Here is a 72089-nt window from a genome sequence, read left to right on the forward strand (position 1 = left end):
TGGAAGAAGTTGAGTATCTGGGCCACATTGTGGGGCGTGAAGGTGTCAAGGTGGACCCCAAAAAGATCCAGGCCATGCAGGATTGGCCTCAACCTAAGACCTTGAAGAGCCTGAGAGGATTTTTGGGTCTCACAGGCTACTATCACAAATTTGTCCACAATTATGGTCACATTGCGCAGCCCCTCACTCAACTCCTCAAGAAAAATTCATTCTTCTGGAATGAGGAAGCACAACAGGAATTTACAACTCTAAAAAATGCCATGTGTTCCACTCTAGTCTTAGCACTACCCGACTTCACCAAATCTTTTGTCCTTGAATGTGATGCTTCGGGTATAGGTATTGGGGCGGTCTTAATGTAGGAAGGTCGACCCTTGGCCTTCACAAGCCAACAACTAAGTGGGAAGAATCTGGGACAATCTACCTATGAGAAGGAAATGATGGCCATCTTACATGCTGTAGATACCTGACAACCTTACTTATCGGGGTGATGTTTCCAAATCCGCACAGACCATCACAGTCTTAAATGTTTTTTGGAGCAATGCCTATCCTCCCCACAACAAAATAAATGGCTCGCCAAAATTCCGGGATATGATTATGAGATCATTTACAAGAAAGGGCACAAAAATATTGTAGCAGATGCATTATCTCGCCAATTTGAGGAGGAAAGTACCCTGCTCGCAATTTCCCTTCCCATTCCAGAATGGATTGCAGAGGCTCGCAGGGAATGGTTTTCACATCCCTGGCTCTCCCAACTTATTACTCAATTGCAGTCGGATCCAAATTCCACCAAGGGCTACTCGTGGTAGGATGAGATTCTTCGCTACAAGGACAGAGTCGTAATATCACCAACATCGTCCCTAAAAAGCCGCATTTTGGCGGAATTGCACTCATCCCCCACTGCAAGACATTCAGGCTTTCAGAAGACGTATGCTCACACTAGAAGAGCATTTTTTTGGACAGGCATGAAAAAGGACATCCTTATTTTTGTAGCGGAATGCGATATCTGTCAGTGCCACAAGGGGGAGATAGTCAAAGCACCAGGCACATTACAACCATTGCCCATCCCGACATCAATATGGACGGAGGTTTCTATGGATTTCATTACAGGTCTTCCAAAGTCAGAAAACAAGTCAGTCATCATGGTGGTTGTGGACCGAATTTCTAAGTATGCTCATTTTTGCGCCCTACCCCACCCTTGTACACTGAATTTGGTCGCTCAATCTTTCATGGATCAGATCTTCAAATTGCATGGCATGCCCACTCTATTGTGTCTGATCGTGACCCGATCTTCACCAATGATTTTTGGCAGGAACTCTTCAGGCTACAAGGCACGCAACTAAAACTCAGTACTTCCTATCATCCACAAACGGATGGTCAAACTGAAGCCATCAACAAATGTCTGGAAACCTACCTTAAGTGTTTCACTTCAAAAAAACAAAATCTTTGGGTACAGTGGTTACCTCTAGCTGAATGGTGGTATAACACCAACTATCATGCCACCACCAAAGTGACTCCCTATGAAGCAGTTTATGGTCAACTCCCTCCTTCCACTACATCTTATATCAAGGGGTGCTCAAAGGTACAACCAGTGGATCAACTCCTACAAAACCGCACAACCATGCTCGCCGATCTTAGAGAGAATCTTCATCAAGCTCAAAACCACATGAAGCAACAAGTAGATCAGCATCGCTCAGAGCGCCAATTTCAAGAAGGGGATCAGGCATTTTTGAGGCCGCAACCATATAAGCAAACATCACTCAAAAAATGCAGGTTAAGAGCACAACAAAAAATGCCTGAGCCTCTAGAGAATTCTTCCACTGTTGTAAAAAACAAGCATAAGAAAGGTGAGTTAAAAGCAAAGGACATTATAGTTTATGGCTTAGAAGATAATTTACTTGCATATGTTGGAAACTTGAGGAGGTCTAAAGACATGTATGATAAGATAGTTGACATGTATGAAGTCAACAATTTGAATGAAATCATCTCCTTAAAATATCAACTCAAAGAAACCAAGATGAGCAAGGGAGAGTCTGTGCAATCCTACATAATGAGGATATATCATCTTAAAGATAAATTGCAAAGAGTTGGAGAATATGTTTCTGACAAGGAATTGGTGATTGTGACTCTAAAAGGTCTCCTTCCTATTTGGGAAACCTTCATTACTGAAATAAGAAGCAACAACGTCCTCCTGTCATTTGATGAAATTTTTGGAAAGCTCACTCAAGAAGAGTCAAGGATCAAATCAAGAGGAAGGATTCAAAAGCATGAAGAAGGAGAACCTACTAAATTCATCACTCATGATAAGATGAAGAAAAAATGGAAAGGAGGTCCATCAAGAAGTCCTCCTCATTGAAATCCAAGTAGAATAAAGGAATACATGAACATCAAATGCTACAATTTTCATAAGAAAGGCCACTATACTCGCGAGTGCCCCGAGAAGAAAAAATGGACCAAGCTGCAATACTAGAATAACCAACAACAGGTTCACTGATAAAATAACAAGATATGGTTGAAGAAATGAATGCAATGGAATAGATGAAATAAGAATAAGAGATGCTCCAAGTGACCATGAAGAAGATCTTCGTCCTCAAAAGAAGTCAAGATTCTCCAGACGAAAGTAAAGTTGCAAATCAATCTGAATATATTCTTATTTTTTCCCTTAATAGCTCATCTCCTTTGAATTTATCGGATAGTCGGTTGGTTGATAGTGGGACCTGTTTTCACATGTTTAGGTCATTTATTGTCATTTTGTGTCATTTCATTTGCAAAAGCCAGTTTTAGGGTTTTAGGTCTGACTAGGTATAGGGTTTGCCACCATGGTCATCCAAAACTCAATAAAGGGTCAACAGACACATGAGGAGGTTTTAGAAGTTCATAAGATCATAAATTCACTGATGATATGCTCAATAAATGGTTTTTACCTCAAAACTCTGTTTTGAGGTGAAAATAGAGTTTTTTTATTTCTATGTACAAATTTTATGTAATTTAAAGTGTTTTCTATGTAATAAGTTCCAGCTGCTGCCCTTGGTCACCTTTCCAACTCCAGCCACTACAAGAAACAAAAACATCAATGCATTAGTTCATCAAGTGATTTAAAAGAGTCAAACTACAAATGGAAAAACAGAGTTTTTAAAGAAAAGTGACTAAGACATTAGAAAAGTGGGTTTGGTAAATGGAAAAATTAAAGCAAGGAGATATAAAGGGTCATTTCTGCATTTGAAGTCTTCATTTGTTGCAAGAGAGGGAGCTAAAGGCAAAATCGCATTTTTGGAGGAAAGAGGCAAAAAACAGAGTAAAAGCCCAAAATTTCATCGGCGCTACGCACCTGGGCTTTGGCGCTACGCACCTGGGCTTTGGCGCTACGCACCTACCTGGCACTACGCACCTGGCGTAGGTTTTTCACTGAGTTTTGTTCGAGTGCTATGCATATAAAGTGTGTTGCACACATGGGAGGCAGCGCTACACACCTATTTGTCGAGTTTCAAAACGAATTTCATCACCTTCCTTTGCCTCAAATTTCACAATTGACATCTTAACAATTTTCACTCCAAATTCACAAGCATGGAGATAGACTTAGCATATGAGAGGGATGATGAAACTGTTAGTGATTCTTCCCAAGAATCCCTTGTGCTAAGAAAATCACATAAAGGAGGAAAACATATCCGGGAGGAGCCTACCACTCTCACAAAATTACTTGCTTGTCCTCTTGCTGTTGCTTGTTTTAAACATCAATCTTGTTATTAGTTTTGTGAAATGGTACAAAGGGTGAAGTATCATCATGAGCTGGCTAGGTTGTTTGTTCTTCATCTTCACAATGACCAGGTGAACCTAGCTGGTGTCTCTTTCACCTTGACACTTGAAACCATTGCAGCAGCAACAGGCATCCCTTATGTAGGTGAATAGTGGAATAAGGGGCAGCATGTGGGCAAAGAGCATTATGAGCCTTACATCAAGGCTGGTTATCGAAGGCAAATCAACAGGGTTTTTCCTTTCAAATACTTGCTGGACACTTATGCTGCTCTCATGAAACTCATCATCAAGTATTTCACCTGTGAAGGGAGGTTTTCTCATCTGTATACCTACCATGTCAGATTATTTATGCATTTCACAAGAGTGAGGATGATGAATCTCCCATACTTTATCTGTAGGAATATTGAGAAGATGGCTCTATATGTGCAAAGGAAACCTTTTCCTCAGCAGTTCAATAGCATTTACCATTTCTCACTGATCAAAATTGTTGTTTTGCATCAGCTAAGCTTGTTGAACATACCATGGGATACCTTCATTGGACATGAGATTTTCAAAGGTCGTGAGGTGATTCCATTGGTGTTTCAAGAAGGAGGGCCTTCTAGACAGCCAAATGTTCATGAGGCTGAAAATACAACTGTGCCAGTGTTTGTCACTTATGAAAAAGGCACCAGGAGGCTTTTTGCTACTGCCAAATGAGTACTATCTTCACCAGGGGTGGAAGGAGTCTCGTTTTCTTCATCGGACCACAGGCAAATGCTATCTTCACCAGGGGTGAAAGGGGATTTTCCTTCTTCTTCAGCTGAACAGGCACATGACAAAGACAAAGGAAAGCAACAGGTGCATGATGAAGGCCCTACTGAAGGGCAAGGCAGAGATTTTGCCTTGGTTGAGGAGGATGACATTGATTTGGGCCCTCGAAGTTCAAGACTCAAAGATATGATCATCAAAGAAAAAGAGGCTGAAATCCAAGCATTGTCACTTGACCTTGAGAGGGCCAAATGGATCATTAACTTTCTTGAGCAAGAGAACAAACAATAGGAAGACAAACAAACCATTATGGAGCTGCAAACAATTAGAGAAAACAGGTAGGTGGCAAAAAGAAGAAAAACCAAAATGACACCCCTTGAGCAAGAAATTGAGGCTGACCCGGAATCATGGTTAGAGAGGAAAAACATTCATCTGGAGAAATTTCTTGAGAAAACCAACAAGGAAAAGAAAATGTTGCACCATATGGCCTATCACTACTTAACCCAGAATAAAATTTGCAAAACAAGGGTGAAGAGGTTAAAGGCTAAGCTGAAAATAGTTTTGAGAAGCAAAAAGGAGCAAGATAAGCTGAAGATCTTGGCCTAAGCATCATTGACCCAAAAAATCACATAAAAAGGATCACTCATTCAAAATTTCAAGACATTTAGTGAAGTTTTTGTCATTTTTGAAAAATTTGAAGCAAAAAACAGGTTTTTTCAGCAGGTGCATAGCACCACCGGAACTACGCTTTTGAGGGGGGCCTCCATTTGCAAAAAAGTTTACATTTTTGGAATTAACATGAAAATTTATATACGCTAAAAAATGGCTGAGAAATTTTGACAAGTTCTGGACCTCCAAAAGGGTCAAAAACACCCAAAAAGTGCCCTCTCTGCCACTTTTTTGCCACACAGGAAGCAGTCTTGGGAGATTTCATTTTTGGAGGGGAAAATGGACTCCAAATCAAAAAATTCAAGTTGTCCTAAAAATTAGACTCACCAAGCTTTCCAATGAGATATTCTGCACCTGATTTTGACTTCGGAAAGCCTTTCAAAGCTGGCCTGGAAAAAGCGCTATGCATAGGATCAGTGGTGCTATGCATAGGAGAAAAATTTGCTAGTTTTGCCTGTTTGTTCAGAATTTCGCCCAGTTTGCTGTCAGTTTGACTTTTTCTTCTCTATTGGTCAATTAATGATGTAATTTGATGTAACTTGATGTACCATGATGTAAATATGATGAAAAATTACTTAAGGAGGTAGATACATCAGTTAGAGTTGGTTTGAGGATGAATGAATCAGTTTCCATAGTTTTAGAGGCAAGCTATTCCACTGCCTATTTTTCAGTTCCTAGTTTAGATCTTGTTGAAACAGCTCCTTGACTCATGGATTCGATCCCTGATGGCTAGCATAGGTGGTTTGATGCCTATATCTTGTACTTTATTAGTCATTTGTCAAGGTTGGACTCTTGTGGATGCATTGAGCTACTTTGTACATCACTTCTGCAGTTTGGCAAGGAAATGAACCAGGGTTTTGCAGCATTTTGTGGGATTCTTGTGGTAATTTGAATTAGCATTGTTTTCTCCTCTGTAATTTAGTTTATCTTATGTGTATATGTGCCATCATTTATCTTTTTCTACATAACTAAATGAATCAAGATTAAAGGGTGGAATCCATTGGTGTTTTTCAGTGCTTTGCCTTGGGGTTTATTTAGTTTTAAATGTTTTCTTCTATTTGAATAGGACTCATGAAACTTGCATGCCCTCTCCTACTCCTCACTAGTCTTTAGACTTACCATCACAGTCATTTTAAAGTGCTAAAACACTTGCCTACCTCGCCCCATAGAAACCTCTGCAAATTTGAGTTGATTTCCCGGACCCAAAGCTGCCTTCCTCATCTGACCTAGCAACCAACCATTAAAATCAATCAAAATCCTCTGAACATATACCTAGCCTAAAATTAGTATTCATATTAGTCATCTCAAGCATTACTTGCCATAATTTCTTTGAGATTGACAAGGAGAGAGCCCTCTCCCGACCTGGTAGGGCTAGCTACCAAGTTAAGCGTGGTTTGATGTTACCCTAGACCTGCCTTTCTTAGCCTAAGGTAGATTGAGGCACTAGCAGGGCCACTCATGAGTTCTCTGGTTATGAGGAAGTTCTCTCTAATTTGGTAGAGAGGGAGTCAAATTTGAAAATTATTCTTGGAGAAAATTCTACTCATCCCTTTAAAGGTTTTGGGTTCATCAAAATTCATTTGAATTTTGGGGAATATATTTTGATACATGATGTGATGTATGTGCCTAGGTTAAAGAAGAATTTGGTATCAATATCCGATTTGGAAGACAAAGGTATGAGGGTTTCCTTCATCAAGGGAAAGTTCCTTACTTGGCATGTTGGATCATCTATGAGAGATGCATTCACACTGGGATCGAGATATGAAGGACTCTAAAGGGTCACTGAGAGACCACTACTACAATTGATTCATAATACTAATCATCTAAGTGAATTATGGCACCAAAGGTTGGTTCATCTACATTATGATGCTCTTTTGAAATTGGAGAAATTGGTCTCAGGGATTCCAAAAGATCAATCCCAAAATGATGGAGTATGTCCAAGTTGTGTGAGTGCAAATATGACAAGGGGACCATTCCCATCTAGTGAGAACAAGACAAATGGCATCCTCCATCTCATTCATTATAATATATTTGGTCTGATGCCTATGCAGTCTATTGGTGGCCATCTCTACTACATCATATTCATTGATGACTATTCAAGGAAGGCATGGATATACTATTTGAAGCATAAGGATGAAGCCTTCAAAACATTCAAGGAGTTCAAATCATTGGTTGAAAATAAAAAAAGAAAGAGGATCAAAATATTCAAGTCTGATAATGGTGGAGAATACATGTCAAACGAGCTCATAACTTTTGCAAGAAGGAAGGTGTCAGGAAGGAAACAATTGTGCGATTTACTCCCAAACAAAATGGTCTAGGTGAAAGGAAGAATAGGTCTATAGTAGAAGCTACTCGAGTGATGCAACATGATCAAAAGTTTCCTAAGTTCCTTTGGGCCGAAGCTTCACATGTTGTCATATATGTTCAAAATAGTGTGCCTCATCAAGCTTTGTAAAACAAGACCCTAGAAGAAGTGTTTACAAGTGTCAAGCATGAAATTGGTCATCTATACACATTTGGATGTCCTGTGTATTTCCATGTGCCAAAGGACAAAAGGAACAAATTGGAAGCCATAGGAAGAAAATGTATGTTTGCTGGGTATTGTGAAAACTCTAAAGAATTTAGAATATATATTCCTATTAAAAGGAAGGTTGAAATTAGTAGGGATGTTATATTCAATGAAGATGTTGACCTTGGAAAAGCAAGGGACCTTCCTCCGCCTCCTCCTCCTGGAAAGAATGACGATATGTATATTCTATATGGTCCTTTCATCCCCGAGTCCAAGACTGATATTGTTGATTATCCCATGGAGCCCACGGATCCCTTAGATACTCCTCCATGTGATTCTCCTACTAGGAAAAGACCACTTTGGCTATGTGACACTCTACAACATGCTGAGAAACAAATTCTCATTCGAAGATAATTTAGAGAAAGGAAGTAGCCATGTAGGTACTAGGGATATATTGCAACCATGAGTACTATAATTCAAGTCGAAACTTCTACATTTGAAGAAGTGGTAAAAGAACAAGTTTGGAAGGATGTTATGGCCAAAGAATATGAATCAATTATGAAACATTATGTATGGGATGTTGTGCTGAGACAAAGGGAAATTTGTGGTGACTTCAAAGTGGCTATTCAATATCAAACATAGAGTTGCTGGTAGTATCGAAAAATACAAATCAAGGTTTGTGGCTTGAGTTTCTCCCAGATGTAGGTTTTAACCTCGTACAGAAATTACCTGCATACGAATTCTAAAACACAGAAAATAAAAAATGCGAGAGCATAACACATAAAACACAAATACATAGAGATTTTCCCCTGGACCCCAAAACTGGGACTACCAGCTTGATTTTTCATTATGTTCCTTTCAATGTTATAATACATATTTATACATGCTGAAGCATCCAATACCATGGACCGAAAACCGTTGCGTCCAAAACCATGTGTGAAAAACATGCACAAAACCATAGGTAGGTCTACCCAACCTAATATATGGTCTTGTACAACTTATTTCCCAAAGTAACAATAACAACACGAGACCTTGATTCATACATAGCATGTCACTTCCACAAGTATGGTTGTCCTAATAATACATCACAAACTTCAAGGGGAGCAATGTCACACAATACCTCATCCGTGAAGGGCTTGATGTTGTATGGAAGGCGACACTGCTGGCTCACGCAAAGATCCTGTCCTTGGTGAAGCCACTCAATGCTGTATGGTTGTGGATGTGCTATGGTTGGTAATCCAAACCGTTTCACAACCTCTGCCGAAATGAGGTTCTTTTGGCTCTCGCTGTTGACAATGAACTGTAGTGGGGAGCCCTTTACCCACATCTGGGAGTGGAAGAGATGCTCCTCCTCCTCTGGATATTTAGGTTCCTCCTTCTGGATTTTCGTGGTGGAAATGGTGGTGTTGGGCTCTGCGTCAATAATCTTCTTCCCTTTGTCATTCCCCTTGTTGGGTTCTAACTTAGACTTGGAACATGCATCTGATTCTGAAACCTTTAGCTCTTATGGAACTCACACCACTTTCCTATGTCCTTTTTTGGCTTTGCGGTGCTGTTCTTTACTTATAGCTTGGGCGGGTTGTCTTGGGCCACCTCGCCTTGGCTTTGTCCTTTTTTCTGTGGTTTGGGGGAACCTTTCTCTTGCTTCAAATTCGCAGATCCAAAGTATCGCTTCTTTTGTTTAAACTTTTGATCGACCTTGATGGCATATCGGTATACCATGCTAAGCGAGGAGATGTTCAGGAATTATATTTCTTCCTGGATGTACTTGTGCAGGCAGACGCGGTATTTGACTACCAAATGCTGCTATGAATCCTTAATACCCAACTTTGTGTGAAAGATATGGAAAATATTGGTAAACTCCGGCACGGCTTGGTACCTTCCCTGTCGCAACATAGTCCACTTGATGTATTGATCCTCATAGCTTCCGACAAGGTATTACTTCTCCTTGATGGAATCTTGGAATGAATTCCAAGTGGGTGCAACTGAAGATAGTGAGCCTATACTTTTATCCTTCTGCTCACAGTAGGTTTCCCACCAGTCCTTGACATGGGGGCTACTTTGAGAAGAGCTAAAATAATATTTTCCTGACTGGAAAAATCATGAACAGAAAAATAACCCTCTAGCAGATTTAACCATTTATCGACGGCATCTGCGTCTATCTAACCCTCGAATATGGGGATTTCAAAATTAACTTGTACCTTAAACGATGTGGCATTTCCAGAGTAGCTGTTAGAAGCCAATGCTTCACCCTTGGGTAGCCACTGAAAGATCTGGGCAAAGCTATCCATCACCGCATTCCTTTGTCACGCAAGGGATTCTTCGTGTAGGTTTTAACCCCATATAGAAATTACCTGCATACGATTCTAGAACACAAAAAATAAACAATGCGAGAGCATAACACATAAAACACATATACATAGAGATTTTCCCCTGGATCCCAAAACCGGGACTACCAGATTGATTTTTCATTATGTTCCTTTCAATGTTACAATACATATTTATACATGCCGAAGCATCCAATACCATGGACCAAAAACCATCGTGTCCAAAACCATTTGCGAAAATCATGCACAAAACCATAGGTAGGTCTGCCCAACCTAACATAGGGTCCAAAACCACCCCCTAGAAGGGGGTTACCTAGACCCCTCAAACCCCCTATGACCCCCCCCACTACGCAATTTGCGCAACAAATAGGGGGCTTCGCCCCCCCTCTAACCTCCCGGTTAACTACTTGGGATAGTCATGGAAAGAATATAACACAACCAAACATTCTCCCACTTGTTGTTTTCTTTCCACAGGGGGCCATAAGAGAGCTTAACCATTTATCCAGCCCTGCAACGCCCGTTGTTTCTCTATACCAAGAGAACTTCTCAGAGCTCACATATTTTGTCAATGCATCTTTAATATTCTTCAAAGTGTCCACCTTTACCAACAACACCTTTTTGTCTTCTATCATATCCCTCACAAAGTGATACTAAACATCAATGTGCTTTGTATTTGAATGATATGTAGGGTTCTTTGCTAAGAAAATTACACTTTGGCTGTCACAGTCTATCCTTATAGCTCCCTGTACTAACCCCATACTTGAATACAATCTTTGGAACCAAACTGCTTCCTTGCTTGCATGAGTGGCTGCCATGTATTCTGCCTCTGAAGTTGATAGTGTCACTACAGATTGTTTCTTACTCATCAAACTGACTGCACCTCCAAATAGGTTAAGCACATACCCACTTGTAGATCTTCTCTAATCTAGATCTCCAGCCTAGTCTGCATCAACAAAGCCATGAATATCCAACACTCTGTCCATTCTTGGTCTTCCTTGGTAGCACAAACCATAATCACTACTGCCACGCAAATACCTGAAAAATCACTTCACTGCTATCTAGTGCTCCTTCCCTGGTTTTGACATAAACTTGCTCAATACTCCAACTGCATGTGCAATGTCTAGTCTAGTACAGACCATTGCATACATCAAGCTTTCGACTGCACTTGCATATGGAACATGGGACATGTCCTCTTCCTCTTCTTGTGCCTTGGGACACTGTTTATAAAATAACTTCACACCTACGGGAATAGGAACCCTCACTAGTTTACTATCCTACATATTAAACCTCTGTAGTATTGTCTCGACATACTTCCTCTAGTTTAACCAAAGCTTCCTCTTTTCCTGATATCTTTTAATTTCCATGCCCAAAATATAGTTTGTAGCACCAAGATCTTTCATGCTGAATTTGGAGGACAATTGGGTCTTCAAATCCTGGATAATTTCTTTGTCATTTCCAACTAGCAACATATCATCCGCATACAAGACCAGATAAATAACATGGTCACCAATTAATTTAAAATACACACAGTGATCTGATTTGCTTCTGGTGAAGCGAAGTCCCCATATAAATGTATCAAATTTCTGATACCACATTCTTGGTGACTGTCTTAACCCATACAGAGACTTCTTTAACTTGCATACCATTTCTCTCTTACCCTTCACTGCAAAACCTTCAAGTTGCTTCATGTAGATGTCCTCTTCCAGATCCCCATGAAGAAATGATGTCTTCACATCCATCTTTTCTACTTCAAAATAAAAAGCAGCAACAACAGATAAAAGTAATCTAATAGAAGCTACCTTAGCAACAGGAGAAAAAATATCACCAAAATCAATTCCTGGCACTTGGGAATAGCCTTTTACTACAAATCGAGCCTTGTATTTCTCCACCTTTCCTTCTGCATTTGTCTTCTTCTTGAACACCCATTTTCTGCCAATGGGTTTCCTTCCAGCCGACAACTCTGCCAGATCCCAAGCCTCATTTTTGTGCAAAGATGCCATTTCATCAACCATGGCCTCTTTCCAGAGTTTTCCATCCTTTGAATCTACTACTTCCTCTCACAGTTCTGGGGTCATCATCAGTAACAAATAAAGCAAAATTTGAACAGAAAGTAGATGGACTATAAATTTCTGGCTGCCTTCTTTCTCGAACTGATCTTCTCACACCCGGAGTTTGTGGCTCTTCATCTTCTGATTCCTCCTCTGCTATAGAGTCTGATTCTTCCTCCTTAAGCTCAAACTCTATCTTCTCAGGTTCCTTTGGTTGGACTTCATGTTTAATAACATATTTCACCTCTCTGAACACCGCATCTCAGCTGTACATAACCTTCCTTGTTACTAGGTTCCAGAGCTTATAACTATTTAAACCATCCTTATACCCAATAAAGATGCACTTTTCAGATTCACTATCGAACTTGCTTCTTTTCTCATTTGGAACATGTACATATGCATCACATCAAAATACCTTCAGATGTGAAAGATAGGGTTTCTTACTAGTCCATACCTCTTGTGGAGTCTTCTCCTCCAACGCTGATGAAGGTGATCTGTTGACCAGGTAACATGCTGTCTTCACCGCCTCTGCCCAGAATTCCTTTCCTAACCCGACACCAATGAGCATTCTTCTTGCCCTTTCCATCAACGTCTTGTTCATTCTTTCTGCAAATCCATTTTTCTCAGGTGTGTATGGAGTAGTCTTATGCCATGATATACCACACTTCTTATAGAATTCCTCAAATTCCTTGCTGCAAAACTCTCCATCGTTATCTGTCCTCAACACCTTTATCTTCTTCTCTATTTGGTTTTCCACCGGAGCATTAAATTCTTTAAAACTATCAAAGACTTCAGGTTTATTCTTAAGGAAATATATCCATGTATTCCTTGAGAAGTCATTTATAAATGATACATAGTACACAGACTTACCCAATGATGGAACCTTCACAGGTCCAAACACATCACTGTGCACAAGTTCTAATATATGTTTCACCCTTTTACTACCAGAGGGGAAACTCACCTGATTCTGCTTCCCATATACACAATTTTCACAGAAATAAAAATCCAGAGAGCTATTACTCATACGTTCTACCACACCTTTACCATGAAGTATTAGAAGGCCCTTCTCTCCAATATGTCCAAGCCTTTGATGCCACAACATGATCTTCTCTCCAAAGACCACTAGATTTTCTGCTCCACTTTTAGGAACCACAGAACTGTTGCACCCATCAATAACAGTGATACCTTGAAACTTGTACAGAGTGCCAATTCGAACTCCTCACATCAATACGAGTGTCACCCAAACCATCTTGCAGGTATCCTTCTCGAACATTGTTTTTACACCTACATCATCCAGCTTGCTTACAAAAATCATATTTCTGGCTAATGCAAGAATATGCAAAACACCTGGAAGTGTTCTAACCCTTCCACCTTGCAACTTCAACTTTACTTTTCCGTGACCAACGATTCTAACCTTCTTGTCATCCCCAAAGAAGACATCACCACCATCATATTTCTCATACTTGCAGAACCACTCTCTATGGGGAATGAAGTGAAAGGATGCAACTGAGTCAATCAACTATGCCTCATGATCTACATGTGTACTTGAAGAAGCCAAGTACACATCCCCACCTTCATCTGAGGTGGTTTTCACCTCTGCAGAAGGAGCATCATCAGATCCCTTTCCTTTATTAGGAGCTTTAGATTTACAATCCTTTTTGTAGTGCCCTTCCTTTTTGCATTTCCAGCACACCACCTTTACAGGTTTTCCTGGAGATTTAGATCTCCCTCTAGATTTAGACCTCCCACTTGATGACTTATTTTTGTTTCTATTTTGGGACCGTCCTTGTACAGATAAGGCATCACCATTATGGCTCCCCATATTTTTCTGACTCATTTCCTTTGTCAGCAAGGATGAGACTATTTTATCAAACTGCAAGGCAGTTGCATTGCTACCTATTTCAGTAACCAGACTATCCCACGAATCTGGTAGAGAACGCAACAAACTGATGCACTTATCTTCATCTGAAATTTTAATATCAACAGATAATAACTGACTTACAACAATATTAAATGCGTTCAGGTGCTCTGTCACTAAGTCTCCATCTTTCATCCTCAGGTTATACAAATTTTTCCATAGGAATAGTTTATTCACTAGAGACTTAGATTGGTACAAAGTCCCTAACTTGTCCCACAAAGCCTTTTCCGTAGCTTCCCCTAATACATTCAACAATACTGGATCTGAGACACACAATTGTATTGTGCTCTTTGCCTTTCGATCCAACTTCTTCCAGTCTTCATGGGAAACTCCTGTTGGTTTAATAACTATATCTACCATGATCCACTGATCTTTATCCACCAACAGATCCTCCATATTGAGTTTCCATAACTCAAAACTCTGAACATTAAATTTCTCGATCTCTATCTTTCCACTACTCGCCATCTTCTTTCACCACCATAATCGATCCCGCAGATCTCCCACTGAATAGGGTTTACCACAGGCTTGAGAAAAACCCCTCAGCAACAAATATGTCCCCTTGAAGCCAAAACATCTCTGATCCCAAATGTAGGTTTTAACCCCATACAGAAATTACCTGCATACGAATTCTAAAACACAGAAAATAAACAATGCAAGAGCATAACACATAAAACACATATACACAAATATTTTCCCCTGGATCCCAAAACCAGGACTACCAGCCTGATTTTTCATTATGTTCCTTTCAATGTTACAATACATATTTATACATGCCAAAGCATCCAATACCATGGACCGAAAACCATCACGTCCAAAACCATGTGCGAAAAACATGCACAAAACCATAGGTAGGTCCGCCCAATATAATATATGGTTCAGAAAACAAAATTTTCTTGGGCACTGCTCTAGATCCCATAGAGGGGGGTTACCTGGACCCCTCAAACCCCCTGAGACAGCCCCACTAAGCAATCGGCGCAACGAACAGGGGGCTCCACCCCACCTCTAACCCCCTGGTTAACTACGTGGGCTAGTCGTGGAAAAAATATAACACAACCCAACACCAGAAAGAGGGAGAAGATTATGATGATATATTTTCATGTGTGGCTCAATACAACCATTCGTTCAATAATTTCCCTTGCCGCAAGTCAAGGATGGACCCTTCATGAGATGGACGTGAAGACTACATTCGTCCATGGCATGTTATAAGAATAAGTGTATGTTGAGAAACCACAAGGAATTGAAGTAGAAGATCCAAAGACACATGATTGCAGATTAAAGGAGGAATTACATGGTTTGAAGCAAGCCCCTAGAGAATGGTATGCCCACATAGACAATTATTTGATGAAGCTGGGATTCACAAGAAGAAATGTTGATCCCAATTTCTACTTCAATGTAGTCCAAGGTATGCCACTAATTTTGGTTTTATATGTTGACGATCTATTCTTGACAGGTAGTGAGCCTCTAATAACCGAGTGTACGAGGGAGCTACCCTCTAAATTTGAGATGAAGGACCTTGGACTCATGCACTACTTTCTAGGCCTTAACGTGTAGGAAAGGATCAGAGAGATTTTAATATCATAAGGAAAATAGTTGTGAAGCTATTAGAGATATTTACAATGACATAATGTAAGTCCATGGCCACACCGATGGAAATGAACTTCAAGAAGTTATGTGGAGAAGCTACAAGACCTTGTTTGGTGACACCAACTGAGTATAGACAGTTGATTAGGGCTTTGAAGTTCCTTGTGAACACCCATCTAGACATATGATATTCAGTGAACACATTGATTCAATTCATGATCGAGCCTCTCCATGCACATTAGACCGCTGCCAAAAATATTTTGATATTTGCATCGGACAATCACACTTGGCCTGATATATTCTATCGGAGATGTTCGATTTCATGGATACACTGATGTTGACTAGGAAGGAAATGTTATTAACAAGAAATGTATGTCTAGATGTTGTTTTAGCCTTGGATCTACCATGATATCTTAGATGATCATGAAGCAAAATTCACTAGCGTTGAGTGTCGTCGAGGAAGAGTATATTGCCACTAGCATGGCTAGTTGTGAAGTAGTTTGGTTGAGAAATCTCTTTGGAGATCTATTTGAGCATGTCGTAGACACTATAGTGATATATTGCGATAACAAGAGTGGGATACGTCAGGAAGAGAATCTCGTATTTCATGACAAGTCCAAGTACATAGAGATTCTATATCACTTCATTTGAGACATGGTGCAAAAAGGAGTTGTTTGTCTCCATCACATATTGACAAATGAGAAAATTTGCAGATATTCTCACTAAGGCTTTACCAAAAAGGAAGTTATTAGTCTTTAGAGAGCAACTTGGACTGATGGATGTGACCCCTCCTGATAAGGGGCATCATTGATTGAGGACACTGAGCCAACTCTTCCCCCTTGTTTGAGCTCCCAGGGTGAGGAATTGAGTTAGAGGGCTCCTAGGGTTTAGGGGTATTTGGAAAATAGGGTTTCACCCCTGTTAGGGTCCTATAATATAGGAATACCAATCAACATTGTCTTACTATCCATTTGGGGGTCTTTTTGTAAAAATTAGCCTATGGTTTCATGAGTCTCATAGTCCAAGGGGTCCTTGTACAAAAGAGTCAGTTTGGTTAAAGGGTCCTTGTAAATATTTGTGTGAAAAAGAAGTATGTTAGCCTTAGTTCGAATTTGTAAGGCCATGAAGGGTCCATGAGGGGTCATCATTTAAAATTAGTAATCATGACGTGCTAAAGTTATTATAGAAGTGTAGAAGGGTTATGTCATGAGATTTGGTAATCATAGGTAAGTTTGCTAAAGTCATGTCCATCATAAGAGTTAGTTTGAAGAGTCAGTTATTGGTTAAATGTGTCATGTCCTTGTCATTATTGCAAAAAGTGCCCCTCTCATCACATCCTTCACATCATCAAGTGGACTATTATCATTCCAAAAGGAGGCTTTGGGTGGTATAAAAGTTTCAAATTTGTTATGAAGCATTTCATTCTTACCCCATTCGAATTTGATACTAGCTATGAGGAAAATTTGAAGGCCTAAGAAGTGAGATGCAGGATTAGATAGACATTTGCTACGAATTTGATGCGCAAGTGACCTGATACTACACAACTGCCACATAAGTGGTGAAACATCCTTGGGTTTTTAATTATGATTTTTTTCTATTTTTTGTTTGATTTAAAATGTTGCATGAAGCTTGTTCAACTCCCTCCAACCAGTCTCAGAGTTTGTAGCAGACCCGAAGTATACCAACCTTGGATGTACATTAGCATTTTCTAACCATTTTCTATGTAAGTTGCAAAGGTCCCTCATTTTGTTGAAGTGTGGGATTTTTGTACTTTTGAAATTTTGATAAGGTGTTATAAGGTGTTTGTATGTGTTAAGAGTGCTCCTCGGCAATTTTGAAGCATAAAGGCCATCATAAGCTCTAAATGTTGAACTTGCTGCAAAATTGCTGTGTAAGTGGGAATCAACCATCTAAGAGGTCTAAAAGTGTTGGAGAGCCTACTTCAAGAGTTATACACCATCACACAGATATTTGAAGCCTACCCATTTGATCCATTTTTCTAGAGGAGGTGTGAAACAATACAGAGCATGGAGGACTACTTGGACTTGCCACAAATTTGTTGCGAAACTAACTGGTTTTGTCATCATTTTCAAAATATGTTTCCGAAAAAATGGAGTTGAATTTTGGAAAACCAAAATAGGTTTGCGTCAATAACGGAACAATGAAAAAATTCTCCTTCATTTTCTACATAGGTATCAAATATTGGAATATTCAAATGCATCTTTACAGTCTATTGTTTAGGTTTTTGCATTTCTTGTTTTAGTTATGATGTTTGGGTGCAGATTGTGAGGAGTTGGAGAAGATTTTTTGAAAACTAAGAGAGATTTCTCTCAAGGAAACTCACATCTACAAAAACCTTCCTTGATTTTGTAACATCTATCAGGATTCAAGATATATGAGCTAGTATTTGAATCCTATTTTTCTAGAAATTCGGTCCCTATTTCATAGAAAACTTGCTAAGCAACTGGACAATCAACGAGTTTCCATTGCAAATTCCAAATTTTGACTTATAGAAGCAGTTTTAGTTAGATGAATAGTTGTCTAATTCTAATGAAGGTTTTGGGTACAGATTGTGAGGAGCTGGAGAAGAATTTTTGGAAACTAAGAGAGGTTTCTCTCAAGGAAACTCTCATTTACAAAAAACTTCCTTGATTTTGTAACATCTTTCAGGATTTTGGATATATGATCTAGTATTTGAATCCTATTTTTCCAAAAATTTGGTCCCTATTTCGTAGCAGACTTGTTATGCAACTGGAAAATCAACAATTTTCTGTTGCACATTTGAAACTTCTAGAAGTAGTTTTAGTTAGATGAATAGATGTCTAATAGCATTAGGGGTTGTTAGCACTCGTACAGATTAGGGTTTTCATTTTCTAGTCGCTCACATGTCATTAGGCTAAATACCCATAGTCACACACTTACAGAGGCCAAGAGAGCGAGTGGGAAGCTTTAGTCGCACACATGTCAACTTGAAGGGAGTGACTGGGGTTTTGAGCTAGGGTTTCAGATTTGACTGAAGTTGACCACAATTGACTAAAAGATGAAGGGTTTCTCTTTGTATCATAGTGACTCTAGAAGTCTATTTCACATTTGTATTGGGTTATTTTGTTGGATATTATATTGAGCTCATTGTACTCTCTGCTAAACATTTTATGACAATCTAATAAAAGAATATTTTCAAAGTGTTTTCCCTCTTGTGGAGTTTTCCTCTAGTCTTTGACCAAACTTGGTGTCTTGATTATCTCCTTTGTCATTACATTTATTGTTCTATCTTCAATTATTGTTGATGAATGGAAAGACTAATTTTAATTGGAAATATTTCTAATTGAAGTGTGAAATTAGGCTAAACTAATTAATACATAATAGAACAATTTGAAAAATTAATAGCTAGTACATTCAAACCTCCTCAAAATCCTCGCTTGAGTTATGAAGCTGAAGTCAGGTACATGCTTTCAATACCAGATAATGTGAAATATTGGTAGGTATATGAGGATTGAAATTAGATCAAGCATTTTATGGAGGTAATAATGGAACTTTCTACTTCAAAAATTGATCGATTAGAAGAAATTGAGAATGAAGAAGAGGAAGTTGAAGAAGATGTGCCTTGGAAAGATTTAATTATGGAGCACAAAATTGTACAAATCAAAAGTAATGTAATTATTAAAGGACTTGTACCATTAGAAATATTGTTTGATACAAATGATTTTCTATCCAAAGTAAGTAAGAAAAATTGGGAAGAAGATATTAGAGATTGCAGTATTGATGTAGAGCAATGATGAGCCCTGGTATTGCATCAAGGATGTTGCAACTCCCAAGACTCTCAACTTAAATTATCAACCCGGGGTTCATACACCACCTATATGCATAGTAGGTCAAGTTCTACTCATGTCACCCTTAGTCATTGGATTAGATCAAGGCAAGAAGAGACCACTCCTTCAACTAATTACAAAAACAATTTATATGGAAAGACAAAAGAACACACCCTAATTGAAACAAAAGGAGCATTAGCCTAATTGCATAAATGTAAGTGTTATTCATTTGATCTAGGGACTAACCGTATCTATATGAAAGGGAGATTTTACACTAGTTTTAGAAATAAACCATGCTACTCTATTTGCAAACAAATCAAATCCATATGCTACTTGTAGAATGGAAATCATTAATCTAATTACAAATTGCTTGGAAAGAAGAAATTTAGTCTACAACACACAACTAGGAAATTTAGAAACTAAGCCTAATTCACTTGCATTGTAGAGTTTCACTTAATTTCACCAAGTGTAAGATGGATTTGACACTAACAATAGGGTATTTACTCATTTCATAAGAGAAAACTCATTGTGATTCATATGTGAAGAATTGCTTCCTAACTCTATTTGTTGTTTTGTGCTTGTAGTGGAGGAAGGAGGGGTCTAGAGTGGTTCTTGGGTCTCCCTAATCATGGATTCAAATATTGGAGGTCATCATTCAATCTCAATATACAAAAATAAAAATCTTAGAGAAAATATGGCTGAGTTTGGATAATGCTATAGGACTGCTACATGGTGCTACAAGAAACCCTATCTTGCTACAAGAGTGCCCTATTTTGCTACAGGATTAGGTATAAGATATTTATGAGTGCAAGGAAGGTGTTTTGAAGGTGGATGAGGGTGGATGAATGGTGTGTGAGGCATTTTCCCAAGCTTAGCACCCCTTAGATACCTATCTTGCACAAAATTTCATGCCCACGGTGTCCTTGATTGGCCCCAAAAAGATTATTTTGGTGGTAGAGATTGAGAGTAGTATGAGGTGTCCAGGAGGAGGATGGAGATGTCTAGGTGGATGTGGATGAGTGTACCAACCCTTGCAAGTCATTGGAAGCTTTTGCAAACTAGCAATCAAGGACACACATTTATTAATAAATATTGTAGTAAAATTAATCAAAGTGGAAAGGATGAGTTAAATTTTATTTCTTCAAGATCTATTATATCCTACAATATGCATCTAATCTATTTTCCAAATTATGATATTAGCTTCTAATATACATACACCAAGCATGCAAAATAATTTCAATCCAAATGCTAGCAATTTCCAAGGAATCATAAACACTTATTTTTGGCTTCTTGCTATAAACTATTCAACCACACTTCCCACAAGAGAGGTGGTGAACAGAATTGCAACTACAATTTTTGAAATCTAATTCATACTTAATCAAAGAAATAAATACAACATCTTGAACAAGAAAGAAAAAGGAAAAATACATGAGAGGGACTAAAGCCTTTGGGTTGGGCCCTAACCCAAGAGTTCCAACTCTCTTAATCTAACTCAAATGTAGATCAATAAAAGGCCTTTCATTAATAGAAGATATAGTGAAAACACATAATCTCAAAATGGAGATAACAATCTCAAGTACTCGGCCTTTAATAACTCTTTCTAGCTCCAAGAGTTCGAATCCTAATGACCCATTAGGCCTTTTTATTTACACAAAAGGTGACTAAGGGGAAGCTCCCTTGAGAGGAGGAATGCTTCCCTCAAAAATCTCGAAATTGGTGGATCTAGTTCCCTTAGATCTCCACATGAACTTGATTTCATTAGCTGCCAGTGGAATTTGAGTTGTTGGTGATGAATGTTTGGACTCAAGTCAAGTTGGAGAGTTAATATAGCGGACAAGCCTCCTATATTCTCTCTATATGCCTCCAACGAGCCCTTGCATGGTAATGTTTAGAAAAATACTTCTTTTGTGTGCACACTAACCAAATTATTCCATGAAATATGACATGCACCCTTTAACCTCCCTACTAAGCACATTATGGATAAAATTATAAATTTATATGAGAAATAGAGAGTGTGAGGAATGGTGGATAACACAATGGGCCTCAAAATATACCTATTGATGGGACCCATGAAGCAGCAGCCCGGACCAATCAAATTGGCAAAAGGAATTCCAAATTATTATAAACAGAGGTATATAAATTTGGTTAAAAAAATATTTTGTTATTTTTTCCTAGTCTTGTGAAGATTTGAAAGCATATAACAAATATATTATTCAACATAAAATTCCTTTAAAACCAGGAATGAATCCATAAAAGAAAAAGATTAGAAAAATAAATCCTCTATCACTTCATGTGATAGAAAAAAAAGTTAAGAAGTTACTTCAAGTGGAAATTAGTATCCCTTTAAGATATTTAGACTAGGTTACAAATCTTCTACCAGTTAGAAAAAATAATTGGGAAATAAGGTTGTCCATAGAGTTAAGGAATTTGAATAGGGAATCCATGAATGATAATTACCCCTTGCCTAAAACGGATTATTTTTTGCAAAAGGTAGTGGGATCTGCAAGGTTTTCAATGATATATGGTTTTTCTCGTTACAACCAGATCATTGTACGTCTATATGACTAGAAAAATAAAACATTTGTGACACCCTGGGGCACTTTCATGTATGCCAAGATTCCCTTTGGCCTCATAAATGTGTGCACCACTTTCCATAGGGCCATGGAAATAACCTTCGTTGGAGAAAAAGGCAAGGTTGTGGTCATTTACCTTGATGATATAACTCTGTTTTGAAAATCATATGATGAGCATTTGGATCACCTACAATAAACCTTTGCGAAATGTAGAAAATATGGGTTGTCCTTGAATCCAAAGAAATCAAATTTTTCTCTCAGAGAAGGAAAATTACCTAGACATATAGTGTCAAAGGAGGGAGTAAATATTGACCCCAAATGAGTAAAAGAAATTAGTAATATTTATTTACCTAGAAACAAAAAGGAAATTAAAATTTTCCTTATAAGAATAATTTTTTTGAGGTTTGCTCGTAATTGTTCAGAAATTATAAAAGATATTACTTATACACTTAAAAAAGATAGGGAAGTCAAGTGGGCACCTGAAACCAGAGAATACTTTTCAAGAATTAAAAAGGATTTTGGTGAATCTCTTATTTTGGTTAGTCCAAATTATGAAAAACCTTTTCAATTTTTTCTTTTGCATCAACCACCACTGTTGCAGTTAGGTTGTTGCAAAAAAAACAAAGACGAGAAAGAGAAGCTTGCAGCTTTTTTCAACTAGGTGATAAGGGATGTTGAATTGAAATATAATATTCTAGAAAAATAGGCTTATGCCCTTGTTAAGACATTAAAGGCATTTAAGACATATATTTTGCACTAAAAAATTTACAACTTATGTTCCTAGAGCAACAATTAAAGATGTTTTAAGAAAACGAGACATTGAAGGTAAAATAGGGAATTGGATCATGGATATACAAGAGTATGATATGAACATGAATCCAACCAAAATAACAAGAGGAAAAGGCCTAGCGAAGATTTTTTCCGAGGAAAATTTTCAAGTTACTGGCATTTGTTGGTTGATAATCCTAGATTAAATGTTGAGATCGAGAATGGTAAATTTAAGGAAGAAGATAACATGATTGCATAATAATATTTGTGCTAATATTGGTACAAGTGTATTTTCCATTACTTGTTTTTTCTTATTTATCCATCGTATTTTCATAGAACAAAGTATAAATCTTTGAGAATGCAATCCCATAAATATGTCATTTCTAATGGTCAATTGTATTGAAAAGATCCTAATGGGTTGTTGTTGTTGTGTTTGATAAAGGAGGAGATCCTTAAAATCATTAATGAGTTTCATGGATGTGCTTGCGGGGGACACTATAGTTGGAACATCATAAACAATAAAATCCTGAAAGCTCATTTTTAGTAGCCAAAAGTGTTCTCTGATGTATATATATTGGTGAAGCTTTGTAAAGAGTGCCAATTTTTTTCTGAAAAGAAGAAGTTGGCACCTTTACCATTAATTCTAGTGTTTCTAGAAAAACCATTTAGACAGTGGGGATTGGATTTCATAGATGAAATTCACCCACCATCTAGTTTGAAACACAAACAAATTTTTATTGCTACTGAATATTTTTCAAAATGGGTAGAGTTCATTCCTACCTGGACAACAATTAATTCAATGGTGATCAAATTTATTGCAGAAAATATTCTTGCAAGTTTTGGTTGTTCAAAGAAGCTAGTAACCGATCATTCCCAAGTAGTTAAATATGCAAAGATTATTTATTTTTTCCAAAAATACAATATCATACTCATCCATTCCATTACCTATTATCCATAAGGAAATGGACTAGATAAATCCTCCAATAAGAGTTTGGTAAGAATTCTTGAAAATTTTATTGAGCAAAATAAGAAGAAATTGGATTCTCAATGGAAGTTTTCTATTTTGGAAAATAGGGTTATGAAAAAAGGTGCATTGGAAAGTCTCCTTTTGAACTGGTGTATGGAACTGTAGCTTTATTCCCTTATCAATTAGCTATGCATGTAGCTAAGCTAATTGAAGATGCAGAGGAAGAACAAAACCCATTAACTAGAAGAATAAATCAGTTGGAGGAATTAAATGAGAACAAAGAGAAAGTAAATTAAAATTTGATCAAGTATGGGGAGAAAAATGAACATTGTGTTTGACAAAAAAGCTAAAGACAAATTATTCTAGCAAGGAAACCTTGTACTCAGATGGGATGTTAGGGGAGAGGACAAGGGGAGGCACAAAATTTTTGATACTCCATGGTTTGGATTGTTCAAGATAGATGAAGTGTGAGGAAACAAAGATTTTGTTTTGGAAAATCTTGATGGTGAGCTGCTGCAACAACATATTAATGGGCAGTGTCTTAAACATTATTTTCGGCATTGAAGTTTGCTCTTTTCATTGTAAATATAAACGAGTCCATTGTAAGTATTTGGTGTGTTTATTTTACTAAATGGTATGATCTACAATATGAATCCATATTCGAGGTGAAGACATTGATCTACAGTCCTTAGTGTTTCGTTTTCAAAACGTTATACCCAGATGGAGCCAGTGTTGTAGCCACTTTTCATTTTGTCTTTAAAAAACGAAAATATAATATCTCTCTCTCTCTCTCTCTATATATATATATATATAAATTTTTTTATGTTATATATTTGTTGTAAGCCTAATATTTCAGGCCTAAATATTTATAAAGTGGAACATGGTTATATGAATAATTTGAATGGTGGGCCACCCCACACATGTATACAATGACAAAGAGTTCAAAAGCGCACATGTTTCATGTGCATCAATATATGTTCAGATCAAATTGTGCCCATATACAAACTCAACAACATGAGTAGATTGAAGGTTATTCGGGGAGGAATCCCAAAGAGAATGTTTCCCAAAATAGTCAATCAGAGATCAACGATTTATATTTTCCTCGCTACCTCCCAAGGGAAAGCCTCTTACTGGCATGGGAGCCCCCAAGGGGGGAAATGGTTACTATGGAAACCACTTACGATGACAAGCGGGTGTGTAGCAGGTGAGCCAACTTACCTCCCCTCCATGTCACCTTTCACTTCCACTTCACCTTTCCACGTCACTCTTGTCTGCATTCATATTTGTGTTTTCCCTCCATGTTGAGAAATAAAATCCATTCAATGCGTCATTTTCTCCATTTCCAAAAACAAAATCGCTCTCGCCCTTGGTTCAATTTTGTAACACTGACCATCTTAAGTCCTGGTAGCAACATTAACCAATCTCCTTTACTTTTAATTAAAGGACAAAGTGCTAAAATGGCTAGGAAAGAAACTCTTTTGTGTTTACCACACATATTCCTCTAATGGATATCGAGAGGGACATTTTTGACCTTTTATGTTGACTAAACCTCATAGAAATCCATTATAACTTAATTACGAGTCAAATTGAGTCAAAGGGCCCCTTTCGAGCAGTTGAGTCCAACTATGGTGTTGTGGTTATTCCCCACAGTTATCATTTTCTAGAATTAATCTATCAGTTGACATCATCTCTTTACCCTCAACAAAATTTCGTGATGAATTCTTCAGGTGAAAACATTTTACAAGTCTTTGCTCATTTGATTATCCAAGTCCTAAATTTCCCATCATCTGATATTTATACCACTTTTATAGATGACTATCTCTCATCCACTTATCAATCTCTTTCTGAGGAGGATAAGAAGATGTTATTTGAAACCATTTTTCCTCCAAACTGTACCGTTACTCCAACAACTATTGAATTTACTGTAACCCTATTTTAAGAGGTTGCTAGACCAATTCTCTCAGTTATTATGGGTATATTAGAAAAATATGATATAAAGATCATCAATCACCACACTTTAGGGTTTTTCCATTTAATGATGCAACTAAACATTGTATTATACATTCCATCTCATTGGGACAATTCTATTAACCTTCAATTCGAAAATTTAAACATCATTGGGTATTTTAGATATCCATCTCTGCTTGTTTAACCTTTACTATACCATCATACCAATTAGTTTATTGATTTGAGGTTGAATATTTGTCAGTGTAATAAGCAAAAGTAGTTCGTCATTGATTGGACCAATGTTATCAGAATAAAAGAGAACAAAAAAGGTTTTTCTTATTGCATAGCTTCTTTTATGTCAATTGTATATAAGATTATGAATGATCAACCTGCTCCTAGAATTATTCCACAAGAAAAATCTTTGTTGTATTTGAGTGAAGATGCTAGGGTTGGTGACTGGCAAATTTTTGAAAAATATTTGGAAATAATACTATATGGAGTAGAGACCTCACCTTACAGGTTGCCTTCATTTGTACCCATGTGAATATTTGTTTTGGAATTCATTAGACAAAGCTTGAATGTAGAGAAAGTTCATTTTGTTCCATCTCGCAAGGTATTTTTATTCAAGCTTCCTTGAATAGTTCGTCCTTTTATTGTGAACAATATAAAAGATAAAAAATAAATTGAAAAGATGATGAAGAAACTGAGTTTTGACAAAGGAGAAAAATGGAATTACGATCCTCATCAAGCAATTTCAAAAAGGAGAATGGAAATGGCTTGCACACCATACACCCATGTAGCAAAACCAAAGCTATAGAATATAAAATTTGGGTATGGAGAATGAACAACATAATATAAATATAGAAACCCCCCTTCACAAGGAAAAGGGTTTAAAGAGGAATACTTCATATTTTATGGAAACTGTTATTGACGACTCACAATCCAACAAAAAATCCAAGGTTCAAGGATGAGAAAATGAAGTAAAATATATTTCTCAATTGCTTAAAAGGCCTTCAAATGAAGTAGGTTTCCAAGTACAATTGGGAGATACAAAAATTTTAAATTCATCACTAATTCCTAATGATGAGGAAGCTTCTTCTTCCATTAATGTGTTGCAAACATATTTTCAGTAGATTGAGGAGCGAAATGTAAAAGGCAAAAGTATTTTTGCAACTCAGTTGGAGTCCTAGTCAACTTCAAACTATCGAACTTGACTTCTTTCAACCATGGATCTTGAGAAGAATTAGTTGAAATTATCTCTTACCCACCTAGTTGTTCATTCTATTTTATGAGGCATCAATTTCAAGACCATAAATTTATTTGTGAATGTCAAAGATATTCCTCTAGCTGACAAGATAAATCTACAGATGAACACATGTGAATTGATCTATAATGACCTTGGAAAGACTTCTTTGGAAGCTAGTAAAGAATATGAACTTTTAGAAAAGGTGATGTATCATATTAAGCAGGAGAGAGATAATTCCAGAGCCCTGCATACCCAAAATGAAGAGCTCAAAAATCAATCATTAAATTAGGAATAAATCCCGAAGACCGAACAAAAATTCAATATTTGCTACAAAGTATAGAGTCAGAAGTTAAAAAATTGAGAAAGAAGTTAAATATGTCTGCAATAGATCATGTCCAAACACCTAAATTGGCTTAGGTGGAAGACAAAAAAGAAATCATGACAACAAAACTACTGGATAGAAATCAAGATCTTGCAACCATCAAATGACAAAACGTATATATTAGAGAAATTTTGAGGTCTAAAATGGGACTCCTAAACAATATTATAAAATAATAGTGGAAATTATAAAATAAGATTACATTACATCATCAAATGTTAGAGGGGGAAAAGAAAAAACTACTTTTTCAACTTGTATTTTCAACTTATCTCCCTATAGTTTTAATTAAATTTCGAATGGGAGTAGTTGTTGGATGAAAAATTTAATTCATCATCCAAGGAGTACCCATGTTTCATACTTTTGATGGACCCTGCTACATAAAAATTAGAAATACATGAAAAAACGTGATGTGAATCACGTTTTTCATGTATTTATCATTTTTCATGTAGCAGGCTCCATCGAAAGCATGAAACATGGGCACTCCTTATATGAGGAATTAGATTATGCATCCAACGAGTGCTCCCACTCAAAAAAAGAGTAAAACCATAGGGAGATAAGTTGAAAATACGAGTTGAAAAAGTGGTTTTTTTTTTTAATCTTTTCACATTTTTACTCAAAGAATGGTGAATCATCCCCCATGGTTGACATCATCATCTTGAATGCTATTGGTTATTATAAAGTTGATTTTGTTTGAAAAAAATTGAGACCCATTTGAGACCTCAAAGTTTCTCTAATTATTGCAGCAAAAAATAGATAAGCATGTACGTACTATGGTAGTGTTAGCTGACTCAGAAGGCCCTACAGAAAAATTGACCAGGGTCATGACTGAATTAAAAATCTTAGAAGATGAACTGAAAAAGTAGCAAAAGGAATTAAATGATACTAAAGGATAGTTGAAGCATAAATAAAGGCAACTTAATATGTCAAGGGAGAGTACAAATCAATTTAATGCTAAATACAAGTCGACATGTGAAGAAATAAAAGAACTAAAGGACTAACTCAAAGGGAACATGTTTTTGGCTCAAGCGAGATAAATTATTTGGGATGATATAATTCAAAAAATTCGAGCTATTTGGGAACACATAAATGTTATTATAGAATAAAAAGCCATGATAAGAGCCTCTAAGATGATTATTACTGCAAAAAAAAAACCATGCATAGGAAATTGCACAAATAGAAAAGAAGATTATTGACTATTTGAATGTTAAATCGTCCAAAGAGATGAGAGTTATAGACATTATGGATATATCAACTGTAGTGTTAGAAATAAGTACAATGGTTCAGAGGAATATGTATATGAAACAAGCGGAGAACAGATTGGAAGAAGTCAAAGAGTTAGTTGCAGTTTTCAACTACAACTTCGATAAAATAATTAGAGTGGGATTGCCAACATGTTGGGACCAATAGTCAGAAATATTCTTTCATGGGAGCAGTATAAAACACTTTTAGTAGAGGCCAACATAAAAATTAATTCATCACATGAGAATACTGTGGTTTTGTAGGGCTTAATAATAGTGAATTATCTGCAAAGGGATTTTCAACTACTTTGGCAAATGAAGACTTTATTTACAGACAGACCAAATTATGCTAAGCTGAGTAATCTAAATATGGCTTATAGAAAAATGATTCAATCTCTAGTTCCCAGTCTAGAACTTTGGAAAAAGTGCCAAAATATTATGATTCCAATGAACGTTCGAGTTATAGAACATGGGGCTACATCAAGAGAAGGAGCTACATCGAAGGAGCAAAAGTCCCAAAAGTATAAATGACTTTTATTACAAAATGAAATGAATCTATTTTTTAGTTTTGTAATAGCTCCTTAGCATTTTTGAAGAACTTGAATAGTTATGAATGGTTAAGAAGTATTTAGGACAATTGACAATTACTCATAATTGTGTTTGGTTGTATTTTTTCTTTTAAATGAGATAGAGGAACCAATCTAAGGGTTCCAAAATTTTTCCTAGAGAAATTGTATTTTCATGTGTAATGTGTTGAAGCGCCTTGGAATATTAATAATTTTTTCAAGTGATTCCCAATATTTGTTGGCGATAGTATGTGTGTTCTCTCTTGGGAATTCATTTATTGTGTTATTCCTTCTACTTAAGTTTGTGTTAAGAATTTGTTGGTTTCTATTTATATAAATAGATTTATCAATGGAGGAGACTTATTTATTTTTATGCATAGATACCTTAATTAAAGTGCTCCACAAATTCAACATTTCACTTCCACTCATTTCATTTTTTAGCTAATATTTGGTGTATCGGATTCTTTACTTCCCTATACATTGAGTCTTTAATCTTAGCCCTTATCCCACTGGACTGCAACTCTACAAAAACTAGAGGCACAGATACACGAGCCATTTGAAGAGTTGGTTTATTTTCCCAAGAATTAAATTCACATTACACTATAAGGGTTATCTCTGGGCACCAATATTTAGAAACCTTTAAAATAAATATTTTATTTACATTGAATAGATTTCCTAGGCATCGGCCTCCTCTCAGCCAGAGGTTGTCCCTAGGGTTACAACATCTCATATGAGAAATTGCTAGGATTGAAAAATAAGAATTGAGTTTAAAATAAAAAACACCTCACTAATTACTAATTCACCCCATCTAAGCAATTCCTTATTGCAACAGAAACCCTAACAACCTAAACAATTGATTGATTGAGCTTCTATTGCAACCATTGGATGTAGGGATCATGAGTCCTATTGTTAATTCCATACAAGGGTAGGTGTAACTTGTAACATGGAATCACTAGAACATGCCATGATTACCAAAATACTCTATTATATAAACCATCACTAAAGTAACAAGGTGCAATGTTAAAGAAAATGTATAACCAAAAAATATTTAAACAGAGTTTTATCAATGTATATTCATATAAACAAAGAATTTTACAAGGTCTAATATTTACTCTGTGGTCATGATAACAATTATAATGCCAATAATATGACCTTAGGATAATGAGTTTGATCTAAAATACTAAATTTATATAAACCTTGTGTACAATTGAACACTTCTGAATAAAAATGAAAACTATATAGTTTACCCTTTTACGAGTGAAATAATCTATATGTTTAAGTAATAAGGGTGGTAATATTTTTAGGTTATAAAATTAATAAGCATGGAGTAAAAATGTAACAACTTAGTATAACGGTATTTCTATTAGATTAATTTATTTTATTATTACAAATAAGATGGGCGATCATAGCAATTCCAATAAGGAAGCTAATGAAGATCTATGTTTATTTCCAATACGATTACATTGGTATTAGGATCATAAATTAGAAATAGAATGAAAAGAAATAAAAAACAAAATGATCAAGTGGGAAAGTATAGAATGAGGTCAAGTTAAATGAGTAGGTTAGTTGGTGACCAGTATCTTTTCTAAATTCAAGTATGCTAGAAATAATTGAAAATAAGGAGAAATGTGAGAATGCAAATAAGAGGAGAATTTTTTTGTTTATATGTGATGGAGGATAAAGATTTTTATTTATTTTTGTTACTTGATGTCAAATTTATTAGATCCAATTGTTAAAATTATTTAAGAAGTGAGTATTAATATAAGGTTGGTTCACGTTAGCCAATTATGGATGTGTTTGTTTTCTAAAAAAAATTAGGGGTGTTTAGTTAGGTCTATTACAAGTGGTATCAAAGATATAGGTTACAACATTGGGCCTTTTATCTATCCTAAATTGAAATATTATTTTTTGTGTGACATACAAACAATAAAACAAATGATTTTTTTTTTTAGGAATGGCTGAAGGTAACAATGCACATACTTATTTAGGGTCACCTAGGGAAGGTGAGGAGCATAATATTGAACTAGGAATGATGGGAGGAGAAACTGGTAATACAGATAATCATGAATCTGAAATCCTACAAGTAGTTTGTAGTTTAAAGGAAGATTTAGACACTATTAAAGTTGTTCAAGAAAAAGTTTCTAAAGGAAAGGTTTAACAAAAGGATATCAATTATTACATACTTAGAAGATTGGAAGAAAATAGAGGCAGTAGAAAATCTAGAAAACTCATAGGAAGAGACTTGGAAGTGAATCCATTGACAAAACTGAGTCTATAACTTTTACCGAAAATCAAACACCTAAATTTAATGAAAAGAGGGAGCCAAATTCTGGTAGTAGTACCTTTATGTCTAAGAGTACAAGGGCTACATCTCAGTTGCAAAGGTAATTTAAAAAGATCATACCTCCAAACTTTGATGGAGAATCTGAAGAAGGGGCGAAAAATCGACTTTTGAATATGTCAAAGTATGACAAGGTGTTGTTGCTGCTACAACACTCTACAAAATTTTTGGGCTACATCCAAATTTAAGATCCTACTATGATGTTGTAGGTTGTTGTTTCTAGTGATAAGAGTTATTCCATGTGAATTATCTAAGCATTCTAGTCCCTTTTGGAAGAAAACATAAGCATCGTCTTTTGGCATGGGAAGTGTCGCACATTGTGAAATTAGAGTCATGGTCTATTTCAAGAGGAAACATTGGAACCAATGGGTTCTATCTATCATATAGACATGTAATATAATAATTCCCAAGGTTTTATGTGCCGTCATACTAGTTTCATCACTGTCGTCACAGAGTATATCTTATGTGTTGCACTTGGAGGAGATTTTGGTTTTCTTGTATGATTAAGGGGATCATGTTGTTTTAAAGTGTTGATTGTTCTATGTTGTGTCATTGATGGCTTTGAGTGTGTGATCATATCCAAGTCCTACCATGATTTAATCTTTTCCTTACTAATCTCAAACTTAGTCAAATTTTTGAAGACTTCATACCTGACCAACCTGAGCTCACTCTGCCTCTCTGAACTACAAATTATTCAGTTGCAAGCCTCATCACTGTATCCATGCTTCCTAGACCTGCATAATGTACACTCACTTCCTCCAAGGACTACACATTGTGTAGTCATAATTCTTAATATCAGCCTCTTTACTTCTAGAACTACGCAATCCTGCCTACCAAACTAACTTCTAGAACTACGCAATCTTGCCTACCAAACTATCTTTTTCTGTGCGTTGCGCAATCACAGTCTAAATTCTTTTTCCCTGTGGAGTAGGAAGATTCTCTCTACAAATGGAGACAATCCCTCTAACCTAGGGGAGAGGGTTTAGCCACAAACAAGATAATCTGATATAAGTTCCCTTAGATCGAGAATGGATAAGATCCTACCTCTTGTATCGCTATTCCTTGTTTGATGAAGTCCTTGTGCCTTTGCTCTAGCATCCGTAATGTCATTCAAGCACCTGAAACAAGTAGAAAAGAAACCAAAGCACACATGATAACATACAATATATTCAACCTACTTAAGAGGCTAAGGAATCTTAAGCTACCAACTAACATATGCAATTGATATAGGAAACAAAATATATCTGTATTATTATGACAAAAAGGAAAGTACAACCTTCGCCTTAGCGTTGCAGGTCTCCTTCAACGTGTCCAGGTTCCAGCACCACTGTTAGCATCTCATGATTCAACTCAAAAAAATGGAAGTTCAAGGCTTATTCCTCTTTTCTCCAAACCAAAAAAACTACAAGCTTATTCTCCCTTTACAAGCACAAACTAGAAGGCTAAGGTTCTCAAGATGGCTATCAAGATTTTACAGATTATTTTAGCCCTTTCACTACCCAGCTGAGGTTGGAAAAGAAGAGGTTTATATAGCTTAAGAGAGGGGATATGGATCCCCTTATGATGGGTGAGGTCTTATCCCTTTTGTTTTGTTCCATTTTAATAGGGGAAAAGAGCCCAAACAGTCTCTCTCGGCTCTATCTCGACTAACCATTTACCAGACTTCTGTTCATGAAGCTTCTAGACCTGGAATCTTTGGCTCCATTTTAAAAAAATTTCCAAAAGAGGGTCAGCATGGGTCATGAATGGATTACTAGCACCATTTGGTGCTAGGCCCAGTGTTAGACTCTACAAATCGGCTCAGGGAAGAAACTGAGTGATAACGTCAGTCTTGAATACTGAGTTTGAAGGAATATTATTGGGAAATGATGTAAGAGGGAAATGTTCTGCATATGAAAAGGGATGTAAGGACACATTCTTCATGATAGGGAAATAGATGAGGGTCATAGTAGAGGTCCTCCAGGATCAAGGAACAGGGAGTAAATGTATAGTGGCAGAATGTTGTGTAACAGATGCCCCCTAAAGTGTGAAGGATGAACAAGAGTGAGGGGTGAAATTCTTTACGAGTAGATGCATGGAATTGGAAACTGTCGTCGGAAAACCTACAAGAAATCATATCTACATATACATCACTGAAATATCTAATAAAATATACATCAATCATGGTATGGATGCAACCATCTAGAAAACGATCATGTAAATGGATCCAAGGCATGGGCACAACCATCCAGTAAGAAGGATCATATCTAACCCAAGGTATGGTCACAACCATCTAATAATGAGAAGGATCACATATAACAGACTCATGGTATGGTCACAACCATCCATTTGAAAGAGACATGTATAGAAGCATGTTCATGTCACATCGCCTCGCAACCTGGACTTTTGTAATATGAGCCTAGGGTCTTGCGCTCCAACACGACCCAATCAAAGTACAAATTCTAGCATGTGAATAGATGTGTTAAAGTCGAACATGCTAGAAGGTCAGTTTATTACCGGCCAATGATGTGAACTGTTAACAAGTGCGAGAGAAACCCTCAATAAGGACAATGGCTCTCAAGGTACCAGCAACACAATTCACGGAGTCTGAATAAGTAACTCAAGTCAAACACCCGTGAAGTCACTTGATCGAAAGCTAATGATGAGAACATGCCATCGAGTGAAAATAACTTTCCATTAGGGTATGCAAGCTCTAAGGTACTAGAAGGGGTTTGGAGTAGGTTTTGGCAGTGCTTGAGGCCTCTATTGTGTATCCGACATCCTAAATTCTCATGGTACCTTCAGATTGTGATTTGGTTTAGTCTAAGGCATCCAAATGTAATCTGCAAGTTGGCGATGCGCTCTTGTGGGAGAAACCCTAAGTTTTTGGAGTGACCTTGGGAAAATCAAATTCTCTCCCTCATGGCGTGTCCAAATTTCATTCTTGAGGTTTCCAGCTTATAGCAGACGTCAAGAGCTCAACAATGAGCTATAAATATCTCAATTTGGAGTAGTTTAAGGCCTCCAAAAGTGGTTTGGAAGATGGTGCTGCACTTTTGTGAACTGCACTGTGCTTTGGCGCCGTGCGTAGGATAGAGTGCCCAGAAATGCTTCAAAACTCTCCCAAATCTCAATTTTTCACTTACAAGCTTGATTTTATTGACTTCTAAGCCAAGGGACAAGTAATTACACCATCATTATCCCTATTTGTATTTTAAAAATTCATCTGATGTCAATGATTCTTCAAGTTAGGGTTTGTAGCGAAATTTGCATGGGAAATGATAGGGTGAAAATGGCCATCTTTAACTTTGGTTTCTAAAACATGTAAAATGGTTTCCTACACCTGAATACATGTTTAATAAATCATTTTAACCATTCAATTCACCTCAAAACAAATTTTTACCTGTCAAAAAGTAAACCCTAGCTCATTCCTAGAGGTTTTTGGGCATTTTTCATTACAAACCCTGTATTTCCTCCTTGCAAGTAGATCACTCTTCCACTGTTTCTTCACTCATTTTCATCAGATTCCAAAGTTCATATCCACCTTTTTCAAACGTCCTCTATCATTTTGTCACAATCCACCTTCACATCACTTCATTTTCATTCATACCTCACAGTTTATTTTTCATTCAAATGGAGGTGGGGTCCTCTAGCAAATCAATGGAGAAGACTCAACTATCCAAACCTGAGGTGACTAAAGTGTATAAGAAATGGCAGAGGCTGGTGTTTTCTTCTCATAGAGAGAAAGGGTCCAAGCCTTCTTCATCGACAAAGCGGGAATCGATAGCAAAGGATAAAGACACAGTTGAACATGAGTTTGAACTAATTGATCCAGAGACTGACGATTAGACCACAAACATGAGACAGAATATCAGGGATAAGGACTACCAAATCAAGGATCTAGCAATCAATTTGGAAAGCGAAAAGTATGTTATATAATTCCTTGAACAGGAAAACAATTAACTGAAAGCAAAGGAGTTGATACTAGAAAAGGAAAAAGCTAAGTTAATGAGAAAGTCGGCAAAGGTAAGGAGATCATGACATCAAGCGATCTTGAAGCATCAGAGGTGAGAGGAAAAAGGAAAATACCAAGAACAAGAGATCTCAAGAAAGCTTTGCAAGAGGAACAAGAATAAATTCTGCTTAATGAGGACCTTGACCTAGAAGAAACGGTTGCCCTAGAGGTTCATTAAGATAAATAATATTGGCTTAATAGGGTGAATGAACACTTAGAGAAGCTCCTTGAGATGGAAAATAGAGGCAATCAATTGCTCAGACACATGGCGCATTACTATCAAGCTCAAAACATGATCGCCAATGTCAAGGTAAAACAACTTGAAAACAAGCTCAAGGAGGCCAAAAAAGACCAAAAGGATGAGTGAAACTTGGAGATGCTTGCTGAAGCATCCATGAAGCTATAACAAACATATTTTTACACCTTCCCTCCAATTTTGAGAAAATTTTGAAAATTTTGAGCTTTTTGACAAATTTTGGTCTAAGTTCAGAAATTCAGCTGCTCCAGAAGCACTGCGCCTTGGCATTGTGCTTTTTCCTCAGGCCTCCATTTGAGGAAATATCTACACTTTTGGAAAGGTCTTGCCATCCTCTAAAAACCCATTTTCCTAGATTTTGCAGAGGTGGCTTAGTTTTGGAGAAAAATACAAATAAGTGGCAAAAAACTAGCATTATGGACCATTTTTTGATGGGTGCTGTGCTTTTGGAGTGACCTTGGGAGAATGGATTTTTGAAGATCTTCCCATGCTCCAAATTCAGAAATGCAAACTGTTCTAGAAACTAGAAGGGATAGTTGATCATTCTCTCATATTTTCATTTTGACCTCTAGAAGGAACCTAAACATCAGCTCAAAGTCGATGCTGCGCTTCTACACTTTCTGTGTTTTTATTTGGAAAATTTCACAACGTAAAATTTCTAGTTTCTAGTCTAACTTGGTCAAAGTCAAGATTATCGATGTAATGGCACTAGTTATGAGGCTAGGTGATGTAGGCATGAATAAATGTACATCATAGGTAGTTTTTTGTGTTTATTAGCTCTCTTAAAAGAAGCGAACTCCTAAAAAAACTCTTCATGAAGTGTTTGAGTTTCACCTTCTCAGTCTCACCTGTTGGTTGAGAGAATCTTGGAGTCAGTTCCTCCACCAAGGAATTCAACTCCTGAAGGTGGGAAGGCGGTCTAATAGAGTGTATATGCATAATTTCTCCTTAGGATAAGAGGTGGAACTTTTGTGAAGGAGGCTTGCATTGTAATCATCTTTCAGTTAATATAGATACAGGTTGCAGCTATTTTCAAGGAACTCTAGCCCATTGAGTTCATGGTGCTTGTACTTCATTCTTTTTATTTTCTCATGGTATAAACATCTTTATATACATTATATCTCTTATTTCTATGAATACCTTGTGATAAAATATTCAAAATTCTTGTTTTTCAAGCTCTGTTATCTGGTTTTCATAGTTATGTGTTTTGTCTTCCTAAGCTAATGAAATCATGTTTATTTATGCTCATTAGTTTATTCCACACTATATCCTCTATACTACACTGAAAATTACTCAAATTACACCATGGATTCTGACATCTAGCTCCTTCTTATGTTTGCTCCTATATTCCCATAGCCTAGACCTACTTGTGGCTCGAAACCCTAAGTTAAGAAAATCCTTAAAAAACCAATTTTTCACAAACAAACAAATAAATACACATATCTAGCCTAAAATTCATTTGCTTTAAATTCATACCATTGATAAGAGACTTAGAGAGATCCCTCTCATTCTCAATAGGGTTAGCTACTGAGCTGAAGTGGTTTGAGGTTACACTTGTCGATTTCCTTTTCAGCCTAGCAGATTGTAAGGACTAACATTTTTGGCGCCATTGTCGAGGAGCGAGAGATCATATCTTCCCTGGGAAATAACAACAAGGATAAGATTTGATTGTTGATGGTGAACAATGATCAGACACAAGAAAGGATGTGCAGCTTTCACCTGGCGACTCTAGTGTCGAAGAATCCAAAGGTTCAAAATTTTCATGGTGACTCCACTGTTCAAAAACTGGTGGTTTGAAGAAATTCTTGGTGTCTTAATTTTTTTCTAGATGGATTCAACTGCTCGAAGGTATGCTCCTATAACTCAATCTCATATTCCTAGTTTTTCGAATCGAATTCCTTGCATAGATCGACAAACTAATTTGCCCAAATTCATAGATGGAAATGAGGATGTGGCTATTATGCATTGAATCAAATTTCATTGGCATATACATAAGCTCAGGATTACATTTCATGAGGATTGTTTGATGAAAATATTTATGGATACCCTAGAAGGAAAGGAAAGATCATGGTATGAAGGATTGAATCCATGTAGCTTATTCTCTCTTAAAGAATTCCACACAGCATTCTTTGAGTTTTATGGAAAATCTCATAATTCATTCTTGTTGTTCGAATATTGTTGTGAATCCTGTGAAAACTTCATTCAATAACTTGATGAAACGTTTGGTGATGAAGAATGTCTAGAGTATGAGATCATAGAGGCCCTTTATGAATACTCTTCCCAACAAAAAATAACAGAGATTAGCTTCTTTGATACAAAGGATCATTCAAAACACATATCAACTCCTTCTTTGCTTGAAGATGAAACAGATCTGCATCCTAACAATCAAGAAGAAATTGGTCCAAGTGAGAAGTCTGAAATTTCATGTACAGAAAAATTAAGCAGTGAACCATCTAATGACAACGATCATCTACTTTTGCAAGGAAATAGTGAACAAGAAGTTGTTTCCCTTGATTCTTGTGGCAGCCAAATTGATATTCTTCTTATTGAAGCACATGAGGAATCAAACATACTTGAAGTGGTTGCTGCATTTAAAGTTTTCCATGAGCATCCAAAACCCTGTCTTTTGGATGAGAGGCATGAAGATAGCCATTCACTTCTTCTTTCTGGATGTTCTTTCTCTGAGGTTTTATTTCAAGTTTAGGTTTGTGAATACCAAGATGAGGCTTCTGATGAAATGTATGAACAAGGATCTCTAGATACTCACCACTAATATGTCTCTCCAGCTCATCCATTTTCTAAAGCACTATTTCAAGGGAAGATTCATGCAAATCATAATTTTAAATTGGCATGTGTGAAGGTTTCAGACAATGTACTTATGGTAGAGAATAATCATCAAACATTACAAGCAGATTATGAAGAGGAGAGAAGCAATAAAGAAAAGTTTGTTTTAGAGCCACTTGCACATGATGGTATTCCTCCATATTTAGAAAACGAAGAGTGTGCTTGTATTTCTTTTGACTTTCAAGTTATGCTAATGTCCCAGATTATTATAGACCTTATTGCCAATTTTTTGCAGCCATATGGAAAGATGAATTCTCTTGTATTAATGGATCATGAGCACATATTCAGTGGACACTCGGATTTCCCTAGCTTTTGTTTGTTCTACCTACTCAAGGAAAGTACAAGTAGAATTCAAGTATGTAGCCACTTGCTGGATTGAATACACTGGAGGGATCATTACACATGATTGCATGTATATTTTCAGCATGTGGGCAGTTATCATCAGGATTTGAAGCCCGAGGTGAAGGCCGTAAGATCTCGATGGTCTGCTACCATAAGTAAGTTTAGTCAGTTTTATAGTTTTGTCAAGGTGAGTTAGTCAGTCAGTTTTTAGTTTGAGTTTAATCTTTTCATTATGACTCCATTCCCAATGGATAAGGCTACTTGGTCTACGGAGTTATTGACACATCCAAGGAGCTACCATCCCCAGTTGGAGCCAATGTTAGTGTCAGTCAGTTCAGCCTGTCACTACTGATCAAATATGCTCTTACAAGGTGTTGTTAGGGTTTCAAGTCAAATTTGTGTCATTTCAGTGAGTCTTCAAATAAAAATTTGGTCACTAGTTATCATGTCTAGGTCACTGCTGCTCCCCTCACTTACTCATGGTCTTCATCAATCATGATGTTCATTGTCTTCTTCGAGGTACCATATCTTCATTTAAATGTCTTGGGTCATGAAATGGTTAAATTCCTCATTTTAGGTCATGGTCTAGGGTTTCACTCCATGTGTCATCACGATACCATATGATGCCAAAAACATGTCCATGATGTGATTTAGTGGGTAGAGGGAGTTATCAGCTTAGGTAAAGAAAAATAAAGGTAAAGGTAATGTTTTATTTCAAATAAGACATTGTTGCAGTACACTACCTCACCTCATCATTTCTCATAGGGACATGTTTGCTTCAAAATATGTTTCTGACAAAGTGGAGAATAATTTTACCAAAGTGAAAGAGTTGTTTGTCTATTATAGTCCAATGAACAAAAACCTCCTTCCGTTTATGCACCGGTGTTATGATTTGAAAGAAATTCCCAAAATACACTTGCTACAGGAGAGTTAATGCACTTCTGGACAACTTGACTTCAAGACCGTTTTTCAGGGGTTTGTAGCAGGTTTTGGTAGTGCTTGAGGCCTCTATTATGTATCAGACATACTAATATTTCCAATGGTACCTTTAGATAATGATTTGGATTAGTTGAAGGCATCCAAAAGTAATCTGCAAGTTGGTGCTGCACTCCCGTCAGAGAAACCCTCAGTTTTTTGAGTGACCTTTGTAAAATCAAAATTTTCCCTCATGGAGTGTCCAAATTACATGCTTAAGGTGTCCATCTTATAGAAGAATTCATGAGCTTTGAAACGAGCTATCAAGATATCAACTTGAGTATTTTAGGGCCTCCAAAAGTGGGTTGGAAGATGGCACTACGCTTCTGTGAACTGTGCTGCACTTTGGCGCTGCCCGTAGGAACATTGCGTTGCGCGTAGGACAGAGTGCCCAAAAATGCTTCAAAACTCTCCCAATTCTAAATTTTTCACTTGCAAGATTGATTTTATTGACTTCTAAGCCAAGGGACAAGTAAGTACACCATCATTATCCCTCTTTTGCTTTCCAAATTCATCTCATGTCAATGATTCTTTAAGTTAGGGTTTGTAGTGAAATTTGCATGGGAAATGATGGGGTGAAAATGGCCATCTTTATTTTTGGTTTCTAAAACATGTAAAATGGTTTCCTACAACTGAATACATGTTTAATAAACAATTTTAACCATTCAATTCACCTCAAAAAAAAGTTTTACCTCTCAAAAAGTCAAACCCTAGCTCATTCCTAGAGGTTTTTGGGCATTTTTCATTACAAACCCTGTTTTTCATCCTTGCAATCAAATCACTCTTCCACTGTTTCTTCACTCATGTTCATAGCTTCCAAAGTTCATATCCACCTTTTTCAAACCTCCTCTATCATATTTTCAAAATCCACATTCACATCACTTCATTTCAATTCATACCTCACAATTTATTTTTCATTCAAATGGAGTTGGGGTCCTCTAGCAAATCAATGGAGAAGATTCAACTATCCAAACCTGAGGTGACTAAAGTGTATAATAAAGGGTAGAGGTTGGTGTTTTCTTCTCATAGAGAGAAATGGGCCAAGCCTTCTTCATTGACAAAGTAGGAATCAGTAGCAAAGGATACAGACACAGTTGAACATGAGTTTGAACTAATTGATCCAGAGACTGAGGATTAGTCCACAAACATGAGACAGACTATCAAGGATAAGGACTACCAAATCAAGGAGTTGGTTATCAATTTGGAAATGGAAAATTATGTTATATCATTCCTTGAATAGGAAAACAACCAACTCAAAGCAAAGGAGTTGATACTAGAAAAGGAAAAAGCTAATTAATGCAGCAAGTCAGAAAAGGTAAGGAGATCATGACATCAAGCGAGCCTGAAGCATTAGAGGTGAGAGTAAAAAGGAAAAGACCAATAACAATAGGCCTCAAGAAAGCTTTACAAGAGGAAGAAGAACAAATTCTGCTTAATGAGGACCTTGACCTAGAAGAAAGGATTTCCCTAGAGGTTCATCAAGATAAAGAATATTGGCTTAATAGGGTGAATGAACATTTGGAGAAGATCCTTGAGAAGGAAAATAGAGACAATCAATTGCTCAGATACATGGTGCATCACTATCAAGCTCAAAAGATGATCGCCAATGTACAGGTAAAACAACTTGAAAACAAGCTCAAGGAGGCCAAGAAAGAATAAAAGGATAAGGGAAACTTGGAGATGCTTGCTGAAGCATCCATGAAGCTATAAAAAACATATTTTTACACCTTTCCTCCAATTTTGAGCAAATTCTGAGCATTTTGAGTTTTTTGACAAATTTTGGTCTGAGGTCAGAAATTCAGCTGCTCCAAAAGTGCAACGCCTTGGTTCTGTGATTTTTACTTAGGCATCCATTTAAGGAAAGGTCTAAATTTTCGGAAAGGTCTTGCCATCCTATAAAAACCCATTTGCCCAGATTTTGTAGAGGTGGCTTAGTTTTGGAGAAAAATGCAAAAAAGTGGCAAAAAATAGCATTTTGGACCATTTTTTGACAGGCATTGCGCTTCGAGAGTGACCTTGGGAGAATGGATTTTTGAAGGTTTTCCCATGCTCCACATTCAGAAATTAAAACTATTCTGGAAACTAAACTTGAAGGGCTAGTTGACCATTCTCTCTGATTTTCATTATGATGCCTAGAAGGAACCTAAATATCTGCTCAAAATCGGCGTTGTGCTTCTGCACTTTCTGTGTTTTTATTTGGAAAATTTCACTATGTAAAATTTCTAGTTTCTAGTCTAACTTGGTCAACGTCAAGATTCTATATGAAATGGCACTAGTTACGAGGCTAGGTGATGTAGGCATGAATAAATGTACATCATAGGTAGTTTTTTGTGTTTATTAGGCCTCATAAAAGAAGCAAACTCCTAAACAAACTCTTCATGACGTGTTTGAGTTTCACCTTCTCACTCTCACCTGTTGGTTGAGAGAATGTTGGAGTTAGTTTCTCCACCAAGGAATTCGACTCCTGAAGGTGGGAAAGTGGTCTAGGAGAGTCTATATGTATCATTTCTCCTTAGGAGAAGAGGCAAAAATTTTGTGAGGGAGGCTTGCATTGTAATCATCTTTCAACTAATACAGATACAGGTTGAAACTATTTTCAAGGAACTCTAGCCTAGTGAGTTCATCGTGCTTGTACTTCATTCTTTTTATTTTATCATGGTATAAACATGCTTATCTACATTGTATCTCTTCTTTCTATGAATACCTTGTGATAAAATACTCAGAATTCTTATTTTTCAAGCTCTGTTATCTGGTTTTCATAGTTATGTGTTTTGTCTTCCTAAGCTAACGAAATCATGTTTATTTATTCTCATTAGTTTCTTCCACACTATATCCTCTATACTACACTGAAAAATACTCCAATTACACCATGGATTTTGACATCTAACTCCTTCTTATGTTTGTTCTTGCATTCCCACAACCTAGACCTACTTGTGGCTCGAAACCCTATGTTCTCGAAACCCTAAGTTCAACAAATCCTTAAAAAACCAAATTTTCACAGAAAAACAAACAAATACAGATCTCTAGCCTAAAATTAATTTGATTTAAAGTCATACCATTGATAAGAGACTTAGAGAGATCCCTCTCATGCTCAGTAGTGCTAGCTACTGAGCTGAAGTGGTTTGAGGTTACCCTTGTCGATTTGCTTTTCAGCCTAGGAGATTGTAAGGACTAACATTTTTGGCACTGTTTCCGGGGAACGAAAGATCATATCTTCCCCAGGAAAGAAAGACAAGGATCAGATTTGATTGCTGATGGTGAAAAATGGTCAGACACAAGAAAGGCTATGCATCTTTCACCTGGCGACTCCAATGTCGAAGAATCCAAAGGTTCAAAAATTTCATGGCGACTCCACTGTGCAAAAGTTGGTAGTTTGAAGAAATTTTTGGTGTCTTAATTGTTTTCAAGATGGATCCAATTGCTTGAAGGTATGCTCCTATGAATCGAGCTCATATTCCTAGTTTTCCGAATCGAATTCCTTGCATAGATTGGCAAACTAATTTGCCCAAATTCATAGATGGAAATGAGGATGAGGCTATTCTGCATCTAATCAAATTTCATTGGCATATACATAAGCTCGAGATTAAGTTTCATGAGGATTGTTTGATGAAAATGTTTATGGCTACCCTAGAAGGAAAAGCAAGATCATGGTATGAAGGATTGAAGCCATGTAGCTTATTCTCTCTTAAAGAATTCCACACAAAATTCTTTTAGTTTTATGGAAAATCTCATCATTCATTCTTGTTGTTCGAAGATTGTTGTGAATCCTATGAAAACTTCATTCAATACCTTGAAGAAACTTTTGGTGATGAAGAATGTCTAGATTATGAGATCATAGAGGCCCTTTATGAATATTCTTCCCAACAAAAAATAATAGAGATTAGCTTCTTTGATACAAAGGATCATTCACAAAACACATCAACTCCTTTGCTTGAAGATGAAACACATCTGCATCCTAACAGTCAAGAAGAAATTGGTCCAAGTGAGAATTCTGAAATTTCATGTACAAAAAACTTAGTAGTGAACCATCTAATGACAACGATCATCTACTTTTGCAAGGAAATAGTGAACAAGAAGTTGTTTCCCTTGATTCTTGTGGCAGCCAAATTAATATTCTTCTTGTTGAAGCACGTGAGGAATCAAACATACTTGAAGTGGTTGTTGCATTTAAATTTTTCCATGAGGATCCAAAACCTTGTCTTTTGGATGAGAGGTATGAACATAGCCATTCACTTGTTCTTTCAGATTGTTCATTCTCTGAGGTTTTATTTCAAGATCAGGTTTGTGAAGACCAAGGTGAGGTTTCTGATGAAATGTATGAAGAAGGATCTCTAGACACTCACCACTCATATGTCTCTCCAGCTCATCCATTTTCTGAAGCACTATTTCAAGGGCAGATTCATGCAAATCATAATTTTAAATTGGCATGTGTGAAGGTTTCAGAAAATGTAAGTATGGTAGAGAATAATCATCAAACATTACAAGCAGATTATGAAGTGGAGAGAAGAGATAAACAAGAGGTTGTTTTAGAGCCACATTCACATGATGGTATTCCTCTAGATTCAGAAAATGAAGAGTGTGCTTGTATTTATTTTGACTTTCAAGATATGGTAATGTCCCAGATTATTATAGACCCTATTGCCAATTTTTTACAGCCATCTGGAAAGATGAATTTTCTTGTATTAATGGATCATGAGAACATATTCAGTGGATACTTGGAGTTCCCTAGCTGTTGTTTGTTCTACTTTCTCAAGGAAAGTACAAGCAAAATTCAAGTAGCCACCTGCTGGATTGGTTACACTAGAGGGATCGTTACACATGATTGTTTATATATCATCAGCAGGTGGGTAGTTATCATCAAGATTTGAAGCATGAGGTGAACGCCCTAAGATCCCAATGCTCTGTTGCCATAAGTAAGTTTAGTCAGTTTTAGAGTTTTGTCAAGGTTAGTTAGTCAGTCAGTTTTCAGTTTGAGTTTAGTATTTGCATTATGACTCCATGGCCAATGGATAAGGCTACTTGGTCTATGGTGTTCCTGACACCTACAAGGAGCTACCATCCACAATTGGAGCCAATGTTAGTGTCAGTTAGTTCAGCCTGTCACTAGTGATCAATATGCTCTTACAAGGTGTTGTTATGGTGTCAAGTCAAATTTTTGTCATTTCAGTGAGTCCTCAAATAAAAATTTGTTCACTAGTTATCATGTCTAGTTCACTGTTGCTCCCTTCACTTACTCATGGTCTTCATCACTCATCATGTTCATTGTCTTCTTCAAGGTATCATATCTTCATTTAAATGTCTTGGGTCATGGAATGGTTAAATTCCTCATTTTAGGTCATGGTCTAGGGTTTCACTCCATGTGTCATCACAATACCATATGATGCCAAAAACATGTCCATCATGTGATTCAATGGGTAAAGGGAGTTATCAACTTAGGGAAAGAAAAATAAAGGAAAAAGTAATGTTTTATTTCAAATAAGACAATGTTGGAGTACACTACCTCGCCTCATCATTTCTCATAGGGACATGTTTGATTCAAAATATGTTTCTGACAAAATGGAGAATAATTTTACAAAACTGAAAGAGGTGTTTGTCCATTATAGTCCAGGGAACACAAACCTCCTTCAGTTTATGCACCGGTTTTATGATTTGAAATAAATTCCCAAAATACACTTGCTACGGGAGAGTTAATGCACTTCTGGACAGCTTGACATCAAGACAATTTTTTAGGGGTTTGGATTAGGTTTTGGTAGTGCTTGAGGCCTCTATTGTGCATCAGAAATCCTACGATTTCCAATGGTACCTTCATATCGTGATTTGGATTAGTGGAAGGCATCCAAAAGTAATCTTCAAGTTGGCACTGCGCTCTTGTGAGAGAAACCCTGAGTTTTTGGAGTGACCTTAGGAAAATCATTTTTTCTTCCTCATGGAGTGTCCAAATTACATGCTTGAGGTGTCCATCGTATAACAGACTTCAAGAGATTTCCAACGAGCTATCAATATCTCAATTTGGAGTACTTTAAGGGCTTCAAAAGTGGTTTCGAAGATGGTGCTACGCTTCTATGAACTGCGCTGTGCTTTGGCACTGCGCGTAGGAACACTGCATTGCGCACAGGACATAGTGCCCAAAAATGCTTCTTCAAGTTAGGGTTTGTAGTGAAATTTGCATGGGAAATGATAGGTTGAAAATGGCCATCTTTATTTTTGGTTTCTAAAACATGTAAAATGGTTTTCTACACATGAATACATGTTTAATAAACCATTTTAATAATTAAATTCACCTCAAAACAAAGTTTTACCTCTCAAAAAGTAAAACCCTAGCTCATTCCTAGAGGTTTTTGGGCATTTTTCATTACAAACCCTGTTTTTCCTCCTTGCAAGCAGATCAATCTTCCACCATTTCTTCACTCATTTTCATCAGCTTCCAAAGTTTATATACGCATTTTTCAAACCTCCTCTATCATTGTTTCAAAATCCACCTTCACATCACTTCATTTTCATTCATACCTCACAATTTATTTTTCATTCAAATGGAGCTGGGGTCCTCTAGTAAATCAGTGGAGAAGACTCAACTATCCAAACTTGAGGTGACTAAAGTATATAAGAAAGGGCAGAGGTTGGTGTTTTCTTCTAATAGAGAGAAAGGGGCCAAGCCTTCTTTATCGACAAAACAGGAATCAACAACAAAGGATAAAGACACAGTTGAACATGGGTTTAAACTAATTGATCCAAAAACTGAGGATCAGACCAAAAACATGAGATAGACTATCAGGGACAAGGACTGCCAAATCAAGGAGCTGGCGATCAATTTGGAAAGGGAAAATTATGTTATATCATTCCTTAAATAGGAAAACAATCAACTCAAAGCAAAGGAGTTGATACTAGAAAAGGAAAAAGCTAAGTTAATGCAGCAAGTCGACAAAGTTAAGGAGATAATGACATCAAGTGAGCCTGAAGCATCAGAGGTGAGAGGAAAAAGGAAATTACGAAGAACAAAATGCCTCAAGAAATCTTTGCAGGAGGAACAAGAACAAATTTTGCTTAATGAAGACCTTGACCTAGAAGAAAGGATTGCCCTAGAGGTTCATCGAGATAAAGAATATTGGCTTAATAGGGTGAATGAACACTTGGAGAAGCTCCTTGAGAAGGTAAACAGAGATAATCAATTTCTCAAACGCATGGTGCATCACTATCAAGATCAAAACATGATTGCCAATGTCAAGGTAAAACAACTTGAAAACAAGCTCAAGGAGGCCAAAAAAGACCAAAAGGATGAGGGAAACTTGGAGATGCTTACTGAAGCATCCATGAAGCTATAACAAACATATTTTTACACCTTCCCTCCAATTTTGAGCAAAGTCTGATCATTTTGAGTTTTTTGACAAATCTTGGTCTAAGTTCATAAATTCAGTTGCTCCAGAAGCACAGCGCCTTGACACTGCACTTTTTCCTTAGGAAGGCGCTGCGCTTTTTCCTCAGGCCTCCCTTTGAGGAAAGGTATACATTTTTGGAAAGGTCTTGCCATCCTCTAAAAACACATTTTCCTAGATTTTGCAGAGGTGGCTTAATTTTGGAGAAAAATGCAAAAAAGTGGCAAAACACTAGCATTCTGGACCAGTTTTTGACAAGCGCTGCGCTTCTTGAGTGACCTTGGGAGAATGGATTTTTGGAGGTCTTCCCATGCTCCAACCTCATACATTCAAACTGTTCTAGAAACTAGACTTCAAGGGCTAGTTGACTGTTCTCTCTGATGTTCATTTTGAGCCCTAGAAGGCACCTAAAAATCAGCTTAAAGTCGGCGTTGTGCTTCTGCACTTTCTGTGTTTTTATTTGGAAAATTTCACTATGTAAAATTTCTAGTTTCTAGTCTGACTTGGTCAAAGTCAAGATTCTCTATGTAATGGCACAAGTTACGAGGTTAGGCGATGTAGGCATGAATAAATTTACATCATTGGTATTTTTTTTGTGTTTATTAGGCCTCATAAAATAAGAAAACTCCTAAATAAACTCTTCATGAATTGTTTGAGTTTCACCTTCTCACTCTCACCTATTGGTTGAGAGAATATTGGAGTCAGTTCCTCCACCAAGGAATTCGACTCCTGAAGGTGGGAAAATGGTCTAGGAGAGTCTATATGTATCATTTCTCCTTAGGAGAAGAGGTGGAACTTTTGTGAAGGAGGCTTGCATTGTAATCATCTTTCAGCTAATATAGATACATGTTGCAGCTATTTTCAAGGAACTCTAGCCTAGTAAGTTCATGGTGCTTGTACTTCATTTTTTTTTTTTTTTTTTTCTCATGGTATAAACATCTTTATCTTTATCTATATCTCTTCTTTCTATGAATACCTTGTGATAAAATACTCAGAATTCTTGTTTTTCAAGCTCTGTTATCTCGTTTTCATAGTTATGTGTTTTGTCTTCCTAAGCTAATGAAATCATGTTTATTTATGCTCATTAGTTTCTTCCACACTATATCCTCTATACTACAGTGACAAATACTCAAATTACACCATGGATTCTGAAATCTATCTCCTTCTTATGTTTTCTCCTGCACTCCGATAGCCTAGACCTACTTGTGGCTCCAAACCCTAAGTTCAACAAAACCTTAAAAGTTTCACAAAAAAAAAAACACATATCTAGCCTAAAATTCATTTGCTTTAAATTCAAACCATTGATAAGAGACTTAGAGAGATCCCTCTCATGTTGAGTAGGGCTAGCTACTAAGCTGAAGTGGTTTGAGGTTACCCTTGTCGATTTCCTTTTTAGCGTAGGATATTGTAAGGACTAACATTTTTGGTGCCGTTTTCGGGGAACGAAAGATCATATCTTCTCTGGGAAAGAACAACAAGGATAATATTTGATTACTGATGGTGAACAGTGATCAGACACAAGAAACGATGTGCATCTTTCACCTGGCGACTTCAGTGTCAAAGAATCCAAAGGTTCAAAAATTTCATGGTGACTCCACTGTTCAAAAACTGGTAGTTTTAAGAACTTCTTGGTGTCTTAATTCTTTTCAAGATGGATTCAACTACTCGAAGGTATGCTCTTATGAATCGAGCTCATATTCCTGGTTTTCCAAATCGAATTCCTTGCATAGATTGGCAAACTAATTTTCCCAAATTCATAGATGGAAATGAGGATGAGGCTATTATGCATCTAATCAAATTTCATTGGCATATACATAATCTTGGGATTAAGTTTCATGAGGATTGTTTGATGAAAATGTTTATGGCTACCCTAGAAGGAAACACAAGATCATGGTATGAAGGATTGAAGCCATGTAGCTTATTCTCTCTTAAAGAATTCCACACAACATTCTTTGAGTTTTATGGAAAATCTCATCATTCATTCTTGTTGTTCAAAGATTGTTGTGAATCCTATGAAAACTTCATTCAATACCTTGAAGAAACTTTTGGTGATGAAGAATGTCTAGATTATGAGATCATAGAGGCCCTTTATGAATACTCTTCCCAAAAAAAAATAGCATAGATTAGATGCTTTGATACAAAGGATCATTCATAACACACATCAACTCCTTCTTTGCTTGAAGATGAAACAGATCTACTTCCTAACAGTCAAGAAGAAATTGGTCCAAGTGAGAATTCTGAAATTTCATGTACAAAAAACTTAAGCAGTGAACCATCTAATGACAATGATTATCTAATTTTGCAAGGAAAGAGTGACCAAGAAGTTGTTTCCCTTGAATCTTGTGGCAGCCAAATTGATATTCTTGCTGTTGAAGCACATGAGGAATCAAACATACTTGAAGTGGTTGCTGCATTTAAAGTTTTCCATTAGCATCCAAAACCCTGTCTTTTGGATGAGAGGTATGAAGATAGTCATTAACTTGTTCTTTCAGATTGTTCTTTCTTTGAGGTTTTATTTCAAGATCAGGTTTTTGAAGACCAAGATGAGCTTTCTGATGAAATGTATGAACAAGGATCTCTAGACACTCAGAACTCATATGTCTCTCCAGCTCATCCATTTTCTGAAGCACTATTTCAAGGGTAGATTCATGCAAATCATAATTTTAAATTGGCATGTGTGAAGGTTTCGGACAATGTAATTATGGCAGAGAATAATCATCAAACATTACAAGCATATTATGAAGAGGAGAGAAGTGATAAAGAATAGGTTGTTTTAGGGCCACTTGCACATGATGGTCTTCCTCCAGATTCAAAAAATGAAGAGTGTGTTTGTATTTCTTCTAACTTTCAAGATATGCTAATGTCCCAGATTATTATAGACCCTATTGCCAATTTGTTGCAGCCATCTGGAAAGATGAATTTTCTTGTATTAATGGATCATGAGCACATATTCAGTGGACACTCGGAGTTCCTTAGCTTTTGTTTTTTCTACCTGCTCAAGGAATGTACAAGTAGAATTCAAGTAAGTAGCCACTTGCTAGATTGGTTACATTGGAGGGATCATTACAAGTGATTGTATATAAATCATCAGCAGGTGGGCAGTTATCATCAAGATTTGAAGCCCAAGGTGAAGGCCCTAAGATCCCAATGGTCTGCTACCATAAGTAAGTTTAGTTAGTTTTAGAGTTTTGTCAAGGTCAGTTAGTCAGTCAGTTTTCAGTTTGAGTTTAGTCTTTGCATTATGACTCCATGCCCAATGGATAAGGCTACTTGGTCTACGGTGTTCTTGACACCTCCAAGGAGCTTCCATCCCTAGTTGGAGCCAATGTTAGTGTCAGTCAGTTCAGCCTGTCACCAGTGATGAAATATGCTCCTACAAGGTGTTGTTAGGGTGTCAAGTCAATTTTTTGTCATTTTAGTGAGTCTTCAAATAAAAATTTGGTCACTGGTTATCTTGTCTAGGTCACTACTGCTCCCTTCACTTACTCATGGTCTTCATCACTCATCATGTTCATTGTCTTCTTCAAGGTATGATATCTTCATTTAAATGTCTTGGGTCATGGAATGGTTAAATTCCTCATTTTAGGTCATGGTCTAGGGTTTCACTCCATGTGTTATCACGATACCATATGATGCAAAAAACATGTTCATCATGTGATCAGTGGGTAAAGGGAGTTATCAGCTTAGGGAAAGAAAAATAAAGTTAAAGGTAATGTCTTATTTCAAATAAGACAATGTTGCAGTACACTACCTCGCCTCATCATTTCTCATAGGGACATGTTTTCTTCAAAATATGTTTGTGACAAAATGGAGAATAATTTTACAAATTTGAAAGAGGCTTTTGCCCATTATAGTCCAAGGAAAAAAAAAATCCTTCAGTTTATGCACCGGTGTTATTATTTGAAAAAAATTCCCAAAATACACTTGCTATGGGAGAGTTGATGCACTTCTGGACAACTTGACATCAAGACTGTTTTTCAGGGATTTGGAGTAGGTTTTGGTAGTTCTTGAGGCCTCTATTGTGTATCAGACATCCTAAGATTTCCAATGGTACCTTCGACTTGTGATTTGGATTAGTGGAAGGCATCCAAAAGTAATCTGCAAGTTGGTGCTGCGCTCTTGTTAGAGAAACCCTGAGTTTTTGGAGTGACCTTGGGAAAATCAATTTATCTCCCCCACGGAGTGTCCAAATTACATGCTTGAGGTGTCCATTATATAACAGACTTCATGAGATTTCCAGGGAGCTATCAAGCTCTCAATTTTGAGTAGTCTAAGGCCTCCAAAAGTGGTTTGGAAGATGGCGCTGCAATTCTATGAATTGCGTTGTGCTTTGGCATTGCGCGTAGGAACACTGTGCTGCGCGCAGGACAGAGTGCCCAGAAATGCTTCAAAACTCTCCAAAATCTCAATTTTTCACTTGCAAGCTTGATTTTATTGACTTCTAATCCAAGGGAAAAGTAAGTACACCATAATTATCTCTATTTTTCTTTTCCAAATTCATCTCATGTCAACGATTCTTCAAGTTAGGGTTTGTAGTGAAATTTGCATGGGAAATGATAGGGTGAAAATGACCATATTTATTTTTGGTTTCTAGAACATGTAAAATGGTTTCCTACACCTGAATACATGTTTAATAAACCATTTAAACCATTCATTTCACCGCAAAACAAAGTTTTACCTCTCAAAAAGTAAAACCCTAGCTAATTCCTAGAAGTTTTTGGGCATTTTTCATCACAAACCCTGTTTTTCCTCCTTGCAAGCATATCACTCTTCCACTATTTCTTCACTCATTTTCATCAGCTTCCAAAGTTCATATCCTCCTTTTTCAAACCTCCTCTATCATTTTGTCAAAATCCACCTTCACATCACTTCATTTTAATTCTTACCTCACAGTTTATTTTTCATTCAAATGGAGGTGGGGTCCTCTAGAAAATCAGTGGAGAAGACTCGTCTATGCAAACTTGAGGTGACTACAGTGTATAAGAAAGGGAAGAGGCTGGTGTTTTCTTCTAACAGAGAGAAAGGGGCCAAGCCTTCTTCATCGACAAAGCAGGAATCAACAACAAAGGATAAAGACACAATTGAACATGAGTTTGAAATAATTGATCCAGAGATTGAGGATCAAACAAAAAACATGAGACAAACTATCAGGGATAGGTACTACCAAATCAAGGAGCTGGCAATCAATTTGGAAAGGGAAAAGTATGTTATATCATTCCTTAAATAGGAAAACAATCAACTCAAAGCAAAGTAGTTGATACTAGAAAAGGAAAAAGCTAAGTTAATGCAGCAAGTCAGAAAAGGTAAGGAGATCATGAGATCAACCAAGCCTAAAGCATCAGAGGTGAGAGGAAAAGGAAAAGACCAAGAACAAGATGACTCAAGAAGGCTTTGCAAGAGGAACAAGAACAAATTCTGCTTAATGAGGACCTTGACCTAGAAGAAAGGATTGCCCTAGAGGTTAATCAAGATAAATAATATTGGCTTAATAGGGTGAATGAACACTTGGAGAATCTCCTTGAGAAGGCAAATAGAGACAATCAATTTGTCAGACACATGGCGCATCACTATCAAGCTCAAAACATGATCGCCAATGTCAAGGTAAAACAACTTGAAAACAAGCTCAAGGAGGCCAAAAAAGACCAAAAGGATGAGGGAAACTTGAAGATGCTTGCTAAAGCATCCATGAAGCTATAAAAAACATACTTTTACACCTTCCCTCCAATTTTGAGCAAATTCTGAGCATTTAGAATTTTTTTGACAAATTTTCGTCTAAGTTTAGAAATTCAGCTATTTCCTTAGGCCTCCATTTGAGGAAAAGTCTACATTTTTGGAAAGGTATTTCCATCCTATAAGAACCCATTTTCCCATATTTTGCAGAGGAGGCTTAGTTTTGGAGAAAAATGCAAAAAAGTGGCAAAAAATAGCATTCTGGACCATTTTTTGACAAGCGCTGTGCTTCTGGAGTGACATTAGGAGAATGGATTTTTGGAGGTCTTCCCATGCTCCAAATTTAGAAATTCAAACTGTTATAGATACTAGACGTGAAGGGATAGTTGACCATTCATTGAGATGCTCATTTTGACCCCTAGAAGGCACCTAAAAAGTATCTCAACATTGGCACTGCGCTTCTGCACTTTTTGTGTTTTTATTTGGAAAATTTCACTATGTAAAATTTCTAGTTTCTAGTCTGACTTGGCCAAAGTCAAGATTATCTATGTAATGGCACTAGTTACGAGGATAGGTGATGTAGGCATGAATATATTTACATCATAGGTATTTTTTTGTGTTTATTAGGCCTCATAAAAGAAGGAAACTCCTAAACAAACTCTTCATGAAGTGTTTGAGTTTCACCTTCTCACTCTCACCTGTTGGTTGAGAGAATATTGGAGTCAGTTCCTCCACCAAGGAATTTGACTCCTGAAGGTGGAAAAGTGGTCTAGAAGAGTCTATATGTATCATTTCTCCTAAGGAGAAGATGTGGAACTTTTGTGAACGAGGCTTGCATTGTAATCATCTTTCAGCTAATACAGATACAGATTGCAACTATTTTCAAGGAACTCTAGCCTAGTGAGTTCATGGTGCTTGTACTTGATTCTCTTTATTTTCTCATGGTCTAAACATCTTTATCTACAATATATATCTTCTTTCTATGAATACCTTGTGATAAAATACTCAAAATTCTTGTTTTTCAAGCTCTGCTATCTGGTTTTCATAGTTATGTGTTTTGTCTTCCTAAGCTAATGAAATCATGTTTATTTATGCTCATTAGTTTCTTCCACACTATATCCTCTATAATACACTGACAAATACTCAAATTACACCATGTATTCTGACATATAGCTCCTTCTTATGTTTTCTCCTGCATTCCCACAACCTAGACCTACTTGTGGCTCCAAACCCTAAGTTCAACAAATCCTTAAAAACCAAATTTTCACAAACAAACAAACAAATACACATATCTAGCCTAAAATTCATTTGCTTTAAAGTCATACCATTGATAAGAGACTTAGAGAGATCCCTCTCATGCTAAGTAGGGCTAGCTACAGAGCTAAAGTGGTTTGCGGTTACCCTTGTCGATTTCCTTTTTAGCCTTGGAGATTGTAAGAACTAACAGACTGCATGGCCCCCACTGTCTTCAATTAAACGGAGGCCATGAAGGTAAACATGAAATGGCATCTATCCAAATGTAAATCAGGAAACTTGAGGCAATTTGGATATCACTCCATCTTAGTGACTTTCTTCATGGAACAAATCCCATTGTTCCATTACCAGATGGTGGAGGTGAACCCCCTAGTGCCATGAGATCGACGGATGGTCCGATGGAGCGAGCGGATGCCTAGATCTGGAGGAGGCCACTAGATTTCCTATAGGCCTGCCTTCTTTGTATGGATCATACGATAGCTGATCATGGTGGAGGATTGGTCGTACAATGGGAATGACTTCCGTGTTGATCCTAACATACCACTCCCAGAGGGAGAAGACTTTGATGATGGAGGTGAGTAAAGCAATCTTTTTTTTGGTTTTTTATTGTTTTTGCATATATGTATCCGTGACACTTTGAAATTGTAATTGTAGATGTTGGAGTAGAAAGACTAGTAGGGATGTCCCCTATAGCTAGGCGCATGGCTCGGTAGTTCGAGGTCGCTCCTTATCAGGAAGGAGTGGACAACAAAGAGGAGATTTCCTGAAATCTGGAGGGTTTGACGAGAGGAATCCCAGAGTATGCATGGATCGAGGACATTCCTCATCGTTATCAGCGGCACACAGTGGGAGTGTTGGATCAGATCCGCCAATTATTGACTCGTGTAGTACGAGCAGTAACATGTTATCATGATCACCACGTGGAGTAGTCCATAGTTTAGCATTTATAGTTTTGAGGCCTGCGAGCCACAGATGTACTTGGAACACATATAATATTTTTTGATTTTGATGTATTAAATTCAAACATTATTGACATATATATTCTATATTTCCTGTTTATTATGATACAATGTTTTTCACATATTGCATAAATGTTTGTCTAGAACATAATTAGCCCATGCATCTGTTAATGTATTCATATGCCTACGAATGTGATGATATGTGATATAATCAAAATTTTTGTCCAAGAGATGAATACGCAAGTACATTCTCAATAAATGAGGGTTTCTGACAGAATATTGCACATTGAGTTGAAGAACAACAAGTTACGAATCAAGGTTAACAACCACTTCTCGAATGTCAAGAGAAATGGATTCTGACAAGAGTTCGAGAACTGTGTTATATTCAACAATGTTACTAGTTGTTTGACCCAAACAAATACCTTGGAGATCAATCAACGCACCCTGAGGGTCATAAATAGCCCATGCCATGGATGATAGATTTTGGGTACTACGACAAGCACCACCAACGAAACCGACATAAGGAGTCACACACTTCTGCAAAGCAGGTGAAGACATAATAAGCATGAAAGCTTCTTGAAAAACACACCAAACCAAACTGAAAAAAAATGAATAACACACTTATGTACACAAGTAGCCATGTGAGATGACTTACTCATAATACTTTTTGAGGTACAACCCATTTTGGGGCTTTCTCAAAGGGTTACCCTCATAATCAATTAGCTCATAGGCCCATTTTTGTAATACATGCTTGACAATATCGAGCCCATGACACATGGGTTCGAATTTTCCTGCTGCTAGCTTATCGTTAGCCTTGTTGTATAGCAAGACCAAATCACCTTAAAAAAAAACATGAAGAGAAATTTATTGATCAAAATGGGATTTAACTCACTTTTTTTGTGCTTCAATGACTAAAGTAGCGAGATGGTGGGTTTCATCTAGTCGTTCCAAATATAGGAGATGCTCTTCTTGAGGTGAGGTTTTAGGGAGTAATTCGACAACCAATTTGAGTGAGGGAATTTCACATTCAATCGATAGGGTAGCTTCTAGACCATAGACTAGCTGAAAAGGTGTGAATCCAGCTGCATCTTTAGTTGAGGTTCGGTAGGCCCATAGAGCTGAAAAAAGAATAAGATTCCAATTGGATTTGTGCATCCCATTGGTGCGCTGAAGCATAGTAACTAAAACTTTGTTTACTGCTTCAACTTGGCCATTCACCTTAGGGTAATACAGAGTTGAGATGTCATGATGCAAGCCCAATTTAGAATTCAGCTCGGCCATCATATAATCCCGAAAATGGGAGCCATGGTTAGTGATAATGGCTTGAGGCACTCCAAACCTGGAAAAAAAATGATTGAACATAAATTGTACTGCTATTTTATCGTTAGCTGAATATGTAGGCATCGCTTCGGCCCATTTGGTGAAGTAATCCATGACAACAATAATATAACCATTCCCCTCAATCGAATGAGTGTTACATTTCATAAAATAAATGCCCCATTTGGCAAAGGGACCAATGGTAATAACAGGGTGAAGGAGAGCGAGTGGGGCACACATTTTCCGTTGATAAATCTAGCACTCGTGGAATTTGTGGACAACAAGAATGCATTCTTTAAAAATGGAGGGTCAAAAATAGCCAACGGAAGGATCTTTTGAGTAGTGGCATAGCCAGACAGATGACCACCACAGGTGCTAGAATGGCAGTCATTTAAGACTCTTTTTGCTTCATCGAGAGTTAAACATCAGTGAAGAATTGAATCAACACCAACGCGGTATAAAGTATCCCAAATGATGTGGTAAGGTTAGGATTGATGCTGAATGCGTTGACGATCATCCTTGGACAACGTAGACTGGAAGGTATAAGTTTGGAGATACATGATGATATCACCGTCCAAGGATCAAGAGTGCTAATCAGAACGACAGTCTCATCGGGTAGCTACTCATCAACACCAGTAGGGAGTGAAGTAAAGGGAAAAAAGAAAACCAACTCAGAAAATACAAGTGATTTCTTCGATGTGGCAGTAGCGAACACCAAATCAAATTCTTGGAGGATGACAATCCACTTGGAATATTTTCCCCTAAGAAACTGACAAGTCAGAATATAATTCATTGGGTTGCAATCAGAAATCATGGTTGTAGTGCGGAGGAGAATATAATGCCGAAAGTGTTGAACAACCTGAACAGTAGCCAAAGCTAATTTCTCGACATGACCATAACGGGTCTCAGGATCAAGGAGATTGTGGCTAAGGTAATAAATGACATTTTCATGACCTTCTTCATCATGTTGTACTAGTACCATAGAAATTTGTGGAGTCGGAAGATTATCTCTGCGAACAAAGACAATCCCTCTAGCCCTGGGGAGAGGGTCTAGCCACAAAAAAGGAAATCTAATATAATTTCCCTTAGATTGAGAATAGATAATATTCTACCTCTTTTATCGATATTCCTTGTTTGATGAAGTCCTTGTTCCTTTACTCCAGCGATCAACTCCTTTATGTCAATGAAGCACTTGAAAGAAGTAGACAAGAAACCAAAGCACACATGATAACATACAATATATTCAACCTACTTAATAGGCTAAGGAGTCTTAATCTACTAACTAACATATGCAATTGATATAGGAAACAAAATATTAGTTGTATTATTATGACAAAAAGGAAAGTATAACCTTCGCCTTAGCGTTGCAGTTCTCCTTCGACGTGTCTAGGTTCCACGACCACTGTTAGCATCTCATGATTCACCTCAAAACAATGGAATTTCAAGGCTTCTTCCTCTTTGCTCCAAACCAAACAAAACTACAAGATTATTCTCCCTTTACAAGCACAAACTAGAAGGCTAAGGTTCTCAAGATGGCTATCAATATTTTGCAGATTATTCTAGCCCTTTCATTAGCCAGCTGAGGTTGGAAAAGGAAAGGTTTATATAGCTTGAGAGAGGGGATATGGATCATCTTATGATGGGAGAGGTATTATACCTTTTGGTTTGTTCCATTTTAATAGGGGAAAAGATCCCAAACAATCTCTCTTGGCTCTATCTCGACTAACCATTTACCAAACTTCCGTTCACGAAGCTTCTAGACCTGGAAGCTTTGCTCCATTCTTAAAATTTTTCCAAAAGAGGGTTGGTGTAGGTCATGAATGGATTACCAGTGCCTTTCAAGGCTAGGCCCAGTGTTAGACTCTGCAAATCAGCACAGGGAAGAAACTGAGTGATAGCGTCAGTCTTGAAAACTGAGTTTGAAAGAATATTCTTGGAAAATGATGTAAGAGGAAAATGTTTTGCAGATGAAGAGGGATGTAAGGACATGTTCTTCATGAAAGGGAAACACATGAGGGTCACTATAGAGGTCCTCCAGGATCATGGAATGGTGTTATCGAGAAATCTAGTGTCTATTCAGAGCTGTTAGTCCCAATAAGACGGGTAGCTATCTTAGAAACAAACAGATTAAAGTCACCTGTTTTTCCTTTACGAGAGAGAGATGGGAAAGAAGCAGAGAGTACCAACCTCAGTCTTCCGCTTGGCTCCTTGCTTGTTTCCTTTCCCCTTTGACAGAATCTTGCCACTGCTTCCTTACTTGTCTAGCTTCAAAGAGCACCTGTAGATTCACAACAGCATAATACCATCAAAGCATAGAGATCTTTCACTGTAAACAATATAGGATCAAATATATATTGACCATACAAACGCATATAACAAACACAATATTCAGAGATACACAAGAATATGGAGGAAAACTCAAATAACTTTATTAGTAAAAGTCATAGAAGAGAGGATTACAACCACTTGGTCTGACCCAGCACCATCCTCCCAGCTTGAAAGCCCTCTTCACCTCACACAAAGCAAGATCACCCAACAATGTCTTCAAAGAGAAACCAGCAGCACCTCTTTGCAAATTACCCAATTCCAACCTTTGGATCTCTTGGATGAGGGATCCATTTATAGATATTTGCAAGGGGGTGAGTCAACTTCTGGGATTTTGATTAGTGTCATCTCTCTGATAGTTCCTGGTTCCACATGAAGATTTTAGATCTCTTACTCATCCTTGGGCAAACTCAGAGAGGCAAGTGTCAAATGAGCAGTTTCTAGAAGATTCTCTGGGTTTCCACCTAGCAAACTTCTTGTGCCATTTGTCTGCTCTCGCTCATCGCACCCTATAGAAGGGATTTCTAGTATGCATCACAATTTTTGCATGTGGCAGGTGAGATGCATCACACCTTTAGCACTGGGCAGTCTGTATGGTCCCGCTTTGACCAGTTCTGAGTAGCTTTTCATGGAGAACTTCTGGGAGATGATGTAATCAGCTGACCTTGCTCCTTTAGGGTATAAAACAACACTTTTAGGGACTTAGAAGCCCTTGGTTTATGGAAATATGTGATTGGGGTTGTAGTGCCTAAATATGTCTATAACAGTTACCCCTTAAAGCATGAGGTCGTAAATCTTTTGATGTCGGGTGAAATGCTTTATAATGAGGATCCAAGGTTTTTCACACTGGAAGGTGACCTGTAATAAGATACAATACAATACATTATCTTCATAATATTTTCATGATCTAGCTGAGGCGGGAATTCCCATGCTCAGCTTGATAAATTCATTTTCATGTACATAGGACAGACAACCATTTGTGTGTAGACCGATGATTCTGGTAGAGCCATCATCCCTTAATTTGGATGATTATCTGTGCAGCAATGATGTACATTTGATGTCTTTATTTTCCTGATTATATCGCAGCCCGAATGGATGAAACTAGATCCAGGGTCTTCAAAACTCATTCAATCTTTGCCCGAAGTACAAGTCGATCAATGTGAAAATATGTTCTGATGTCGAACATGGAAGGACATCGTCTGATTACCAACAAATGATGTAAGCTGTTAACAGACGCGAGAGGAATCACCGATGATGATGATGACCCTCAAGGTATTGCAGTACAATTCACGTGGTTTGAATACATGAGTTGATGTCGAACACCACACAAAATCTTTTGGTCGAAGGAAATTAGTGTAAACCTGTCACCGAAAGTGAGAAACTTGCCATTGAGGCATGCAAGCTTCAAAGTACTTGAAGGGTTGTCCCTAGGTCAGCTTCTTAGATAATGAGCTGATGTCGACAAGAAGTGACCCGTCATAGGAGGGCATTAATGGATCCCACATCTATGACACGGAATGGAGCAAATGATTTTGTGGAGGTGAAAACGATCTAATGATACAAGGTTCAGGGTGGCGGTCATGAAAGAATGAAGCGTGAAGGTATTGTAGCAGATGAGACACAAGCTGGGTAGGTGAATTCTCTGAGAGACTTCTCTTGAACATATCGGCAACACTTAAATGGATTGGTAGAGTTAACCCCAAAAGTGGATGGTACAGTGGACCAATGGTGATATGACCGGTGAACGGAATAACCCAACCCGACTCAATCATGGTGATGGAGTGAAAGTGTCATGTTCAAGAGCGACCTGCTACCAATAAAGTTTCTTCAAGTTTTCTTCCCAATTCTCCTAGTCATTTCTGACCAGTACCTCTTTATTTTTGTCAAGCTTGAGGAGGATAACATATGCTTGTTCTATAATTTGCCTTTCAGGCAAACCCGTCGCTATGTTTTAACGAGCCTAGAAACAGTGAAACTCGCTCTTCTTTGAATGGAAAAGTTTGTCGCTATTGTTTTAACGAGTTTAACGACAAGGATAACTCGGTTCTTTTCAATTTTAGAGAGTCTGAAAAGAGACAGAAAGAGGACTCCAATATTCCTTTTTTGTAACATAATCCCTCAAGTTCGAAAAAGTATAAAACAATGCGAAAGGGATGACTTTTTGATAGTTTTAACGAGCTGAACAAGACAAACGCTCGATCTTTTTGTGTAATAATCGCTCAGGTCCAAAAAGATTAAAATCTAGAGGAGGGATAGCACTTCCAATCACTTTAACGAACTGGAGAGGCCAATCGCTCAGCAATCTTTTCATATTTTATGAGTCACATGGAAAGAGCTTAAAGGAGACTCGTTTTTTGAGGAACGAGTGATGTTTTCAGATAGCAGCTGGTTCCGGTAAAGGTTTGGAACTTTCCAATCATGACAGTGTAAAAAGGTGGCTAATAGGATCACTCGTCGCAACTGTTCCTCAAAAGGGGTAAACAATCAAAGGGAGGCGAATGATCGGCAACAACAGAATGGAGGTGATGGTAAGAACACAACCAAGGCTCAAAAGCTGATGATAATGCATTCACAATGGTTATTTACCGAAGATGGGTTCATTTTTTAATGAGCTTAAATTCTGGTGGAACATATGCTCATTGCTAGGTTTAAGTTTTAACGAGCTTGAACTTCGTGTAAAACTACTTGTGCCAGTCGTATAATAAGGATATCTCATCAATAGGTTCATTTTTTAGGGAGCTTGCACCATTCGAAATTTTGCTCCGACTCCTTTTATTATGTAAGCTAGGAACGACCAATCCTACGAGTTTAAAGGGTTAAGAACCTACAAACTAAGAAAATAAATGGTCACTTTTCACTTTCACACAAAAAGTTTGCATGCCCCTAGGTATAGCGAAGTAGAGTTTCCAAGGTTACCCCTCAATTTGCAGACAAAACACTTGTTCTATCGGGAAAGGCCTAACTTTTCATGTTACCCTTCAATTTGCAGACAAAGAATTTGTTCTATCAGGAAAGGCCTACCTTCTAACAAAGGTATCTTATTCTGGTCTAAGCCCATTTTCCTAACCGGACGGGTGTGTTAGACCAGTCATATATCCTCTGTGGAAACCTACCCTATACCTGAAGTTTTCCTGTCGAAGCAGGCCAGGGTGCATGCCTCCTGGGTTTCAGTCTTAACCATCGAATCACTCGCGCTCATCAGGTGGACAGACTGGGGATTGATGAGACATTCCTTGTGCAAAAGGACCTGTTAGGTATGGCATTTGAATATTATCTATGTGTGAACTGGGGAATGAAAGCTGGGCTACGAGCTGGACCACTCTGCCTTCATGCAGAAAACACATTACTTGAAGGAGTGAGGAGACGATGGCTCCCATGCTATAAATGTAGTCGCGCCCAAGGAGTAGATTGTAATCTAAAGGTCCTTGGACTACAATTACGTTCAGATAAATGGTTTTCCTTCTCAAAGTTATAGGTAAACTTGGAAGGATCCCTAATGGTTGACTGGTTCCTTTATCGAAGCCTGTCAGGTATCGCATCTAAGGTAAAAGCAATGGTGAACCAAGCTCTTTCCAAGAAGTTGAGGAAAGGATACTCACAGAAGACCCTTCATCTATGATGGTACCAACCATGACCATTTTGTAAGTTTACACTATGATTCGAAATGGTACATTAGATGGTAAACGGGGTTTTCCTAGTAGATTCCAATCGAAGGAAACGACTAGGTTGCTTGGAGGTGGGACTGAATAAACGGCCGGATACAAGTCCGACAAATTTCCTTCTTGCGGTAAAGGAATGGGCAGATTACCCCCATGTTCATTGGAGTCTGTGTTTATGAAAAGAACTTGAACAGTTTCGTTCTCATTCTCTTCGATGACTGTATCATCTGAAGGTAAATCTTCTGAAGTCAAGATGGGGTCGACTGTCATCTCGACCTATTGACTTTGGTCCGATGTGGACTCAGAGGGTCTATCTTCAATGATAGGTGCTTTGACTGACTCCAAAGGTGGGTCAGTCGTATTTTCAACTGGCAATGGATTCGGCAAGAGTTTCTTGTACCCAGGAGGGAGTCGCTGCGGTGATACAGGACGAATATCCAAGACTCTTTTAGCTTCATCTAGGAAGGGACAATGGTGGAGAGCATGATTTCCTTCACACACTCTACAAGGAAATTTATATTTCCCTTTCTGTCTAGTGACTTCGCTTTCACTAGTTGACGATGTACTTTCAACATGATCATCAGAGGTTGACGACACAGGATTATGCAAGTGGGGAGACCAGTCCCTTAGGATCCGTGGGATGCAAGGACAATCTTGGTGATAGTGGTCTCCTTTGTAGATGACACATGGAGATTTAGGTTTGGATGGTGCAGCGTGTGGATTTTTGCTAGATGATGGACGGTTGCCCCTTTTTACCGTTGGCTCCTTCTTCTTCTTCTCAGTTACTTGGTTTTTAGTTTTACTATCTTTACCAAGCGAAGAGGAATAAGGAGAGGGAGAGACAAACGAATTAGAAGGTTGGGGGGGAACTCTGGTATCATCTAGTTGCTAATTCGATTGTTCAGGAATCATGGTGTTTTGAAGGACAGAGGTCGAGAAAAGCCATATCGGTAGGCCAATTGTCGGTCCTGGAAGGGACAATGTGGCCATATGAGGTGCACCAACATCTCCCCAAGAGGAGAAAGGACTAGGACTTCCCCCAAGGGGAAATCCTTGGTTGGTGGACTCCATTTTCTCAACCTAAGACCAACGAGGGAACAGTGATGTTATTACGATTAAAATAAATTTTAGATGCTTTGACACAACTTGCTTTTTCCATTTTTAAGAATCGAGAAAAAGCTAAAGATGGCTCTAGTCACCTTCGATGTTTAATGAGCTTGAAGTGACAAGCGCTCAGATGGACCTTTTCTTTTAAGGAGTTTGAAAAGGAATGAAAGAGACTGCTCTGGAAATCTAGACAGAGGGATTACCAAACCAATCGCTGTGTTTAGTGCATTGCGATTGATAGGGTGGCAGACATGGCTTCATAAGGATAAAGGATATAGCCTATTGTGGTCTCCCAATATATACTCGATGGTACGTGGGAGCACAAGTCCATACTGGCACTTATCATCTCAAAGAGGAGGAATCACCCAACCTACGATGAAAGCAACAGTTACCAGGCTTTACGATGCTGAAATACGTCTCTCGCCTAGACTTCTAGATGTTGTGCGTTAGGTTCCAAAGCATTTTTATGTTCATTGAATTTATTTTACAGTTGATATTTCTTAAGAAGTTTGCCTTTAAGGTTCACCACGTGATGTAGATATAAAATTCCTAAAATGCAATCTAAGATGATAAACAGTCATTTAATCTTCTTTTTGCAATGAAAATCCTAGCTACTAAGGAAAGAGAAATGAAATTCTTTCAACATAGAGCAGAGAGCACACGTTAGATGCACTGTCCTAAATCAAAATCAACAAGCAGTCTAAATGCAAATGCACGTGCATGTATTTTTTTTCTGCTTTATTTATGTGTGAATGACAAAAAGAATGCTAAATACAAATCTGAATTATTTCTTCTTTCAGAGCGACAGTACTAACAATTTTCTTTTCAAAAAACAACAGGAAGGCAAGACGTCACTTTGCGATTTTGCATTGAAAACTGCTTTCGACACTTGAAATACTACTAATTAAGATCAAATACAAGAGTAACAATACAATCGACTATCAATAATAGTAGGATTCTTTTCTTTGACTGAAAACGACACTTTTGACACTTCCAAATCAAAAGACGATAGTTCGATTAAGCTACTTCTTTGTAAAAGAGAACTGTAAATGGCGCACAATACATAAAAGCATTCAAAATTCTTTGTACAATAGAGGTTGGATGATGCAAAGAAGGGGGTTTCAACAGTGGTCTACTGATCACAGACAGCAAAACTCCTGAATAAAACTGAAGAGAGTGAAGAAAAAACCAAAATCTGGAGGCAGATCTAGTCTTTTCTGATCATCACACCTGTAACATAGGGAAACAAGGATGCATCCCACCTACTACACACGAGAGGTGCGATGCATCCAGATTTCCTAAAGGAGAGGGTGCGATGGTCAAGGAACGAGACTTTAACTTGGTTTTTGGTCACAGTTTGCAGTTTAGTCCAGGGATTTAGGCTGAGCAAATGATAGTCAGTAACTACAAAGTATAGGGCTGATATAATGAGGTTACTCAAGCTACCTCTAGGGCACTTAGGATGTTTGCAAGCCAATTTTTCAGTTCATAAACAAACCCGAAGATTGACTGAAGTAGTGTTGATCTACTTTGCACTTGCATAGCAAATGGAGTTCGAAGGCTAGCTAGCTTGACTTCAGGCTCCCTCTGTGGTTTATGAATCAAACAAATAGAGACAAGCAATCAAACTAATCGCTCCCCAGCGGAGTCACCATTTTGTTATAGGGAAATATAGTTTCTATTCAGAGCTGCTAGTCCACTAAGATGGGTAGCTATCTTAGAAACAAGTAGATTAAAGTCACTTGTTTTTCCTTTACGAGAGAGAGATGGGAAAGAAGCAGAGAGTACCAACCTCAGTCTTCCACTTGGCTCCTTGGTTGTTTCCTTTCCCCTTTGACAGAATCTCTCCACTTCTTCCTTACTTGTCTAGCTTCAAAGAGCAACTGTAGATTCACAGCAGCATAATACCATCAAAGCATAGAGATCTTTCACTGTAAACAATATAGGATCAGATATATATTGACCATACAAATGCATATAACAAACACAATATTCAAAGATACACAAGAATATGGAGGAAAACTCAAATAGCTTTATTAGTAAAAGTCATAGAAGAGAGGATTACAACCACTTGGTCTCACCCAGCACCATCCTCCCAGCTTGAAAACCCTCTTCACCTCACACAAAGCAAGATCACCCAACAATGTCTTCAAAGAGAAACCAACAACACCTCTTTGCAAATTACCCAATTCCAACCTTTGGATCTCTTGGATGAGGGATCCATTTATAGATATTTGCAGGGGGGTGAGTTAGCTTTTGGGATTTTGATTAGTGTCATCTCTCTGATAGTTCCTGGTTCCACATGGAGATTTTATATCTCTTACTCATCCCTGGGCAAACTCAGAGAGGCAAGTGTCAAATGAGCAGTTTCTAGAAGATTCTCTAGGGCTCCACCTAGCAAACTGCTTGTGCCATTTGTCTGCTCTCACTCATCACACCCTATAGAAGGGCTTTCTAGTATGCATTTCACTTTTTGCATGTGGCAGGTGAGATGCATCACACCTTTAGCACTGGGCAGTCTGTATGGTCTTGCTTTGACCAGTTCTGAGTAGCTTTTCATGGAGAACTTCTGGGAGATGATGTAATCAGCTGACCTTGCTCCTTTAGGGTATAAAACATCACTTTTAGGGACTTAGAAGCCCTTGGTTTATGGAAATATGTGATTGGGGTTGTAGTGCCTAAATATGTCTATAACAGTTGCCCCTTAAAGCATGAGGTCGTAAATCTTTTGATGTCGGGTGAAATGCTTTATAATGAGGATCCAAGGTTTTTCACACTGGAAGGTGACCTGTAATAAGATACAATACAATACATTATCTTTATAATATTTTCATGATCCAGCTGAGGCAGGAATTCCCATGCTCAGCTTGATAAATTCATTTTCATGTACATAGTACAGACAACCATTTGTGTGCAGACTGATGATTCTAGTAGAGCCACCATCCCTTAGTTTGGATGATTATCTGTGCAACAATGATGTACATTTGATGTCTTTATTTTCCTGATTATATCGCAGCCTGGATGGATGAAACTAGATCCAGGGTCTTCAAAACTCATTCAATCTTCGCCTGAAGTACAAGTTGATCCATGTGAAAATATGTTCTGATGTCGAACATGGAAGGACATCGTCTGATTACCAGCAAATGATGTAAGCTGTTAACAGACGCGAGAGGAATCACCGATGATGATGATGACCCTCAAGGTATTGCAGTACAATTCACGTGGTGTGAATACATGAGTTGATGTCGAACACCACGCAAAATATTTCGGTCGAAGGAAATTAGTGTAAACCTGTCGCCAAAAGTGAGAAAATTTCCAGTGAGGCATGCAAGTTTCAAAGTACTGGAAGGGTTGTCCCTAGGTCAACTTCTTGGATAATGAGCTGATGTCGACAAGAAGTGACCCATCGTAGGAGGGCATTAATGGATCCCACATCTATGACACGGAATGGAGCAAATGATTTTGTGGAGGTGAAAATGATCTGATGATACAAGGTTCAGGGTGGCGGTCATGAAAGAATGAAGTGTGAAGGTATTGTAGCAGATGAGACACAAGCTGGGTAGGTGAATTCTCTAAGAGACTTCTCTTGAACATATCGACAACACTGAAATGGATTGGTAGCGTTAACCCCAAAAGTGGATGGTATGGTGGACCAATGGTGATATGACCGGTGAACGGAATAACCCAACCCGACTCAATCATGGTGATGGAGTGAAAGTGTCATGTTCAAGAGCGACCTGCTACCAATAAAGTTTCTTCAAGTTTTCTTCCCAATTTTCCCAGTCATTTCTGACCAGTACCTCTTTATTTTTGTCAAGATTGAGGAGGATAACATATGCTTGTTCTATAATTTTCCCTTCGGGCAAACCCGTTGCTATGTTTTAATGAGCCTAGAAACAGTGAAACTCGCTCTTCTTTGAATGGACAAGTTTGTCGCTATTGTTTTAACGAGTTTAACGACAAGGATAACTCGGTTCTTTTCAATTTTAGATAGTCTGAAAAGAGACGGAAAGAGGACTCCAATATTCCTTTTTTGTAACATAATCCCTTAAGTTCGAAAAAGTATAAAATAATGCGAAAGGGATGACTTTTCGATAGTTTTAACGAGCCGAACAAGACAAACGCTCGATCTTTTTGTGTAATAATCGCTCAGGTCCAAAAAGATTAAAATCTAGAGGAGGGATAGCACTTCCAATCACTTTAACGAGCTGGAGAGGCCAATTGCTCGGTAATCTTTTCATATTTTATGAGTCAGATGGAAAGAGCTTAAGGGAGACTTGTTTTTTGAGGAACGAGTGATGTTTTCAGATAACAGCTGGTTCCAGTAAAGGTTTGGAACTTTCCAATCATGACAGTGTAAAAAGGTGGCTAATAGGATCCCTCGTCACAACTTTTCCTCAAAAGGGGTAAACAATCAGAGGGAGGCGAATGATCGGCAATAACAGAGTGGAGGTGATGGTAAGAACACAACCAAGGCTCAAAAGCTGATGATAATGCATTCACAATGGTTATTTACTGGAGATGGGTTCATTTTTTAATGAGCTTAAACTCTGGTGGAACATATGCTCATTGCTAGGTTTAATTTTTAACGAGCTTGAACTTTGCGTAAAACTACTCGTGCCAGTCTTATAATAAGGATATCTCATCGACAGGTTCATTTTTTAGGGAGCTTGCACCATTCGAAATTTTGCTCCGACTCCTTTTATTATGTAAGCTAGGAACGACCAATCCTACAAGTTTAAAGGGTTAAGAACCTACAAACTAAGAAAATAAATGGTCACTTTTCACTTTCACACAAAAATTTTGCATGCCCCCAGGTATAGCGAAGTAGAGTTTCCAAGGTTACCCCTTAATTTGCAGACAAAACACTTGTTCTATCGGGAAAGGCCTAACTTTTCAGGTTACCCTTCAATTTGCAGACAAAGAATTTGTTCTATCGAGAAAGGCCTACCTTCTAACAAAGGTATCTTATTCCAGTCTAATCCCATTTTCCTAACTGGACGGGTGTGTTAGACCAGTCATATATCCTCTGTGGAAACCTACCCTATACCTGAAGTTTTCCTGCCGAAGCAGGCCAGGGTGCATGCCACCTAGGTTTCAGTCTTGACCATCGAATCACTCGCACTCATCAGGTGGACAGACTAGGGATTGATGAGACATTCCTTTTGCAAAAGGACCTATTAGGGATGGCATTTGACTATTATCTATGTGTGAACTGGGGAATGAAAGCTGGTCTACGAGCTAGACCACTCTGCCTTCATGCAGAAAACACATTACTCGAAGGAGTGAGGAGACGATGGCTCCCATGCTATAAATGTAGTCGCGCCCAAGGAGTAGATTGTAATCTAAAGGTCCTTGGACTACAATTATGTTCAGATAAATGGTTTTCCTTCTCAAAGTTATAGGCAAACTTGGAAGGATCCCTAATGGCTGATTGGTTCCTTTATCGAAGCCTGTCAGATATCGCATCTAAGGTAAAAGCGATGGTGAACCAAGCGATTTCCAAGAAGTTGAGGAAAGGATACTCACAGAAGCCCCTTCATCTATGATGGTACCAACCATGACCATTTTGTAAGTTTGCACTATGATTCGAAATGGTACATTAGATGGTAAACGGGGTTTTCCTAGTAGATTCCAATCGAAGGAAACGACTAGGTTGCTTGGAGGTGGGACCGAATAAACGGCCGGATACAACTCCGACAAATTTCCTTCTTGCGGTAAAGGAATGGGCAGATTACCCCCATGTTCATTGGAGTCTGTGTTTATGAAAAGAACTTGAACAGTGTCGTTCTCATTCTCTTCGATGATTGTATCATCTGAAGGTAAATCTTCTGAAGTCAAGATGGGGTCGACTGCCGTCTCGACCTATTGACTTTGGTCCGATGTGGACTCAGAGGGTCTATCTTCAATGATAGGTGCTTTGACCGACTCCAAAGGTGGGTCAGTCGGATTTTCAACTGGCAATGGATTCGGGAAGAGTTTCTTGTACCCAGGAGGTAGTCGTTGCGGTGATACAGGACGATTATCCAAGACTCTTTTAGCTTCATCCAGGAAGGGAAAATGGTGGAGGGCATGATTTCCTTCACACAGTCTACAAGGAAATTTATATTTCCCTTTCTGTCCGGTGACTTCGCTTTCACTAGTTGACGGTGTACTTTCAACATGATCATCAGAGGTTGACGACACAGGATTGTGCAAGTGGGGAGACCAGTCCCTTAGGATCCGTGGGATGCAAGGACAATCTCGGTGATAGTGGTCTCCTTTGTAGATGACACATGGAGATTTAGGTTTGGACGGTGCAGTGTGTGGATTTTCGCTAGATGATGCACGGTTGCCCCTTTTTACCGTTGGCTCCTTCTTCTTCTTCTCAGTTTCTTGGTTTTTAGTTTTACTATCTTTACCAAGCTAAGAGGAAGAAGGAGAGGGAGAGACAAACGAATTAGAAGGTTGGGGGGGAACTCTGGTATCATCTAGTTGCTAATTCGATTGTTCAGGAATCATGGTGTTTTGAATGACAGAGGTCGAGAAAAGCCATATTGGCAGGCCAATTGTCAGTCCTGGAAGGGACAATGTGGCCATATGAGGTGCACCAACATCTCCCCAAGAGGAGAAAGGACTAGGACTTCCCCCAAGGGGAAATCCTTGGTTGGTGGACTCCATTTTCTCAACCTAAGGCCAACGAGGGAATAGTGACATTATTACGATTAAAATAAATTTTAGATGCTTTGACACAACTTGCTTTTTCAATTTATAAGAGTCGAGGAAAAGCTAAAGATGACTCTAGTCACCTTCGATGTTTAATGAGCTTGACGTGACAAGTTCTCAGATGGACCTTTTCTTTTAAGGAGTTTGAAAAGGATCGAAAGAGACTGCTCTGGAAATCTAGACAGAGGGATTACCAAAACAATTGCAAAACTGCAGAATAATTTTTACGGTACGGCAGTCAATCTTCCCGAATGTTGTGTTTAGTGCATTGCGATCGATAGGGTGGCACACATGGCTTCCTAAGGATAAAGGATATATCCTATTGTGGTCTCCCAATATATACTCGATGGTACGTGGGAGCACAAGTCCATACTGGCAGTTATCATCTCAAAGAGGAGGAATCACCCAACCTACGATGAAAGCAACATTTACCAGGATTTACGACGCCGAAATACGTCTCTAGCCTAGACTTCTAGATGTTGTGCATTAGGTTCCAAAGCATTTTTATGTTCATTGAATTTATTTTACAGTTGATCTTTCTTAAGAAGTTTGCCTTTAAGGTTCACCACGTGATGTAGATATACAATTCCTAAAATGCAATCTAAGATGATAAACAGTCATTTAATCTTCTTTTTGCAATGAAAATCCTAGCTACTAAGGAAAGAGAAATGAAATTCTTTCAACATAGAGCAGAGAGCACACATTAGATGCACTGTCCTAAATCAAAATCAACAAGCAGTCTAAATGCAAATGCACGTGCATGTATTTTTTTTCTGCTTTATTTATGTGTGAATGACAAAAAGAATGCTAAATACAAATCTGAATTATTTCTTCTTTCAGAGTGACAGTACTAACAATTTTCTTTTCAAAAAACAACAGGAAGGCAAGACGTCACTTTGCGATTTTGAATTGAAAATTTCTTTCGACACTTGAAATACTACTAATTCAGATCAAATACAAGAGTAACAATACAATCAAATATCAATAACAGTAGGATTCTTTTCTTTGACTGAAAATGACACTTTCGACACTTCCAAATCAAAAGACGACAGTTCGATTAAGCTACTTCTTTGTAAAAGAGAACTGTAAATGGCGCACAATACATAAAAACATTCAAAATTCTTTGTACAATAGAGGTTGGATGATATAAAGAAGGGGGTTTCAATAGAGGTCTACTGATCACAGATAGCAAAACTCCTGAATAAAACTGAAGAGAGTGAAGAAAAAACCAAAATCTGGAGGCAGATCTAGTCTTGTCTGATCATTGCACCTGTAACATAGGGAAACAAGGATGCATCCCACCTACTACACACGAGAGGTGCGATGCATCCAGATTTCCTAAAGGAGAGGGTGCGATGGTCAAGGAACGAGACTTTAACTTGGTTTTTGGTCACAGTTTGCAGTTTAGTCCAGGGATTTAGGCCGAGCAAATGATAGTCAGTAACTACAAAGTATAGGGCTGATCTAATTAGGTTACTCAAGCTACCTCTAGGGCACTTAAGATGTTTGCAAGCCAATTTTTCAGTTCATAAACAAACCCGAAGATTGACTGAAGTAGTGTTGATCTACTTTGCACTTGCATAGCAAATGCAGTTTGAAGGCTAGCTGGCTTGACTTCAGGCTCCGTCTGTGGTTTATGAATCAAACAAATAGAGACAAGCAATCAAACTAATCGCTCCCCAGCGGAGTCACCATTTTGTTATCGGGAAATCTAGTGTCTATTCAGAGCTGCTAGTCCCACTAAGATGGGTAGCTATCTTAGAAACAAACAGATTAAAGTCACTTGTTTTTCCTTTACGAGAGAGAGATGGGAAAGAAGCAGAGAGTACCAACCTCAGTCTTCCGCTTGGCTCCTTGCTTGTTTCCTTTCCCCTTTGATAGAATCTCGCCACTGCTTCCTTACTTTTCTAGCTTCAAAGAGCACCTATA

Source organism: Pinus tabuliformis, chromosome 3_2 (assembly GCF_031772625.1).
Source record: "Pinus tabuliformis cultivar Carrire ecotype Pingquan chromosome 3_2, CPIR1, whole genome shotgun sequence".
In the NCBI taxonomy this organism is placed as follows: Eukaryota; Viridiplantae; Streptophyta; class Pinopsida; order Pinales; family Pinaceae; genus Pinus; species Pinus tabuliformis.